Source organism: Varanus komodoensis, unplaced genomic scaffold, assembly GCF_004798865.1.
Source record: "Varanus komodoensis strain SLA01 unplaced genomic scaffold, ASM479886v1 scaffold4, whole genome shotgun sequence".
Taxonomy (NCBI): Eukaryota; Metazoa; Chordata; class Lepidosauria; order Squamata; family Varanidae; genus Varanus; species Varanus komodoensis.
The window spans coordinates 9589305-9661393 of NW_025335941.1; positions in this window are offsets into that span (position 1 = coordinate 9589305).

Genomic DNA, 72089 nt, shown 5'->3' on the forward strand with positions numbered 1-72089 from the left:
TTTCCTAATTCCCTCTTTTCATTACCTCATTTCTGTTCCTCACTCCTCATTACTAGAACAGCTCAGATGCATGAACATGAACCATCTTGTTTGCACTTGTGTTATAAATGATTGGACCCAGCAGACATCCAAGGGACAAGCCCACTTGCCAAGAATTCCCCTGCAGAAGAGCACAAAAGAGCAGAAACAGGGAAACTTCCCTTATTTGACAGAAGATCAATTTCTTACATAAAACTGGTTATCTCAACTTTAATAGTCCAAACATACTCTAATCTCAAATTTATAATATTTTACCCCATACTAGCATTTTCAAATGTAGTGCTCTGAGGTAGCAACACAAAATTGAGAGGCTAAAAAGAGTGGGTTACATTCTAAAACATAGTATGGACTACGTATTCTTTTAGGAAGTCTACAGAGTGGCTGGGTTTACATGACACGGGAAACAACCCCACTCTGTTTCCAAGGCTTGCAGACATTTTCCTGAACTGACCAGTCAAACAATCACGTGGTTCCCACAGCAACATGGTTTCCACACTCCTCACTCCCAGCCTCACCACACATCCCAACAGCCCCCGAGAATGAAATTTCCATCCTTTCCTTATGGACCACAGAAGCATCTTCCTGATTGGTTCTGCTGTAGTCCTGAGGCAGGGTCCCCATTGCCCCTCCCAAGTGTCTGTGGTGCTTCCTAGCAACTCCAGTCCCCACAAAGATTTTCATTAAATGAAAATACACATTTTTTCCTTCATTACTTCCTTTTTCCTTTATGTATTTTTGGGCTGCCTCCCTGTTTCCAAAAGTAAAGGGAGACAGACACATCACTGAGCCATTGGGAATAACATGAGCAGTGGCATGTATGTTCCTAGGGAGCTGAGAGCAGTAGAGTTTAGAGGCCAGAAGTAGGCACTTCTACATCCACTCTTGCCAGGGACTCTATGGTGTTTCCATAACAACAATGGTAAAATGATAATCCGAGGTCTGGACAACCAGAAAACCACAGTGAAACTTTAAAACAGACTGTTGATTCTCTCTGTGGTTTCAGAAAACTAATCCTACAAACAAGAACTCTGGAACTGGTTCCAGATGACACAAGAAACTCATAATGGTAAGACGTCAGCATGGCTTCTCATGCCATGCCCTTTCTGAATTACATAAAAGTCAAGCAAACATATAGCCATCCTGACAATCCCAACCTCTACTTCATAAGAACCAATTTCTTTTCCCTTCACTTAAGCTACAAAAGCAGAAGCAGCCTGCTTTCAGGAACAAGCTAAGGCATTCCATATCTCTCCTAAGTATTCCTTATGAAGAACATTGATGGGTCCATATAGGAAATTACAGCTACAATTCCAAATTAAACAACCATTTAAAACAACACAAACCTCTTTATAAATTCTTGGTATCTTATTAGTTTACTTCTACTTCTCAGACTAAAATATTTACACTTTATACTCCAGTACACTTTTAACCATTATTAATAAAGCAAAAGTAATAGAAACATACCTTAGAATAGATAAAGTCCCAGATGAACTTGTACATATGAGACAACTTCCAATTGCAAAGGCTGTTGTCACATCCTATAGTGTACTAAGCTATGACGCATTTGATCCAAGACCTCTTTAGCATGGAGATCCACAAATAGAATATAGCCTTTGTTGAAGACCTTTCCTCTGTCTCTCAGTTCCACCCTGTGATTCAGATTGTATTATTTATCTCCAGCATCCACTACTGGAAGTCTGGTGACTGACTTATGAGAGGATGTTGACCTACTATTTGGGAATCACTGCCACATCACTACAACCAATCTGGAGAGAGATGGATAGACCTCCCCCCTTGAATCACTTCCAATTTTCCTTCATAGCATGTACCACAAATGGTTTTATGTCCCCATCACTGACAGCCCGGATCACAACAGCAAACAGCAAGGCAAAGCTAGAAAGACCCTACAAAAACGGAAGCAGCTACTGCAAGAGTGAAAGTAACTGACAGAGACAGGAAGTCATACCAGACTGGAAAGTATCAGCAGCCCTTGGACCTTTCAGTGAAGAACAATGATCTAGGAACCACACTCATATGCCTGTTTTTCTCAGTCTTTCTGTCCCTGTCTCTGTATGTATGTGCGTGCGTGCATATATAAGAACAACTGATGGAATAATCACTCTTATCTTAGCCACAATCCTGGCTATTCCTACAATTTTATATAATTTTAAAAAATAAACACTGGAAAGGAGCATATGACATTGTCATAAACTTTACATTAGTGAAGGACCCAGACCAAGAGACCCAGATCACAGGAAAGGAGAATTCAAGTAAGCAATAGGAAGCACTTCCTGTTAGTACAAGCTGTTCAATAGTAAAACAGATCACCTAGAAAGTGGTGGTCTCTCCTTCTTAAGAAGTATTTAGGCAAATACTGTATGGCTACCTATCAGGGATGTTCTAACAGATTTATTGCACTCACCGGGAGTTAGCCTAGATTACTTTTACAGCCCATATCAAATCTGTGATTCACCAATATTGGATATTTTCAGCTTCAAACCAGGCAATCAGGTCTCAAAACAGGCAAAGTATGAGGGGCATTCAATGTATTCTCAGTATCGGGTTGATTTGCTATTGATGTTGGAAATTTAATTATTTCATTAGCTAATGACACTATCTGAGGGTATACATGCAAAATTTCAAATAAGTGTGATCATTAGTTCCCTAGTAATCCTCAGTGAAAGACAACCATGATGACTGACGCAACAATGTTGAAGAAAATTGAGCACCGCGCTGTGATTAAGTTCCTTACAAAACAAGGAAAAAGTCAAAAAATCATTCACGAAGAGATGGTGGCCGTTTACCAGGACTCTGCACCTTCATTATCTACTGTTCAAAAGTGGTCAAGTGAATTTAAAAGGGACAGAGAAAGCATTGAAGACAACTCTCCCTCAGGCGGGCTGATTACTGCCACTACAAAAGAAAATGTGAAAAAAATTGAGAAACTTGTATTGGAAGATGCCCAAATAAAAATCAAAATGTTAGCAGAGATGACAAACCTATCCATTGGTACCATATTTACTATTTTTCATGACCATCTTAACCTTTTTTAAAGGTCTGTGCAAGATGGGTGCCATGAATGCTCATGGCGCCTCAAAAACAAGTGCGAGTCGAGTGCTGTAGGGAGATTTTAGAGCTCTGTGGTGAAAATCCATCGAGTATTTTCGACCGGATTGTTACTCGAGATGAAACCTGGGTTCATCACTATGACCCTGAAAGTAAGCAGGAGTCCGTGCAGTGGCATAAAAAAGGTGCTGACCCTCCAAAGAAATTCAAAGTCACTCCATCAGCTGGAAAAATCATGGCCACAGTGTTTTGGGACTCAAAGGGAATTTTATTGATTGAGTACACGAAAAAAGGTGAAACCATAAACGCAGCATCTTACACAACCACTCTGCGTAATTTAAGAGAAGCAATTAAATTAAAAAGGCGGGGAAAACTGACCACAGGTGTGTGGCTTCTTCACAACAATGCGCCCGTTCACACAGCACATGTTTCAAAGGCTGCTTTGCGAGACTGTGGTTTCGAAGAAATAAACCACCCACCCTATAGCCCAGACCTGTCCCCCAGTGACTACTACCTATTCCTGAATTTAAAAAAAGATCTTCATGGAAAGCGATTTTCTGACGATGAAGAGCTCAAGGCGGCAATTAACACACATTTTTTAGACAAGGAGGAAGGGTATTTTTTACAGAGAACTGAAAAGTTAATTTCTAGATGTAATAAGTGTATTGAAAGTTATGGGGGATTACATTGAAAAATAAAAATTATTTCAATTTATTATTCCTTTTTCTTCATGCTGATACCGAGAGTACACTGAACGCCCCTCGTATATTGCTAGAATGGGTCAGCAATTTGGCTTGGACACTTTTTAACCTTTATTTTTAGTGGATGATGTCCTGATTCTTTGACTCATACTTTATTTGTTGGGAATTCCCCTCAAAACATGGGTTTTTGACACACTTGTTATATGACAAATTAAATAAATATTCAGCACAACCCATGAAAACCTCAGATCTAAATTTAGAAACAGAACTTTTCCAATAAATAGTTTGCAAAGATGACAAATTTTTAAAAAGAAAAAAATCCCAGGTGTTTTCTAATCTGTACTAACAAAATGCAAGTAGAATTCACAAGCTTATAAAAGAGATGCTTCACATACATGTCACAAGCAACAGCAGTTTTTTTTTTAATAAAACCATTTGTCTTTCAAGCAACATGTATCTTAACAGAAGGAAAAAAATCACTCTTACCTGTGATCTTAAGTATTTTTTTTCATTAACTGAATGTTATCAGTTGATCACCTGACTGAAGTTTGAGGAAAGGAAGTCAGCTGACCATCTTTTCAAGCTGTCTTAAGCTTAAATGCTCCATAGTACTTTGTCATGTGAGCCAGGGCAGAAGCAGCTGTCATTGCTTTAGGAAGGAGAAAAAAAAAGGGAAGCGGGCCCCTCTGTTCCCACCCCCTTCCTTCTTCCTCTCCCTTTCCCATACTCCACCCCCACCTTCTTTCCCCTACCCATTCTTCAGCTTTTCATTAGTTCACTGCTTGTTTGGCTGGGGTCTCCCAGGGGAAGCCAAATTCCACAATATACAAGCGTTTCCCCTGCATCTTCAGGTTTCCCAACCTCAGCCCTCTCCCCACCAACACCCCCCCGCCACCCCCAGGAAATCAGAGAAAAGGCACCACATTCCACAACTCTCAGTCAGCCCTGGCAAGCTATGAGGCATTTTCAGTCACACAGTACAAAATGCATTAGTCAGAGCTGAAAGACCACACACTTTGTACCACTACCAAGAGAGCTCAAAGAGTGGTCTGAGCTAAACTATTGGTGGGGGGGAGGGAGGGGAGGGGAGGGGAGGGGAGGGGGGAGCAGCCCTATCTGTGCTTGTCATTTTACCTACATTTTCCTGTTTAGGAAAAAGACATCAGCAGAAAAAGACGACAGCTGGAGCGCACTGTAAATGCATCTGCTTAATGTTGAGAAGTCTTAGCCTCTCAATTGAGATGGCATGTTCTTGAAGTAAACACCTCCCCCTCAAGCAGAATGTATTGTTCCAAAGACTGCAAGACATTATCGAAATCAGAACTTCTATCTCCCTGATGATTTGTTCTTAGGAAGCCCAGAAAACAAAAGTGGAAGTAATGCTACATGGTTCCGATTCTCTTAAACCGCATATATTTCAATCTTATGCTTTGCCTTGTTTCTATGCAATTTTTTAAAAATGGCATCTAAACAAATCTACAAAGTTTTGGGGGAGTTCTGCTGCTGCTCCTTTCTCTCACTCCAGCCTTCCCTCCCCATGTAGAAACTAATCAGAAGAGGGATTTCTGAATAAAGAAGAAAAAGAAAGGCAACATTCCTAATCCAAATGATCTAATCGTTCATCCATCTGCTCTCTGCTTTGCCCCCTCCTCTATGTTTCCCTTATCGGTTGCCTGAAGGCAACTTAGCACTCATTACACATACCAGTTTAGGACGAAATCAAATGCTGCTTTGAAAATAATGTCCTCCAGGGAGAAAACCAAACACATGTTGTTGTCCATTTACAGAAGTACCAGACCTGAAATTCACGCTCTGCACAGAGATTCTCACCAATGAACCTACTGGTCACCGGCTTTTAAAAAGCAGGATGATAGAAGGAAGAAGTAGCTCAACCATTTATCCTTTACTTTTCCCCTTTCAGAAAGCACAGGTTTTAAAGGTGAAAACTTTATCACAAAGAGACATTGTATTTCTCCATGCTTAAAACAGATATAGTTAAGGCATGATCTGAACTTAATTTGAAGCAAGATTTTTAGCATTTTTACTTCCGAATAGCTTCTCCTATTGTTGAGCCTCATACTGTAAACACGCATAATGTAGTGAATTTAAGGCATATACAGTTCATGAAGCTAAAGACAGAAACTAGTTTTCCAAAATGTATCTAGGAAAAGTACAGTAAATTAATGAATGTATTTGGCCCATCACAGCTAAAGCACTTTAGTTTCCTAATTAGTAAGTTAAAGGTAGACTCAGGGAATAGAAATGGGAAAGAAATCTACTAACTGCTAGAAATTAACATTTTTATTGACTTCTAAAACCAATAGTAGCTACTGCTATATAGCATTTTTAGCAAAGGAAAACTATTGTAGAACCTGCTCTCAGACTGAACCATTTTAGCATTATAACAAAAGCAGCACAATGAATAATTCATAGATTAAGTGAGCACCCTAGCATTATAAGGCAATAGACAGAATGGATCTTTTACTACTCAGTTTCTCCAAATATTTAAATATTACTCTGAATTCTTACAGGCTGTGATTGGGAAAGATTCTGGATCTGTCACTTTGTATGATACCATTCTTGGAGTTAAGAATGGTTAAATTAACAAGGAGGTGATATAAACCATGCTCAGCATGTCAAAGATCCATATGGGGAATCTTTATTTAGTACAATGTTTTGCTCATATAAATTTGGTACTGAAATAAATATCTAAAATAAGTTTTTTTAAAAAATGCAGCTAATATGTTTTAACTAACCTTATAAGCCATCCCTTACCACCACTACATCCTTCTTGCAACATAATTATAATACAAAGAAATGTTAGAAAGGGCAGGACTACCTCATGTGTAGTCAAGAAAACAGAATTATTAAGTTGCTGGCCAATGGTCATGGACAAAATCTAAGACACAGTGCCATCCCATGCTTAGCTTCAAGGTTATCCTCCTAACTTAAAAACCAACAATATTTGAAAAGGAAGCTGAAGCTCATTTTGAATTCACACATTGCAAGGTTTTTCTTCCAAACGAAGAATAATGGAGTGGAAACCATATACCAATTCTATGGCTCCTTGACAGCATTTGGGGGCCATAGCATATTTCAGCTTTCAAGATCCAACCTTAAGAGACAGTGCTCCATTCCCAAAGCTGGGAGCTGCTGCTCCAACCCATCCCCCTTGAAGCTAGCACAGAAAGAACCATGATGACTGCTCTCTAATGTCTCTCTAAAGAAGGCAGTGTTGAACAGGGGAAAGGAGGTGCGGGGGAGACTGGAGAGTCTACAGTTCAGGCTACTAACCTCCTCCAAATTCCAGCTCAACAATGTGCTAAAGTGGTCATTCTACTGGGCAGTAGACATGCGAGATCTGGTTCTAGTTCCCACTCAGTCAGAAAAGCTCAGTGGATGACTTTGGGCCAGTTGTTCACTCTCAGCATAACCTACCATATTGTGAAAATTAAATGGAGCTATGTAAATTGCCCTGGGTTCCTCACAGGAGGAAAAAAAAGGCAAGTTTTAAAGTTATGTGGTAATAATAATAAACGGACAAAAAGCCCATCTAGTGGAATATGCAAGGTTACAGAAGAAGGAAAAAATCACCTGCACCACTCTTCTCACTCTACATAGGGTGACCATAAGTCTGTGTTTAGGGGCTTACAACCATTGCACTAGGATTGCTCTCTAAGCCAGTTATGTTCTGATCAAACAGGTTCTTAAGAAGAGATGACAGAAGAGCAATGTAGGGATAGTTACTTTTAATACAGAAAATGCAGGGTATTTGCCTATCCAAATGTTTCTCTTGGAAGAATATATGATACTGGATAAAACTGAGATAAAATTCAAAACTCAAAACTTTTAAGAAATAGAGTGCAGTTAAAGCCAACATTTTCGACACACCCAACTTCATAAAACTGGTTTATAACAATACTATTTCAATATCTTTTCCAGGAGACTATCATTATGGTTCAGTTCAACTCTGTTCTCAGCCTTCCTGAAGAAGCAGTCACACACTGGTTCTCATGACCCAATAATTCACCATAAGCAACTAATCATGGTAGGTTGCCATGTCATTCAAAACTGAGACAATTTCAACAGGATGGCTTTTTTTTTTTAGCAAATAAACCATGCTAAGAAATTATGGCTTTTTGTAGGGTCACTCTTGCCTTTGTTCTAAGTACTAAACTGATGCTTCTCAGTGTCTACAAATTGGATAATGTTTTCCCAACTCTCCAGCTACCTAAAAAAAATGGGAGATACGAACTCCCTACCCACGGCACAGCTCCAGTTCAGAGCTCCTTACTGCTGCAACTGCAGTTCCCTGTTAGTGAAAAAAAAAAATCAAAGATGGCTGTATGGGAAGTGCAATATTGTTTTTTCAATCATATTCAGTCCAAGGTGTTTGTAAATGCATTGTTATTCAGCTAGGAAATAAATTGAATGGAAATATGTGTACATTTAATGGCTGGCAAATAAATGAATGGGAAATCTGCACATGTTTAAAGGCTTGGAAATAAATGGTGGGGACATGAGTGCACCTGCAGTAACAGAGAAATTATTGCAGGAGCAGAACAATATTCATTTAGTTATTTCTTTACTGTCCAATAACTGGTTGGTTGGTCTTTTGGAGAGTTCACAGAAATTCATAACAAGTACAATGATAGAATAGATAATAAAATATCAATACAAAAAGAAAATACAAATCCCTATCCACTGCTTCCCTGCTCTGAACTTGGTGTACATTTCTGCATTTTTTAAACAAATTCAAGGAACTACCAGCAGTACGAATGTCAAAAAAGAGCTATAAAAAGTGATGGGTGGGGGAAAAACAATCCGCTTCCTTTCCAGAATAGCTGGACTCTCAGAGAACTGCTAAAAAGGTGGAGGATACTGAGAACGGCCACTTCAGCACTAAAAATCAAGATGAATATATTGCCTAGGTGAGGAGAAATGATGTATTTCTCCTCCCTTTTGGTGCACCTACTTTCTCCTTTACCAGTGTTTTCCAGTTCACAACTTGGCAACTGAACCCTAGCAACTGTGCCTATATGACCTTTCATCTTGTCAGTATGCAAACCCTGCTTTGCAGCTGAAACATACAAGGAAATTGACCAGATAGGCCTATGTATTAGACAGCTGTAAGAGCTCATTTGAGCATTTGTAAAGGATTGACAAATAGAATAATAATTTGAACAATAGGAGCACAGTTGCTTATTTTTAAGGCTCCAAAAATTAAAACAGACAAACAAACCAGCAGCGAACAAAAGGGGGTAGGGATTGGAGGAATGGAACCTGGACTCTGCGGCAAAGGGCACTGGACCCAGCTGGAAGACTGTGGGAAACATGTAGGATAAACCCACAGTCAGCCCAATCATCTTGTTGGGTGGCTTAGCATGGAATGGGACTAAACCCTGAAAGCACTTCTGAGTATCGTACCTGATTGTTGTACACCAACATAAATCATTTTTCTGTTATATCCTATCTACCTTTCAGCTGTTAAAATGCCAGCACCACATTTTTCAAGGTTCCTGGCTCAGTCAACAGAATTCCATTTGCTCTCCCCCAAGGCCACCAGAAGGCAATATAAAGAGATAGATATGTTGTATCTTCCTGAGAAGTATACAGTTGTTCCCCTGAGGTTTGAATTTTGTTTGAATTTGTTCAATATTCTGTAGCTGTTTCGCCCAAGCAGAAGCCTCCAAATTGACTAGAATTTATGTCTAGCTCAAATTCAGTTGATTCTGGTGTGATGACATCATTGACAATGTCACAGGCAATATCAATTGGCAAATTATGCAGAGGACATAGAAGGAAAGCGCCACTGTGAATAAACGCACCAAACTATGTGAATATGTTTGGACTGATTGACAAAAATTGCCTATAATGCTAAAAAGTAATGCTTTTTATAACATACACACTCAAGCATAAAAGAAGGCAACTACTTTTAGCTCACTCTCATTCTTATTTGTCAAAAGCAACATGGAGAAGAGAGAAACATCAAAGCCTAACTGGTATATTACATTGTTTTCAGACAGGGGTAACTCCTTCAAAATGGAAGGATGTGATAGACAAAAAGTAAATTTAACCTTTGGAAAAGCAACCCAAACGTTAAGCATATTTCTAGAAAATACTGAAAAATGCAATCTTTGAATGCATTTAAACTGTGATAATGCATCATCTATGTTTGAATTACTGATAGACTTGCTCGATCTCACATATATTCTGAACAGAGTGAAGGATCCCTAATTCTATTTTAAAAGAATGGAACATAGGTTGACAGCTCAGCTTTAGCGGAACTAAAATATTCTTTAACAACTTACTGAATTATAGATGAGATAAGAGAGGGTGGGGTTTTTGTAATACTTTGTACTTTGTAAATCTTGCAATTTATGTAGACTTTAGAAAGTACCCTTGCTTCATCTCTTCAATGGACTAACTTTTTTGCAAAAACTTTAATATGATAAAGTAAAATGCTGGACCTTGAAGGCCTAGATTCAGTTCTCAGCCCTGTTACGGTACCTCTCAGCACCTCGATTTTCAATACACAGAATAATAATTAGCTGTTTTGGGAATGAAATATCTTGCTGACGCTACCTTAACGATAGGATAAAACAGTATTTAGTTGGGCAAAAATTAGCTGCATGTTACAACAGTGGAATATTTGACATTTTGAAGTTTAAGCAAAGTAGAATTCTTGAACTGCTTTCCCTTCTCTTCTCTTTTCTAGGGAAAGTAGAAGGAGGGAATCAGAGGGGAAAGTGGTATCCATCAGATGCAACAAAGTAAAAAAATAAATAAAGATATTTTAAAGTGCTGTTAAAGGTGCACTGAAGCTGCAATCCATGCTTGCATGCATGAGTGGGATGGCCTCCTATTACAAAAAACAGCAATATATTGCAGCAAATCTCTAAAGTTTGATTGACAACCAGAAACATTACATTACATGATACAAATAAAATTATGTCTTTCCCCCGTTTATACTGTACTTTACAGTTTGAACCCTACATAATGTGTGGTTTTACAAAGTCTTTAGGCTGATAAGAGACCTTTCTTCCTATACAGAACATGCAAACTATGACAAAAGTTGTAATGGGTTTTGATTGCTCCTTCAATAACAATAGCAATTTTCTTTCTCCAGTACTATCCCCTTTGAGACTGTGCGCAAATATAAAAGGTAGCAAACTGTAGAGCATGGATAAGACTGAATATCCCAGCCACAGGAGCATTCAATAGGCATTGGGCACTGGTTCTATGTGAGGGGAGATTTTCTCAGCAGAGAATCCAAGGTGCTGCTGGGAAACTAAAGTAGCTGCATCACCCCATCTTGAAAAACACTATGCCATCTCAGAGCCTAACCTGTCAGGAGAGGAAGCCTTCTCCCTCTTCTCTGTAGCAAACCCCTTCAATTCTTACACATTCACACATTTCTCAAGGCTTTCCATTTGTTTCAGTGTATTAGCCAATAGCAGCATTGAGCCAATGCATACACACCAGTCATCTAAACCTGATGAAGTTATAATCTAATTCATATACTAAATATCCAAGTCTGACTTCACAAATATTTACAGAATATAGACTATGGTAATAAACAGAAAGGTCGCCAGGTACCCTCCCCTCTAAGCACTGACCAGATCTAGATCTCCTGAACTTTAGCACGGTGGCTGTCTTATATGCCTTTAGACCATGCACTAGGTCCAAATCTCACTGTTATTGTCACCAAGTGGTCCCATTCTCCGTATATATGAAATAGGAAATGTACTTGTATCAGTGCCCATGATCACACCATACAGTCTTAATTATGCATGCAGATCCTATACATGTGCAGCTGGACATACATACAGTTCAATTGCCAACCAAATGCACAGAGTCCAGGTGCAAAGCATGCAGGTGCAGGCACTGGAGCATGGCTAGCAGGCTTTATTTCATCCCGTGCATTTGATGACTGCATAAAGATTTAGATGAAAACAGCGATCATAATGCTACTGAACGCAACACTGCTTTGGTCAATATCATACCCCTTCTAAGCTATTTTTACCTACTGGTTCTGTCCCATTTCTGTTCACTTGCAAAAGTCGCAGGCATAAGCTTTCTGCTCTGACACCCATGAAGCATTACATTTCAAAGCAGTCAGCAGTTATTCTGTGTGCTGCAGTAATTTAGAAGATAATTCAGGATTGCTTGGTATTGTTGTTTCTTTTATCTAGATTTTAAAGTTCATTGTAAACTTCTTAATTAAAACATTATCTTATCAAGAACATTTTTAAAAAGGAGAAAAATAGAGCTTTTGTACTTTTGTTATGCTGATCTATACAAAATGTTCTGATCTATTCTGATCTATATAAAATGATACAAATGTAAGTTCCACTGAGTTAAATATTGAATTTACTACCCTATATATTGCTGAATTTGTCTCCTATCTCACTTCAGTTATAGTCCCAGAATTTCTCAGAGAAAACGTAAGTGTGAAACCAGTTACATAGATTCTTATAGCAAACTGCTTAAGACACATTAGATCCAGATCCACTTAGACAAGACCCATGGAAAGCATGACTAATGATAACCATTCATTTCAATGAGTCTATCGTAAGTATGACTAACTTAGTTGACACACTGAAATAAACAGGATTTAAACTAGTCATATGTAGCTTACCTTCATTTCAGTGGCTCTGCCCTAAACATGACTAAATCTAAATCCAACCCTGTATCTTATTTTCATGGCTTCAACCCCCATTATGTTTAGTATTCTTCCTCACCTCATTTGTCCTAAGTTAAATCTAATTCTATCTGAACCTAATAATCTTGGGAAACAGAAAAGTATGCTGCACTGGGGCAGGGAACTTACGGCCCTCCAAATGTTTCTGCCTACAGCTCCCATCATTGCTCACCACTGCGTATGCAGGCTGGGGCTGATGCAAATTATAGGCAAGTACGACCTTAGTGATTCAGCTACTGGGTTACTTCTGTTCAGCACTTCAAACTGATATCTTGTTTTGGCTTGGGACTGAAGCAGAGCCTAGCTGTGGTTCTTCTTCCCAAAGTCTAGATGCCTTTGGGGGGGAAATCTACTAACTGTAACTTTTGTTTCATTTTGGAAGATTTAGATTAAACCTGTAAGCAGAGCATCCCCTCTGATGCAGCTGAAGCGGGCCAAGTGCTAAGAAAATAGGGGTTGTTCTGTGCAGCATGCCTTTAAATTTGTATTAAGAAAAACGATATGCCCTGCCACATACCATCTGTATAGTGTTGTGAGCAATCTTCCTTAACATGGCATATAACCCAGAGATGCTCCCTGAAAAATTCCAGTAGAGGTACAGATTGTTAACTTGCAAATTGGTGCACAGTCAACTTGAAGAGATTCCTAAAATCACTGGAAAAGAGTTTTGATACTTTATTGTAATGTCCTTTGCCACTGGACAACCTCCATGAAGTAATTAGCTGATTAGTTCCTACAGCAGCAGGAGAATCTCACTAGATACTAACTGAGCATATAAGATATACTCTGAAATAGGTAGAGATTCTACATGATGGTATTTTTAAGACCATAGCAAGAAAAAAAAAAGTTTTCTAGCTAAAGTCAGCTGGCACACTGCTCAAAAGCCAGTAGCCAAGCAAGCTCTTTTCTTATGCTCTGAATTCTAAGCACTAGATTACACCATCAAAGAACAGTTGGATAATTGTGCTAACTTTTGTCATTTTATTTATGATACATTACTCTTCTTTTACACAATGCTTTACATGGTGTTTTTATATCATCTTCACAGAAGCCTTGTAGACCCAACATTTGCTCCAAATTTAACAATGGGGAACTGACAATGAGACTAGCCTTGTTCAAAGCTATTCAGTGCATGTGAATGGAATGTGAACTAGAAATTCAACTTGCCACCTAAGTACATTAGTTTTGTGTGTTTTCTTTAATAAATGCATGCCAGGTAAGATCCAAGCAAGCAGGGATGAGATAAGCAGGTATTCTATGGCTCTGCAAACTTTTGCCTAATATGCCACTTTATGTCAAATGTTTCCAGGTTATCAAGCATGGTTCTAACTTTCTCAATTCCAGAAAACCATAGAAGCATCCACAGGAAGGGAAAGTACAAGCAGGTAACAACCTGCTTGCCAGGTCATTATGATAAGCATAGAATCAATTGTTCAATGATCAGCTACACTACTATAGTATCTCAGAAACAGAATATTCTGAGTTTGTCTCCTATAACCAAAATTCAAGAGGTTTATATTAGTCTGAAACAATGCATACAAATCAAAAGTGTTTTCTGTGAGGGAGATATTCTATATCTAAATCCAAACTACACCTGTTACAGTATGCTGTTTAAAAGCAAATAACACAAACAGAATGCTAACCTCAGAGATAATTCCACATTTTTTGCACCAGTGCTGTTATCAGATTTCCCACATGCTTATAACAAGCATGTTTTACTTCCACATTTTATACTAGCAGTTTCCACAGCAAATATGTAATACTTTCTGCAACATTTACAAAGTGTGGTGAGCCTCTTAGTCTTCAATAATTCTATAAAACCCACCACTAGGCAAATTTCAATCATTCTTGTTGCATTACCAATTCTCCTTCAAAAGAATGTACTTTGTAACCATAGCAAATTTCCCCACCCTAATATTATTTCCCACTGGTTTGTTCTAGGTCTTTGCACCTAGCAACCAGAGCTGTTCTTGTTCTAACACTATCAATATCTCCAACCATTTCTAAGAAACTCTTAACAAAATGATTGTTATCTATAAACACTGCATGCCCAGCTTTATGCTTTCAAACAAATGTTGTAAGCAAGCTAGACCCAGAATGAATTAGACATTTACATGGTAACTTGGTAGTCTATCATGCCCCAGCAACTTGTATTCATGGACTTATTATGCATCTGTTTCTATGTTTTCCATATCCCTAACTGGATTCTGTTCTATTCCTGAGAAGAGTAATTCTGAAATTTGTGTGGCCTGTATTTTCCAACAATCAAGCCCCGAGAATTACCAACAGTTTCTACTTTTCCTTTTTCAGCTGCAATAGGCCATGTATTTCTACAGTTATCAAAGGCAGCTTCCCCAAATCTAGTGTCTTCAGGTGTTTTGAATTCCCAGCATTCCTGGCCAAAACATCTGGAGAAACACCAAGTTGAGAAGGTCCTGATCTAACAACACTTCCCAAGCTTTGACCCCATAAGAGAAAGATAGCTTTTCCTCCAGACAGAGAAACAGGTAAGAGAGTGAAATTTTGATTAAAAAAGTAACTCACAAAAGAAGATTTAAGTACCTTCCTCCACTGATTAAATCTGTAACCTTTTACTGCTACTGCTCAGTTTTACAGAAAAACAAAATGGGAGACTTACCGACTTTAACCTCCAACATGTGTCAGACTCACCAGGTAATAATAATAATCCTAAAATGAATGGGGAAAGTCCCTGGTTCAAGCCCAGTCTTAACTCCTCTTGTGTTAGTTTTCTATTTCCAATATACTTTGTGTTGTTGTTTTAGATGGGATACTTCAAAATTAGATATTTCTGCTTCCAGTCTGAATAAGTAAAATGCACCCTACTACATTCTGTTCTATCATTTTCTACTACATATGTATATCCTACTGCAAGCAACCTTTATGGATTGCATACATATGTAATTTAACAGAGTCCTATAAAAGCCATATAACATTTGGATATTATATATGGTATCAAAGAAGGAAATACAGCCTTGCCATGTATGCTAATACTAAATGCAAAGGAATGTAGTTTAAAACACAGTTCTAAAGGAAATATCTCACTCTAACAAATGTTTTCTGACCTTCTACAAATCAAGTCAATAATTATTAATTTCAGAAACTATGAAAACAAGCCCTACCTCCAGTTTTAAAATTTAAAGATAAAGATGAAACAAATTTAGAAGTTTAAAAAATGAAATCATGAAAACTCCTTTGGGAACTTTTAAAGAAATATTAAGCAATAGCTTTCATAAAGTTGCAGTGAAAGAGAAACTGTTCACAGCTTCCATCCACAAAAATCTAATTATGTGGAATTAACATTTTCCTTCATCTTAAAGTTGGGCATAAAGATGGAATGTTTTACAAATGTAAATCAGAAAATGTTTACCTATTTCTTCCTTAAAAATCTCAGAATTATCTACATCTGAATTTGTCATCCTCTGCCCTAATGGGGGAAAATAGTTGTCCTCTCATTACTTATTGAAATAAGTAGTACATAAAACCTTAACCTAACTTCTTCAGTGGATGCAATATTATTCCTACTGTGTTACAACAGAGTTTACAAGATCAAATCAATGAAAATGTTATACATCTGTCTTTAGATTAGAAGCATATGCAGCTTTATCCCCTAATAATTTTGCATAAGAGCCATTTTAAATACTACACAGCTACTTAAAAATCCACAATGGACTAACAACCCAATTCAAATACAGGGGAATTTCATATGTCCAATTGTGCTTTTTTACCATATTATTATTTTTGCATATTTTCAAACAAACAGGGCTCTTTTGTTAGTTTTAATACCAACTTCAGTACTGCATTTCACACTCTCCATTGCCTGGTCTCAGCCTTGTGTGGGGCATAATCTGTGAATTTACCATTTTCAGAATGAAGAGTACTTTATAATTTTCGACCTGGGCATCCTGAGGAAATCCAGGGAGGTGGGGAAAGAGGCTGATTTGCAGCTACCACTTTGGAACCTAATTCTCACATACTTCGTCTTGCTCATGAGCATAATTAATAAGACTTCCATTCTCCTTTATAGAGAATTTCAGCTGAAGGGATGAAATATGCTACCTTCACTTTGATTTAAAAGCCTTTAATATGACTAATTTTTTTGTTTAAACTCACTTCTTTACTGAGCCAGTACAAGGTAAACTCCTTTCCTTCATGAATGGAACTCAGACAATCTTTCTGCATTCTAGATTTTAATAGGCTGTAATAATTTACATCTGACCTACAGATATCCAGAAAAGATTTCTGAGAACAGCAATCAGATTCCTGGAAAGTTCTTTGTAGTCAAAGTTGCAGCAGTGTCCTTTGCAATGGCCATGATTAGCTTTTGTGTGATCATAGTATTGCATACAACCTTACTACTGAAGCTTAGGATTCCTGTCAAAACCAGAATTTTATTTTGAGAAAGGAAGGCCTCTTCCATTCAGACATTTAGGCAGACAAACAAGATTTTAAAACATAAATAAAAGGCAATTCTTACATTTCTGTTTTATGTTCTACTATATAATCACATCTTCTAGTAATTTCTTCTTTAAATATTTTCATATAATGTTGTTCAGTCAGTTTAATCACTTATAACCATAAGTTCTTAAATTTCATCATACACAGAAAGGAAACACAATCACAAAAGAGGAGGAGGTTAAACAAGCCACTCAAATCAGTAACGGTGCATGACTGGCAGCAGAAGTGTTGAGTCCATGCCAAGCTAGTCATGATATATGGAAGTGATGTTAACATTACAAAAGTCTGCTGAGGTTCTTGGAATCAAGAGAATTAGAGGGCATCTCATACACCATCTAACCCACAGATACACCCCTGCTGAATGCAGGACATTCTATTAATACAGAGTTATACCATCTCCAACAGATGGCTACCCAGTCTGAAGATTTCCAGCAAGGAAGAGCTGTCTCTACCTGTAATTACCTGTACTTTTTCAAGTGTATTACTGATAATCTAGATATTTCCTTCCTGTATTTGGACAATTGATGATGACAATGATGATGACTAGCTTAAATGCTGAATACATTGGTCTCTGTTTAGTTTTTGGTTTTATTCTCCATTCTATGAAAGTCATTTTTAGTTTTATACCAGTCTTATTAGGTGTTAGGCATTCCTCACAGTTTTGTGTCATCTGCGAATTTGAAAAGGACTCCTGCCACTCTTCCACTGAAGTCACAGATTAACATATTGAAAAGTACTGGGAAGAATACAGTTAAGCTGAGATCAACTAAGTCCAGAAACAATCCATAATACAGTAACAATGATGATGATGATGACAATGATAGAGATTACCCTGGTATTTATTTTTGACAAAATCATGTTGGCTTCTACTAATTACTGCATTGGTTCAAGGTACATACAAATGGAGTCCTTTATAATTTGTTGGGCAAACTTCCTAGATAGTACTTTTCCAGAAGTTCCTATGACTACCCTCTTTTTTGAAGAATGAGACAACATTTGCCTGCCTCCAGTCCTGAAGTAAATGAGGATACAATTCCCCTTTAAACAAACTTAAGATTATTTATAGGTAGTGCTGTGTATTTCCTGACAATCTTCTGAAATCCTATCCCCTCACCAGTCACACTGTATATGCAAGGTTGCACATAGTCCCTCTTTAGGAAAAGGATGAAAGCAAAAAGAAGTCACTTTGACCGTCTTTGTCGTCTGTTCACATCTTCACTGAACACATCTTCCCTACAATCATTTCATTGCTCTTATATCAGATGTACATGGAAAAGCCCTTTTCATTGCTCTCTGCATTCCTTGCCAGCTTCATCTCATTCTAAGCTGCCCCTCAACACTGTTTCTACAAGGCTGGGTTACATGACTGAACTCATCTTCAGTGGCCTGTCCTTTGTTCTGTTGATTATACCTTAGTTCTTATACCTTATGTCTTTTTTAAAAATCACCTTCTCACTAAAACCCATACACATCTAAATGTACACTTCTACGAGTAAGTACATTTATTAGGGAGTATGTTCAACTGATCTTAGTGGAACTTGTTTCTGAATAATCATACTTAGAATTGCCCTATGCATGCATAACTATAAGACTGGTTCTGAGGAATATTCAAAGTAACCAAACTGGAGGAATTACATTTTATTCTAAAGATACAAGATTACAACTTAATTTCAAAAATGATTCACCACAGAATATGGAATGCTGCTGGCTGCAACATGTCATTATATCAGACCTTATATGCAGCAGAAGTTCTTAGTATGTATAAATCTTGGGAGCAACAGCACTTTAAAATGTAAAAAGAAGATTATACTTGTAGTAAATCAGATATCTCCAAGTGTTATCCACATGCTATATAACTTCTAATCCTTTCTACTCTATATGAACAATATACAGTCTGATTATCCAAACATCTTGTGCTCTGAGGATCATTTATACAAAGCAAAAAGTTGCACTGAATTTCAATTAGTTTCATTATTCACTTTTAACAAATGGGGGAAGTCAAAATGTGGTTTTAGTTAGAACTGAACAATGAGAAAGTACAGAATTGCTCCAGGAAGCCAAACATATCCCCCTCCTCCATATTTCATGAAATCATTTGCATTCATACTATATTTAAAGAAATTCATGTAAAATGTTAATATGATCATATATGCATAACAAAGATAGAAATTCCCCTCACATTCCCATCAAAAAAGGAAATTCTCATTTCTGACAGTGATTGCAAAGATTACCAGTAGCCTATGCTTGGTTAGATAAACTCCCTGTGGTAAGTTACTTCAAGTGATCACTGTTTTGTAAGCCAAACTATGTAGAACGTTGTCATTCCCCCTTCCCACCAAGCAATAATTCATTTCAAGAAGATACAGAAATCCCCACATGTGTAACAGAAAACTTTGTCTTTAAATTTAGAGGAACTGCACTCATTAACCTACACAATCCAAAAACTGAGTTTTGAGGAATAAAAATTACCAAATCAATTAAAGAGAAATTATTGCTGGATCTGGGACTTCAGTATTTGGGAAAATTTAATGTAGTTTTAAAATGTTGCAGATATATCAATGGAGAATAACTTAACTTACTACACAAGAGTTAGAAGTTAAAGCCCAACTTCTAAAATGTAATTCTTGAGACAGCCAGCCTGATGGGAGTAGATAGAACTGTTTCAAAGATCATCAGAAATTTATTTACATTTAGAGATTTCTTCATGTGGATAGTAAAACAGTTAAGAATGTATTTGCAGTGTGAGTGAACAGTCTAGTCACTGCATGTACAGCACAAATTATTCAAGCAAGAGTTACCTGAACCTGAAAATGTCTTAATTGAGGACACATCATCTAAACAGTTTAGCCCCCTCAAACAGCATATAGTGGTTTTTTTTTAAAACCTGGATTTCTAGAAAAGAAGCCATGGATAAAGAATTAAAATATCTCCATGGAAAGAGACCATCTTCTCCTCCACCCCTACAATCTGCAGGATGACAACTTTGAAACCATGTCTTATTCAACTGGTTTCTGTCCCACTGTCTATCATTACTGTTTATCTGCACCCTGGGAATTTCTCTTTACAATTATATGCAGTTATGAGACGTTAGAAATGAATAACTGGAAAACAGTGTTGGTGTAGCTGGGCTCCAGTGTCACCCAACATTCTTTCTGGTAAATACATGTGCAATGATTGCAACATTGTAAGACTGTCAAAACAGGTACTAAGACTAGCAACTAGACAAGTAACGAAGTGCATGTATGCTCTGCAAAGACATTTTCAGGTGGTTTTTCATGAAAATGGATTCACTTACTCACCTCCTTCAGGAAAGTATAACTTACATGCTTGCTGAGATTCAGGTTTAATTTGTCTCCCATTCCTATTAAGTTATAGAATGCAGAGCAAAGTGGTGTACCGTTCAACACTTTCCTAAACTCTACAGGAACTCTGTATATCCTAGCCAAGGATAGCCTGGGATATAACAAGAGGGACTGGGTCTTTAATCAGTTGCTGCAATTTAGATATTAGAGCTTTGCACTCAAAAAAAAGAGGAACCTCAAGATCCACACAATTTCAGTATATATATTTGCATTCCAAAGCAGATACATTTTTCATGTGCATTTGTAAAAATATAACATTCCAAAGTCATTGTAACAGCTAAAGAGGACACTATGAGTGCAGGGGGTGGGGGGGGGGGTTGGGCATACAAACCTGGTACCTATTGCCCAGTCTCATGAGAACTCTAACAATTGATAAAAGAATGAAAAATTATATCCAAGACTGTTTCTTTCCTGCAACATAATTAAAAGAAGAAATTGCCATGTAACATGTACTAGCAAGGAATCAAATGTGAATATACCATTAACTATTAAAGAATATAAAGTTTCTCACATATGTTAACTTCAGTCAAATAAAGTCAGTTATCTACTATCAAGAGAGGCATTGGGGCTTCAGGGGAATGTATGCACTTTTTTTTTATTCTCCTGCACTTCTATAGAATATACAGTTTGGGCCAAGTCTATGTATAAATGCCTTAACATCTCATTCACATACAATTGGGCAAGATGATATTCCCTTGAAACCATATTTCTCTCTGGAAGATGCCTTTTTTCAAAAGACTTTTTAAAAATTATTTTGATGCTATCATGCTTTTTTACTGTCCCCAATTATCTTGCTATTTCCTCTGTAATGTGAACAGAAAACAGAATTCCAAATAAGACCTCTTGAGGCTTAAAGGATATTATTTATACAACAATAATAATGCAACACAATAAATTGCACACAATACATTACATCTCAGTATATATTTGCTCTTTATTCCCACACATATTTAGCCTGCAGAGTCACATCTGCAGGACTACCACTTTGCCAACTGACAAATATTTTTATATCTGATTATTCCCCTCATGAACTACCTTATGCTTCTGTTTACTGAATTTCTTACTTTCGACTTGAGGGAATTTGTTCAAAGCATTATAATCAAATTGTAGTTTCTAGCTTCCTTAGCATTTAACACCCCTCCCAACTCTTTACCTTTTACAATCTTGACTGACATTTTTTCAGAGTCTACAAAGATGCTAATTAAATTAACATACCAAAATCAACCAAAAGGATAAAATGCTAACAGGATACAAGTCATTATGCTATCACTCCAAAATCACATTTCTTTGAGAGCATTTTGATTTAAATGAATGGCCACATTTGCACTAACAATAAACCAGAATTGCAGAGAATGAAGGCTATCATATTAATAAGTAATATACTAGTATACCCTGTCCAGTTGTTTCCTGCTTGGCTCCTTGCATGAGCAGAAGCAGCTAAATCAACCAGAAACTATTCAGGAAGCAAAATCTTTGTGTTAAGTCTGATATGAAATTCTTAGTTTACTGCTCCCCAACACACTAGAATCTGAAGCCAGGGTTTATCATTGCTTCTAATCCCCATCTTGTTCTGTCATCAGCCAGGTAAATTAATCACCATAACCCCCAGAAATCAGTGGCAACAACAGCAATAACAATACAGCTAACAGAAGCAATGCAAGCAAATGAAATAAGACAATGAATTAGGATGTGACCTGGCACTAAAAAAATGAGCTGAAGCTTCTTGGGCAGGGTATCTAAAGTTGGGGCACACCCACAGAAAAGATACTCCCATTTGTATATATATCACACACTTCTATCAACTCTACTTGGAGAAAAGCCTCATTTGATGCATTTAATACATTGACAGGGTAGTATACAAAAACATGCTCCATCAAAAATGTCTGCCCCAGCTGTACAGGGCTTTTAATTTAAGAATGAGCATCTGGAATTGGCCTGAGCAACAAATAAGCAGCCAAAGCTTTGTGCAGTGGCAGTACTGCGGTAGTCAATGAGGTTACCCTGGCACATTATTGCTGCTAAACGAATACAGGCCTAGCAGTATGGACTTGTCTTAGTTGTTAAAAATTGTTTGATGGTCACCTTAGCTAGGCCATCTATATCTACAAAGAGCTCCAGGTAGCTACTGTAGCCAGCTAACAGGTAGTTGGTCAGAACCAGAAGCCAGAATATGGAATTAGGGTAAGATCACTGGCCCGAACATATTATAATTCTAATTGTAATAATGAATATTTCAACAGTTTGTTGCACCAAATTTTTAAGTGAGTTAGCATTTTTATTTATTTATTTATTTATTTATTAAAACATTTTTATGCCGCCCCATTTGCCGAAGCCTCGGGCGGCTTACAACAATAAATTACAATAAATATAAACATTAAAAATCCAAAAAATACAATATAAAATAAGCCGCCATGTCCAGTTGTACACTGAACTTTATTCTTATTGAAAAGCCCTGTAATTTATAGGCATTTGTTGAATTAAGGTGGGCAAGATACTCTCAGCATTCTGATATGAAAAGGAAACTGTATCAAATTATCATGTGAACCTTTACAGATCACAAATAACATTTGTATCTGAAGTATATATTGTACAATTTTTAAACTTGATAAAAAGTATCAAACCAGATGTTTTAATCTTCACTATTTATACAAAATAGAAAAACAATTACTGGGGCTGAGAAAGATGGTTAGCCTTACCTCTGTCATTTTGGCTATGACAGGCAAGAAAGAGCTTTACAGGACAAGCCTATACAAATATACTTGAGGTAAGTGCAAGGACTTACTCCCAGGTAGGTGTGCGCAGGATTGCAGCCTTAGACTAGCAAGTGAGGAGAAATCTAAGCAATGTTTACACTGTATTTCTTTCTGCAATTCCACTTTTCTAAGACTACTTCCAAATCCTAGAGAAACTATGTGGCCTCACATTTGATATGCTAATATTCCTATTTTTTCCTGTCACTTCCATCAAGAATGGTTTGGGTCCTGTTGGTTATTAAAAATACCAATAATTCAGGCACAATGCTGCATGAAAGAAGTTTGTGTATTTCACATAAACTTTCATTTCTGCTTGGGAGAAAATTTGACAAGAATATAGCACAGGAATTATGCCTTCACAGTCATTACAACAAAACCTGTGTAGTGGCATTATCCATAATGATTTTTACTCAGTAGAGCTTTTATATTAAGGGTTCCTTCAGTATCCAGTGCTGTTCCAGAACTAGCAAGATCCACCACTAGTGCAACAGGAAAACAGCAGATGCTGTAGCAAGTGCAAACGAGCCAATCACTCATTTTCAGAACATAATAATTTGATGGAACCTGCCTAAAAGGGCTTCAGTGATGTGCTCTGTTGAGGAAATTAGTATTCCTTCTCATTTCAGGTGCCATTATTGGAAGTACTAGTTCTTCTTGCACTCAAGGTCACTCCTAATAGTGCCAGGGTGAGCACTCAAAGATGCTATTTGCAAAAAAAAAAAAAAAAAAAAAAAAATCAAAATATGCAGCCATAGCTAATGGGACACCATTTATCCATTAAAAAAAAAGCTTCTTCAAATTCAGGAGATAATGGGGGTGTGCCAAGGGCTGCATGTGGCCAACTGGCCACATATTGCCAAGCCCAACACTAGTGCAATAGATCACATGGCAGCATTATGCGGCCCATTTTCAAAGGCCTAATTTATTCTTCCCATGAAGAATGAAAGGAAGGGAAAGTTGCCCTGGGGAAACCATATTTCCCAGAATTCTAGCATTTAAAACATTAAAACATAGAGCAGGAGGAGATGAAGAGAAAACAAGGATGCAGAGCGATCTGTCTGCACAGCTTCCATTGCCACCAGAGCCCAACAGCTGCTCAAACCACTAGTAACAACTCCAGGGAAAGAAGTACAGAAGCATAATATGAGCGAGAAGGAAAGGCAGCAACCAATACATACCGTATGTTTTGCTCTAAAAGACGCACTCCCCCCCCCCTCAGAAGTAAGGGGAAATGTCTGTGTGTCTTATAGAGTGAATGTGTGTGTGCCCAACACCTGGGACACTGCCGGCCCGGCTGCACCACATGGCACCACTTGGCCAGCACGTGCTCGGCACGCCCTGCTCCACACCCCCCTCCGGCGCAGGTGAGAGCTGTGCTGCTCAGGGGGAGCGGTGCGGAGGAGGAGCAGCCATGGCCTTTAACCCACCGGCCGCATGGAGAGACGGACTGCTCACCCCCGCCGCCCGGGAAGACCTGCCGCTGTGCTGCCTGGAAGACCACCGCTGGCACGCTGCCGGCCTGGCTGCACCACACCTGGCCAGCACGCGCTCAGCGCGCCCTGCTCCGCCCCCCCTCCTCCGGCGCAGGTGAGAACTGTTAATCACAGGTCAGTGTTTTCAAATGGCAACCCATCTTTTAATGAAGCCCATGGAGAAGTGATGGGGAATGTGCCTGTGATTATCAGGAAGCTTTCCATGGATCCCTCCTCTAAAAACTAGGTGCGTCTTATGGTCAGGTGCGTCCTATAGAGTGAAAAATACGTACATAAACCTTTAAAAATAATAGGATTAAATTAACATTCGTACTTTTTCGCAAAATATCTGCAAAACATAGTCTAATTTTGCCTTAAGTAAAATAAGCAAGCAAAAATGAAACAAAATACCTTTCTTTACCAGAGCTTCACTGCCCTGAGGCTGTTCAGTTCATGTTGCAGTAGAATACCTTGTTACTTACCACAGCTATTCATGAGTGTGTCCCATTCACTTCAGTGAGACTTATGCAAAAGGAGCAAGCACTCCTTTGGCCAAGGTAAGTTTCACAAACTATCAAATAGGGCAGTCATTTAACCTGTTACAATACTAAGTAGAAGACAGAGCTGATTTGCCAAACTTTTCTTCAGCATACACTGAAAGCCGCTGAGTTGCACAGACCAGTCACTTCAAGGTTGTTAATTACTCCCAAACACCTCATACCCTATTTGTTTACAAAAGTCACAAATCCCAGGGTTATGTAAGCATATGTATTTCAGATGCTGGGAACAGATGTAAGGAAGAAATCTTACTTATCTGGGGGCTTCTTCCATAGTTAATTACACTTCAAACTCTAGATATATAAGTCTGCAGCTGAATAGATCATGGGGTCAGGTAAATGAAACATAAGACAATGACACAACATTCTCTTTCCTCCAGCTGGAAAATACTACTTTTCAAAAAACAATTTCTTCCTCTACTGTTGTAGATCAAATACCCCAAGGGTGCAATCTTACACAAAAGGAATGCCGAGAGTCATTCGTCTTTTTTCCCTAAACATGCATTAGATTGTTCCCTAATTTTGTCTGGAGTCATGCATTAATTTTTATACTTAAGATTAAAAATTAAACTTTTACTTAAGATGTAAAATATATGTGCACAGCAACACTATGAACGCCATCAATTTTCCATAAAGCTACAGGTGAATAAAAAGTTTATCAAAAGTATTTTTTGGCAACTTTCATGGTTAAAACCCTGACAAGGTAGATTCTCATATACAATCATAACAAATATATAATTTGTTCCTAATTAGGAAAGAATTAGGATGTCATTTACATGTGATTTTTTTTATACAAAAAGATTTAAATGCATGCAGATAAAATTGCCAGATCCCATTCACAAATTTCTAGCTAGCCATGCTTGTGTTATAAAATATCCTGATATAATGAACATAACCCACATATGACATTTGCTGTCACCATTTAAGAATGTACTTAAATATTTCAATAAGTATTTCTTCATTCACAGCAGGCTAAATACCTGCTCGTGCTCTTTACCACTTGGCAAAATTCCGCATTTCCAGCAGTTATGGTATATAGTACTGGTTGGAATTTAGCTCTGAAAACATCTTGGTCAATTAATCTGCTAAATATCTTCAAGCATCAGACAAGGAAGTAAGAATCACACTGGTTTATATGAAAGGTCCATCTAGCCTAGCATTCTGTTCCTATGGTAGCCAACACGATGCTTTTGGAAAAGCCTGCCATGAGGAAGACACTATGTATTTTACATCTATCTTTTGAGCTGCAGTTCTCACTAAATGAATCACAATGTTTTAAGATATGTATTTGGACAAATATACATTTAGGAAAGCTTCTTTTTCTTTCTTTTTAAATACAGTAAAAAGGATGGAACAAACTGATGGACAAACACACACAAAAGTGGCTCAGATCAGAAACTGAGTGATCCATCCATCTTTAACAGTATAGCAGTTCTTGACATGCTGCATAACTACATGCATTTGAACTCAGTAGTAAGTCCTATTAAATTCACTGGGTTTGATCTGATTTTAGACATATGCAACATGGTTGGAAGAAGTATATTTTCCCACAGCAGCCCCTCCATCTCCCAGAAAATGCTAAACCAAGGAGGGGTGGCTTCTAATTTAAGGATTCAGCCCCCAACCAAACCCTTTCAGCAAAGTCCCTTTGCCTAAGTAGCAGTTCCATAGAAAGGAGGGGCAGGAAAGTCTGCTTCTGCTTTCCCCACTACATGCAGCTCATACTGTGTCCCGTTAAATAGGGCTTACTCCCAGGCAAGCTTGAACAGTATTTCATTTTAGCTGTATTTTAATTGTATATTTAATGCATTCATAAACTGAGGTACTTGTGATATTTCTAAATATAATTACCCAGAAGCCTGCACAGACTTCCATAGGTTATCGGTTTATTGCTACCTGTGTTTAAAAACAATGAGTTCCATATTCAGTTGAAGTTTTTATAATGGACCTGAAAACTACAAAATGCAGTGCGCTAGTATACAAATATTATCCAGAAAATGCTAAGAGAAGTTGCTCCTGATAAAGAATTATGCAATTAAAATAAAATATTTACTAAAAATATATTAGCCTTCACCTTTCCATTGTGTTATGCAATGCACATGTCTTATATCTCACAAATCCAATGGTTTTTGGCCATTTAGTTAAATGGCCAAAAACCACTATCTAAGCATTTTGGAGGACAGAAGAAATGCTAAGACAATCCTCACCTCTGCTCTTCTTATTCCCTCCACTGGATGCTCACAATCTGGAGTTCAGAAGTGTTTGGTGGCTGCATCGGATAGTACCTTTATATAGTTTTTAAACACCCTATAATTATTTTTCCAGTCTTTTCACTGAGTTGATTGTATTAACTTTCTAAATTACTAGTTAATTCATTTCTTCAATGTAGAGGAATTACAATTACTTTCAACTGTTTTTTCTTCTGTGAACATTTTCTATTTTTTGTATGAATATTCATTTTTCTTATTAAATTCCTACAATTTGAAACTTTAAATAACTCCTAAGCACCAATCTTAAACATGGTGGTGGTTGTTGTTGTTATATAAAATAGTATTATTACATTTATATCCTACCTTTTTTCCTCTTGTGAGGAATCCAAGGTGGCCTCCACACCAGACTGGCTTGATTCATAAAATGGATTTTTCTTCTTTAAAAAAAAGTCCAACAAAGGACGGTGGAATTTCAGAAACAAATGAATGGGGAAAAAGCACCAGAACAGTGCTGTAGCTTAGACCTAAATTGGAGCTATATATGCTTACTGAAGGGTAAGAAGATTTAACCCACGTTGCTCTACTATGCATGAGTAGCAGAGTGTTTATGCTTGATTCAACATAACACCTGGATTAATCAACCCAGGAATTAGTAAGGCCACGCAAGAGAGAATGAGCACATTGCTTCCAGATGATTTACTACCTGTTTTGAATCAGCTTTCTGAAGCATCCCTGGAACATTCCTGGACTGTTGTTGTGACATCCAAATCCAGCCCTAAGTATTGTTTAGGTTAAGGAAGTCAGAGTTTTAATCTAACAAGAAACCATGGTTCAAAACTCTGGGTTGGTTAGGGTTAACCCAGAATGCTGGGTCAGCACACACAACAATAATGCAGAAACATGGCATTCTTGGTTTGTTTTTTTTTCCTTCCAAAAAAAAGTTTTGTTTTGATAATCATGGAGCATGCAATCATGGAGCATCTTTGCAATCATCCATTAGCTTGGCCTTTAATGGGAAAAGACTTTAGCCTATAAAGAACCATTAATGGAGTGAATGCACTATGGAGTTGTTCCATCAATGGCTCAACCACCAATGATACAATGTTGTAAGGACATTTACAACCCAATGACCAATAAATGCATGCTAGCCAGGCATGCTATTAATACTGCTGCTATCTTCCTTGATGAACTCAACCCTCCATTTGTAAACTATCAGCCAAAATACTGGCAAGTATACTTGGATGTAGCTACTGAACAAGCTTAGCCTGCATAACAGAACCAGGCAATTTCAAGTCTTATTTACATATTAAACGGCCGTATTAGCAATAACAAATTTCAGTACTTATATACAGTGCTCCATGAGAAGAGAAATATGAAGTGGGAGAATCTATTATCCATGAGTTGGGTCCAAATGAATTCACATGTTGAGTTGACCTATTGAATTCAGTTCACAACTAACTGAAGTTCCATTGATTTTAAAGGGTCTCTAAGAATGACTACATCTAGATCTAGTAATTTATCTAATAATCCTTCTGGCTTCTGGATATCCTTTCACTGGATTAAATTTTGCAAATTCCTTTCCCACCCAGCCTGACTTTCAACATAAGTTGTTACTAGCTAGCCACTAGATATGGGAATATTGCCTGAATGGCACAGCTAACCACAAAGTACAAGGCCAAAAAAGCCAAGTGCAAAACAATCACAGAAGTGCATGACACTGATCAAAATAGTAAATACCAACAACAAAAGATATACAAATAAAATGAGATTGTTTTTGATCAAGGCAAGCAGGGATCACCTGTGCAATGTGCTATTGCAGATAGGGAACAAATTGAGACACCAACTAGAAATTTAACTAGTTCCAAATTTTATTGAAATGTGTAAACAAACAGAAAAGGCTTAATTCAAGACCAGCACAGAGGGAAGAGCCCATATAACCCAAAATGGGATGCCAGTCTTCTGGCAAGCTTACTAGAGCAAAGCAGGGCCATCAAGGACAGGTAATCTGTGGGGCAATCATTGACACGTTGGGAGATGACAGCAAATAACCACAACTCCTGGCACAAACTCTCTCCCAACAGAGCAAAACCCTGACAAGAAGCCTTCCCTGTACATTCCTTAACAAAAACAGCTGTTTAGCAGAAGTGAAATTCCTCATGCACCTGGCCCCAACTGTGAACATACCTGGAAACTCTTTCACACTGATCACCTAGTATGAGAACAGTTCATCTCAGCTTGACACCTTTTTTGTTGTTGTTGGTCGCAAAGTTGTGTCCGACCCATCACGACCCCATGGACAACATTCCTCCAGGCCTTCCACCATCCCCCGGAGTCCACCTAAGCTCACACCAACTGCTTCAGTGACTCCATCCAGCCACCTCATTCTCTGCTGTCCCCTTCTTCTTTTGCCCTCTATTGTTCCCAGCATTAGGCTCTTCTCCAGGGAGTCCTTCCTTCTCATTAGGTGGCTAAAGTATTTGAGTTTCATCTTCAGGATCTGGCCTTCTAAAGAGCAGTCAGGGTGGATCTCCTCTAGGACTGACCGGTTTGATCGCCTTGCGGTCCAAGGGACTCGCAGGAGTCTCCTCCAGCACCACAATTCCAAGGCCTCAATCCTTCAGCGCTCAGCCTTCCTTATGGTCCAGCTTTCACAGCCTTTTACTCCCCTACAAAACTTTCCTTCATAGCATTTTCCAAACTGAAGGATAAAATGCATGTCTGAATTTGAAAAATTAATGCACCTCCCATACACAAATCATCTATATCACGGGACCTCAGACTTTTTCAACAGGGGGCCAGCTGAAAGGTGCCGGTGGTGGGCACAGGCCGCCAAGGCGGTGCCAAGGGGGGAGTGCAGGCCAGTGAGGGGGCAGGGCGCATGCAGCAAGGCGGGGGGGGGCGCAGGGCGAAGCAGCGGCCTGCTTGCACGGAGGCGAGTCCAAAACGATCTCCCTGCGAGCAAGCCTCTGCCGGGCCGAGGTGCTGGCTTGCTTGTGAGATTGTTTTCTCTGAGCGAGTCCAAAATGATCTCCCCCCGAGCAAGCTGCCGCCGGGCACGCGCATGGCAAGGTGCCGGCTTGCTCACAAGATGGTTTTGGACTCGCTTTTGCACCAGTGCACGCCAAATGCAAAGCCTCTGGAGCGGGTGGTTAAATGGGCATGGTGGGCCGGATCCAGCCCATGGGCCTTAGTTTGAGGACCCATGATCTATATTATGTATGGAGCTGGCTGATATATAACTAACCTTTCTCACCAAACAAAATCTTTACTAATAGCTTAACTGGCTTTCCTTCATGCCACTTTGTTTTTATTTCTATAGACACTTCTGTCCTTTCTGTCAAGCACCTATTCAACTCACAAAGACTTACAACAGTATCTTCAAGAAGTGCTACATTCCAATTAAAATGCAATACAAATATAAAGGCCACTAAATCCTTAGCCCTGGGCCAAACGCATCTGGACAGCATCTCCACCCAAACAAAACAGAGCCCTGGGAACAGCTCCACAGTGTTGCTGATGTCACATGTACCAAGCCTAAGCAGTCATCTCCAGCTCTTGCTGCACCGCCTGCCTACATGCAACAGACCAGCAGAAGATGGTAGAAATGCCTTATGCAGACTTCTCTTCCTGCCTTTCATTTTGCATCCTTAACCTACATCCTAACGTGGCTTATCTTATACTCAGATCAAAGCAGTTTCCCTTCTCTTTTCTCCTTGCAATAATCTCCTTCCTTGTAGGCTGCACTGCAAGGGAGAGAAAGCCACATTTATACACTTTGGTTCCCCATACTGCAAATTCAAAGAATGCTTTTTTTTTTTTTTTTTGTGGATACTAAGATACAGTTGACTTTGGAGCTAACCCAAAATTATGACAACAGCAAGGGCTAGAGCAAGACTTGCTCTTCCTTAGAACAAATCACTGAAATAAGCAGAGCTTAAATTAGTATATTCTATTAATGGATCTACTTTAAGTAGGACTCAATAGCACTCCAAGTCCAAATCTATTACCACCTGCCCCAATCCTTAAGAAAACCTGTGTGTGTGTGGGGGGGGGGGTACTTATTATATAGCATTTAGATGGTACTGCAAGGAACTAAGGATGCCCAATTTACATACAATCAAGCAATTGCTGTTATGACCCTGGATATAAGGACAGTAATTAGTAATTAAATTACTAATTTCATTCAGTAAATTATATTTCACCATGTCTTCAAATCCTTCAGTGATCCCCATGTCTTAATCATACATTTAAAACAATGTCAACATTGCAACTAATATCCTGATATTATGATTACACCATTTCTCTGCTTTTTGCACCCATGTGGAAAGATACAGGACTACAAATCTACATAGAGAAGCATCTATTTTAGTACCCACCTCAATTTAATCTCCAGCTGGGCTTTCCCTTGATTATATCCAGTGACCAAACTCTTATGATTTGCATGGAAAGTTACCTTACATCAAGAGAGGCCACTGGTTCATCAAGCTTCGTATTGTCTACCCCCGGAATGCAAAAAATACTGTATACAAGTTGTAGGTGGTTCCCCTGTCTGGCCTTCCTCCAGGGAAAAAAGTTGGAAAGGGTAAAGTTTATGGCTCCTGCCACTCAAGATTCATTTCTAGAGGAGCCCTAAGGCATCCAAGGAAGCCATGTTTGAATGCTCCTGCCTGCTTCCTCAGGTACATAAGGAAGAAAGTTTCTATTGCAGGCACCACAGAACCCATTCCTCACGCTTGCCATCTTTTCCCTGTTTTATTTTTCTGAAAACATTCCAAGTAAAAAAAAAGTATGGGAGCTCAGGATTCATCAGCAACAGGGTGGATTAGAGGACAGAGAAGGGTTCAAAGCCAGAATTCCTGAACAACTGGACATTTTGAGAACAAACATTTCTGGGAATGCCGATTTTATCTAATCAAAGTAGGTGACATGCCTCTGAAACACTGTGAATCCAAGAGTTGTATTTGACTGAAGCATTGTGTACAAGTTGTATTTGACCTTCATGTTACATGCACCTGGGTCTATGTGCATTTGAGCATGTGTTTCTCACTATCCAATGCAGCCCTTGTGGTCAAAGGGGTTGTACACTCCTGATCTACATAGATTGGCAATAGTCTCAGAAAGGGGGCTTTATTACCAGTCCTCTCTGAAGCTGTCAGGGATTTAACATGGGATCATCTGCATGTAAACCATGACCCTACCACCAAGTTCAAAGGTTTCCTATCTTACTGAGTTAATTGACAAAGCCTGGTCCATATTCGTTTAGTCAGTTAGAACTAATCAGGAAGCCAGATGAAACCTGAAAGTATTTACTGTTCCAATCTCATCTTCCAACACAGGTGAATGTTTCAGGATGCCATCTGTGTTTACAGGCTCTCCATTCTTAGAGTTTGTCTGGAAGAAAAACCATCAGCATCTGCCTTTGGCTGAAATCCAATGTCTGATCATTATCTGTGTGGTTTGACTCACACCAAAAAGAATGCAAGGATCCATGTTGTGTAGCACTCAAGCGGCAGGAATGCAAGCTGCTGAGATGGCTGCACTGTAGAAAGTGGAGCCCCAAACAAAAATGAAGGGGGAAATAAGAATCTGGACTGCAATGGAACCTTCCAGACAGCTGATAGTGCAATGCACCGGTTTGGCATTCACATAGTATACAATCACCGATCTACAAAACATCCTCTGAAATCATGCTGAACAACAGAAATTTTTCCTATTACTTTGTGAAGCCACAAAAAAGAGAGATCAAGCACTCTGAATGTGAAGACAGTTTATTTAAATTATTTATGACAATTCATCATAACGTACAGTAATGGTACTTGTAACATAGTGAGATCTCTGTAATAAGAACCCTCGGTAGAGTACTCTGCCTACAGCTTCTCTTACATTAGACATTGTTGTTAATATTTTATAACTGCTTACTGTAATAGGAGGACATATTACTACATTTTTACATGGCTCTGAAGTTATCCTTTCGTTCTGGTGTACAGCTACCAGTAATACAATGAATCCAATAAGCCTTTAAATTCCTATCACCAGATGCTGCAAGTCTTCTTTGCCTTTATATATCAATTACTCCACTCCATGTATGCCAATCCTAGACACATTTAACTTGGAAGTACATTCCATTGATTTTTGGTATTCTCAGGTGCATATGTTTAGGACAGAGGTATAAGTATTTATGTGCTTGAGTAACTCATAGTATTTAAAGTATAAGACTTAAAGTACTTATTCTTACTTAGCTCATTTCTCTCTCCAAGGAGAAACTGGTTTCCTTTTGGCAGGTAGATGAACAGTAAATAATAAAGGCATTTGCATGATATACAAATAAAGGTACTCATATGGAAATTAGATAGAAGAGAGGACGCATTGCCTTCCCAGCATCTCCAAATCCCAGAAAAATGTCAGCATGTCAGTGTGCTCAGTTTTCTCCTGTGCTCAGAGAAAGACAAGTTTGCCTGTAGTATTATGCTGAGTTTCAAAACCACTGACGCAGCAGTGAACCTTGCTGATTCCCAAACATTTCCAAAGGCCGCTATGAGGTCAGCAAAAGTCACTCCTCCTTTATCCCAAGCCCGGAGAAGGGTGACAGCTCATTCTTGACAACATTGGTCCTGAGAGCTCGTAAAGGCCAGTGTGAGATGTGCTGTGTCTTTGCAGGTGTCTCTAAGTCCCAGCATGAGGTCAGAGACCCCACCTGCCTCTTGGCAGACTAAAAGATGCACATACCACTGGTGAACACATTACGGATTCGCAGTAAATATATTTTCCTTATCTCCTTGCTAAAATATCTGACTTTCTTTAGCTCTACAGAGATATACTATTTATTCCACAGAATTACCAGAACCACTCCTGGCAAGCATCCTTATTCTAAACACACTTGCACAGATGTAATTTTGATTAATGTTAATTCAACTTATTTGTTGAATTGAACAGACTGAAGACTCAGGATGTAAGAAAATGTGCTTCAGATTGTGGTGCTAGACCACTTGAAGAGGAAGCTGCCAACTTTAATTAGTTTATTTGTACCAGAAATAAATATTTTACAGAACTGGAATATATAGAATTTCATTCATTAGCAGAAGACAACTTATTTAATGTAATTTTGAAGAAAAAAGGCTTAGGATAAAGCTTTCAAGATATATCCTCACACTCTCCACCCTTCTTTAAATCTTTTACTCGACTATTAATATACATACTTTTTCATACCATTTGGCTTTGAAATTTGCTCAAATACATCATATATTTTGAGTTAAAATCTGTTTGGAAATGTCCAACTGTCAAAATACAGTAAATACTGAGAGAACTATAGGCAGTTTGATTAATCAATTTACATACCTGCGGTTTCTCAAGTTCCCGAGCCTAGTCATGTGTACACTCTCTTCATTTTCTCATAGAGAGCAAAAATAACTTCTGCCAGTGTTTGTATTTGGTTTCCACACTGCCATCTATAGGAGAAAGTAGGCATCTATTAAATCTCCTGGAGCTGACTGTCACATCCAAACTCTAATCTAGATTGCATTGAGGATTCTCAAGCATTACCACCAACAATATAAGCAAAGAAACTGTAATCTCTTTATCCATAATGTATCCATAATTTCTTTCACAAAGTACTCCAATTAAGTCCAAGAGAGTTCAATGGGGTTTATTCTCAAAAAAGTGGGATCACAGCTTAAGCCTTGACAGACAGGAAAAGTAAGCTGTACTTGCTACCTGAATGTTCAATCATTTACAGCTTTCATGTGCCCAGTATCAGAATGTGCACAAGTACATGAAAACATCTCAAATTAGTGTGGAATTAAATTCAGAAATTTCATGAAAATTAAATGACATCGTTATTCTATAAAGATAATTGTTATGCATTATTTATGTGTATAAGCCAGAATGAACGAACAAGTTTCCCTGAAACAAACTGTCTCCAACAATGGAATCCATATCTACCCGTAAGAAAGAACCATTGAACTCAGTGAGATGTGTATAGGATTGTGACTCAAGTCTATCCCCTTCCTATTTTAGAAGTTTTCTCCATTTTATTTTTATTGTAATATACGTGTTTTATTCCAGCTTTTGTACAAATCATTCATTGCTAGAATCATTGTTTTGAACAATTAATTTAAGATGCTAACCTTAACCAATCACTTTCATCAGTGATCCCCTGCCAGAGAAATAAGACAATTGAAAGTTTAATAGTTTTAAAATTTCCATATGCCAGTAGCAAGAAAAACAAGACAAACCATCCAGCACAAAGAGTTTCGCACATGCAGCACTATACTATCTTGCCATCAAATGCATATAACACAAATCCTGAACGCAAGTTGACAAGTGGCAATTCGATCTTCAGGCTCGACTACAGCGCTTCGTTTTTGTCTTGCACTGCCCATACAGCAATTTACTAGTCTCCTCCTCTCGTGAAATGACCACTCAAGAAATACTGTGCTTTGCACATGGCAAGCCTCGCTACCTACTGCCGTCGGGCCACATGTCAGGATGCACACATGCATCTCAGACTCTCTTCTGAGCACGAATCCTCGAGGAAAAACAGCGCACAGGCACCCCGAGCTGAAGGGAAACCAGCGTGAGCCACCTACACTGCCATTCGCCACACAACATACACAGCCATAGGTTACAGTTGCGTGCGTGTGCATTTTCAGACTGACAGTGGAAGCAGGAAGTGGAGGGAGAGAAGCCACACGGACCCCCCCCCCCGTTTCTTTCTACAGAGGCGCTCTCGCAGCCCTCCGCTTCCACCCAGCAGGAGAAAGACATCAAGTTCAAAGCTGCATCTCGCCTCCGCGACACGCGCGCCCGCAGAGCCGATCTCGGGTCTCGCCGCCGGCTCGCGGGCGCCGGAGTCCCGCTTGCTGCCCGCTTCTCCCCGCCGCCCGCACCCCCGCGCACGGCTGCAGCCACCGGGGGCTGACAATGCGGTGGAAACGGGTGTTGCCCACCTGCGCACATGGGCTGCTTCTCCCGCGCGCTCCCGCTCGCACTCTCTGCCTCCCGGTGCCGCAGGATGGAGCGGCGGCGGCTGCTCTTCGCAGCTCCCTGGGCTTCCCCCGCCTCTCGCTCAACGCGCTCCAAACAGCCAGGGGGAGCCTCGCATTGCGGGTGCCGCTCCTTCGCCGCTTGGGATTCCTGGGGAGGGAGGGAGGGACGGACCGACCGACCGACCGACCGACCGACGCGCGGGCGGGCGGACGGACGGACGGAGGGCTGGCGAGCGGGCGCGGCGCTCTTCTGCTCGCGCTTCACGCGCCGCTGTTCCCTCCCCGGGCGGGCCAGCGGCGCGCTCCGTCCAAGACACGTTTCTCTCGCCGGCTCGCCTCGCTAGCACCCAGAAGCCAGCAAAGTCCTGGCTCATCTATAGCCGGCGCCCTCCCCTCTTCCTTCCTCCTCCCCCTCCCCGCCTGCTCGCTTTTTATCACATGCCCGAATCTCCAGCCGCCTCTGGCGCCGCTCGCCGTGCGTAGCCCTCTCACCAGCCTGCCTCTGCCTACATGCAGCCAGCAGCCCCCTCCGCCCGCCTGCACCACAACCTGACTGAGGCACACCACGCACACACGGCGCAGTCACCTGACTACGCTGCCTTCCCCCGCCGCCCCCTTCCTTTTCCTTTCCTCCCCGACCACGCTCGCGTGAAGCACTCGGGCCGGCCCACCTGTCTGCGCCCCCTCCCAGCGAGCCAGCCGCCGAGCCCTGCCTGCCAGCTAGCTAACCACCCACCCACTCACACAGCTTCGCGGAGCGGGTCGCCGGCGGCACTTTCCCCTCCTCGGCGCGCGCCGCGGCGAGCGCGCACACGTGTCTAGCTGCACACCCCGGCGGATAAACTTCGACTGCCCCCACGGAGGGGGAGAGGGAGAGGATGATGGGGGCGGGGGGGGAGGCGAAGGAAGTTGAGCCGTGCACTACTCTTGGCAGGGAGCACGTTCCCTGCCTCCTTTTTTGTGGTCTCAAATCTGTTGCACGGCAGAGGTAGACTTGTACAGTATATGTGTACCTTGGGAATGTGTACGCGGATATTAAACGGTTTCAACCAGCCCGTATTAAACTTACTTACTTTAAAGTGTAGTTCGAATCGCTTCTAAAGGGCAGGATGCCATCATTAGCCAGCTTATGCTGTAAGCCTGTTCAAGCTCATTGAACTCGATGGGGTTTACTTCTGTTGATCGCTACTTGATTGGTAGTAAATTCCACCACCATGCGATCTACGTCAAAGAAATTATGTGTGTAGAAGGAAATTTAGGGCGAAATCCATTGGAAGTTTAGACGGGGAAAGTCCGCCTACAACTCCCAACATGCCTCAGTTAACATAATTACTTGGAGCATGCTGGGAATTGTATGCTTTTTTTTCTATTTGTTTTCTAATCAGAGTACCATTTTGTAATTCAGAGATTACCTGAAATTGGTACTTCCATGATCCTTTGCTTTACAGAAAATACTTATTTTAAAATAACATTTTCATACTGCAGCATTGCTAAGTCCCCAAATGCAGAGTCATTTTCTTCTGTGTAAAGCAATTATTGCTTCGGTTACAATTAGGGTGGCCGGAGGTAAAAGCAAACAGGGTCCTTGCACCTTTAACAGTAGTGTAGGGGACAGTACAACAAGCTGTGCTCACTGAAATTAACCCTTCTATATGGCTTTGTAAGATGCAGGACTCATCTCTTACACCTGGATGCCCAGGTCACACAGCAGTTCTACCCAAGACTCAGAGCTGTCCTGTTATATAACACTGGGGTAGCCAAATGCAAAAGCAAGCAGAGCCCTTTCACCTCTTCTGCTGGTACAAAAGAGATCATTTCAGCAGGTATAGCAGCTATGCTTCTTTGAAAATTGGAGATGTTGGCAATTCTTAATCAAGTTTCATGAAGGGTAAATGCCACATAATGCTATGCTAAAACTGTCTTATAAATTTTTGCAACCATCAGAATTCACTCAGGAAAAAAGTTGTTTTAGAATAGAAGTCCACAAGGAGAAATTCACATGGCTTGTGTTCAGGGTTCATATTCTTACCTTACGTATGAGGTCTGAGCTGAGGTCTGTGTTTCATTATACAGTCATCTTTCTGGCAGTCTGTAACTTCAGTTAAAGCCCATGAAAGGGATCATGAAGTAATTCTTCCCATAGAGTTTTTCAGATCAAGAAGTGTAGGTACCTGGAAGGCTGCAGAGCTGTGGACATGGGTGTTATAGAAAGATGTAGCATAGACAGTACCTTTGGTCTCTTTGTAGTAATTAGATAAGTTCAGCACACCACCCAAAGAAATACAAATAATTTATAAAATGTCCTGAAAATGAGGAGCGGAAAAATGGTTGCCTCTTTCATGCAGGAAGAAAAAGCTTGGGATACTAGAGAAAGACTTTGGTATAGCAGTAGCACCATACCTTTCCTGGAGGTGAGTGCAACCCTAACCCCTCTAACCTGTAATAGGGCTTTCAGGGGAACCGTAGTATTATAAGCATCTGCATTAGAGACAGGATGCATCCACCCTGTCAGCCCTCAGAAATTTAACCTATGAAGGGCCCTGGGAAAGTGCTAAAGCTGAAGGTGACAACTAGTACTAAGCCAAGATTTTTCTCAGTAAAACAATAGAATCTTTTCTTTTTCCTTCCCCAGCTAGAAATACAAAGCCACCTCACAGAATTTTATACAATTTTGTGGTGGCAGCAGTAGTGGCTTTCCTACTTCTCCCAGTACGGATCTGGAATGATGCTTGCTATCAAAATGGGGCCAGGCTGCCAATAAAATTACTGTTGTTTCTTATATTAGCAACATTCACACAAAACCCAATGGAAAAAAGAAAGAAGTAGAACTTTGAGCAAATACTCACTTCTGCCTGTGGGAACCTGTTGATGAATCTCTCCCTTTCTTGGAGAAATTCATTGTCCCACACAAATAGGGAGAATTTCAAAAAGCCATTTGCACACAGCAGTACCTGCAAATCCTTTTAGTCCCAAGGAAATAGTGCAAAAAGAGCCCAAAGGAAATAAATACTTGATACAGGTCTGCTGCTTCCATCAATCCTACCCAAGGCATAACCTAATGGATGCCGCGGGAAGGATGGGCTCCCCACCCCCTTGCATGTCCCAGACCTTTTCCAAACAGTTGAGAGACACTCTGGAACTGAACTGGGAGACTCAGGGTGGAAGAGGAAGGAAAAGTGTTGTTGCATGAGCAGAAGTCTGATTACATGAAGTTGGATGTAGCGCCAAATCGATATCATCAGAACCTACATTGAAACTGCTCAGTGGACAACATTCAGTTCTTTGTTAAGAATGTTTTGTTCTAAAGAAGGTTGTTGTTATCTAGACAACAGCCACAGAAACAGTAATAATATGCAACAACTGAGCTGGATACATTTGGAAGTCCACATAACCAACATTCAATCATTTCTTCCATAATGCAAACATTTTGCACTTGCACTTGCAAACATTTTGCACTTGTTCCCACAGCAAAATTCTGTGGGAACAAAGGAAATAGTTCACCCCATGTCCAGCTATCATGACTGGCATCTCTGGATCAGATTGTCTTTCTCCTCTTCTTTATGTTTTTATTATTTGCATTATTGCTGTTATTATTATTATTATTTCTTGGCTTGTCCATTTTACTAGACATGACAAGTTATTTATGTGAACTTACTTTTTATCTTGTATTGAAAGAGTTTGAAGAATTTTTTTTTTTTTATTTAGAAAATTTCTATGCCGCCCCATTCACCGAAGCCTCAGGGCGGCTCACAAAACATTAAAATATAATACATTAAAAATATAAAACGAATTAACAATAAAAAATAAGTCGCCCTGGCCAAAGAATAAAATAAGGAAATAATATTAGCAATTAAAATGACGTTTGAATAAAAAGGTCTTCGCCTGGCGCCGAAAAACAAATAACGACAGTGCCAGGCGGACCTCTCTGGGGAGCACATTCCATAGATTGGGCGCCATCGCAGAGAAAGCCCTCCTCCGAGTACCTACCCTCCTAATTTCCTTCACGGAGGGTTCCCGGAGAAGGGCCTCTCCCGCAAATCTCAGGGGGCGGGCGGGTGTATATGGATGTAGGCGCTCCTTCAGGTAGCCAGGACCCAAGCCATTTAGGGCTTTATAGGTCATCACCAACAGCTTGAATTGGGCCCGGACTTCAATGGGAAGCCAGTGAAGCTGACGGAGGGCTGGAGTCATGTGAACATAACTCCCAGTCCCCGTCAGCAGCCTGGCAGCTCTATTTTGAACCAATTGAAGAATCCGGACCATCTTCAAGGGTAGCCCCACGTAGAGCGCGTTACAGAAGTCAAGGCGGGAAGTCACCAATGCGTGTGTCGCTGTCGCCAGGCAGTCGTATTACAGGTAGGGGCACAGCTGATGGATCAGCCGAAGCTGAAGGAAAGCGCTCCTCGCCACTGCTGTCACCTGAGCTTCCAATGAAAGCTCTGGGTCGAGGAGCACTCCCAGGCTGCGGACCTTGTCCCTAAGAGGGAGTGCAACCCCATTCAGGACAAGGTTCAATTCACCCTCTCCGAAGCCCGATCCGCCAACCAACAGGACCTCCGTCTTGTCTGGATTGAGCTTCAGTTTATTGGCCCTCATCCAGCCCATTACCTCGGCCAGGCACCGGTTCAGTACATATTTTGGCGCATTTGTGCACATACACAACAAATGTTTGTACAGTGGTGCTGCTATACTGTAATGCAAATGCAGGATGAACATGGACTTCACTGTTAATTTAATGGAAGTGAGCATTTGATACACCAAGGAAAGTTCTGCAAGTCAACATTGCAGAAGTCAGCACAACTCTATCTGCTGGACACAATGCAGGGTAGACAACAATTAATAAAGGTTTCCAACAATTCTAGGAAAGAGAACAATTAATATTGGGTGATCAGATGCAGAACTCTTGTATCTTTATAAGATGTACAATGTAAAAGTGGAAAATTCAGCAAGTATAGTTTGTTATGTAAGCTCGTGTGCTAAGTGATGCTATATAAAATACAATTCTTAATCACAATCCTTTTTGATGGAGTTCAATTTGCTTATCTTCTTCTTTATAACCAATGCACTGGCACATTGTGATCTCCAAACACCTGCTAGCCACATTTCCAGAAATTCTGTCACAGGTAGGAAATAGCTAATATTTCAGAGTACAGTCTTGCTTCTGAAAAATCTGTGGATTTTTTTCATTTAGTTGTGATGTGGAGTATTCATATGAAAATTGTAATTAGAAATTCCTAACTAAACAAAGTATTTTCTGAGCACTTTATGAATTTAATTTAATGCCCCTCAGTTTACTTTGGGCTTTTAAAACTTAGATCATTAATTAATTGATTCTCACACAAGGTTTAAGTTATTTGTACCGTCAAAGCTGTCATTCAGATACTGTATATTTGAGTTAAGCAGCCATCCAATCCATTTTCTCTAGAGCCATCAGACTCACTTCACCACACTAGAAAAGAGATTGAAGAGTGCAGCCTTAGTCCCTAAGAAATGAAATAAAAAGTGCTCCCATGCACCTATTTACTGTCAAAGACATTTTATTTTCATTATTTTCCATTGTAATCTTGAGTGAAGAACTGTGTGAACACATATTTCCTGATTAATTTCATTTTACTGTTTAAAAATAGATCACATCAGGCAAGATGAAGTTCTATTGCATATATTTATGACACACTTCAATTATAACATCATCTATAAAGACAAACAGTCATTAATCTATGGATAAATAATGCTCATCATGAACTCAGTAAAACAAACAACAGTATACAGAAACCATCCAGTTGATGTGATGTTAGCTTACCTGTGTCAAGCAAAATAAAGTGAAACTATCTGATGGTTTCTCATAACCTGGTGAAAGTCAAAAGATAGAGGAACCATCTTTTGACTACAGGTCAAAAGAGGCAAACACAGCATTGTATGCATTGTATTTTTTAAAAAAAGAAGTCATTACTGACAAATCATACAGTGTAGTAAATCTACTTTGAAAAAAAAACATGGCCATATCCTTATTTTACTTGCCCAGTTTAGCACTAGCCACTCTCCTATTTGCAATGTGACCATTACAATTTGTTTTCTAGAGGCTCCTAATTAAGCATGGCAATAGCATGTGTGGCTGATGTATCCCCTTTGGAAATGAAAAGAGTGGCAGATACATTCTTATGATTCTTCCTGGTGGTGGCAAAGTTTCAAAAACTTACATTTACTCGGCAATAGGACTGCTTCCAGATATAGTATTTATTGTGCAATTGCCTTGCCTCAGTCATGAAATTCTGCAGGGGTTCCCAATGTCATTGCCTTACATTTCCAACCTTCCTACATTTTCCCATCATCTATTCTTTTTTTCCTTACTTATCACAGGCATCTGTTAAGGAAGGAGAAACAGAATAAATAGGTCTAGGAGCTGTCTACCTGGAAGCGCCCCAGGTCCAGGACCTGAAATAAAGGGTTGTGGTTAGAGACAACATAATGTGTCTTGTCATAATTTCTTTGCTTACACCAGCAGTGAACACAAGTCTTTGAGCTAGGTGGAACATTGGTCACTGCGATATCTTCTGAAACAATGTTCTGTACTTTTAGGCCTCCCAGTATTTCACCCCATATATTTCCATAAAGATCATCAAGTCGTTTCCCATTGCTCGTATAGAAATAGGTATACTGGTATACTGACTTGGTTTTTGGTAAGTTCTTAAGAGTTTTCATAGGTGGCTTTCCAGAAATGTCTGTGCAATTTTTTTAGTACCTCCATTATCAAAGCAGTACCCCTTTCAACATCAGTTGCTGAGGTCTTGCTTGTGGACTGGTTGTCCACTGTAGGAACAGAATGCTGGACCTGATCGGCCTTCAGTCTAATCTAGCACTGCTTTTCTTATGCTTACAGTCTTACTCATTCTGCTACATTAACCTTCCCGTAGCTCACAAGCATGCACAGGCCTAATTTTGCTTAGATTTTACTAAGTATACTAATCCTAAGCAGACTTATCTGGAAGTGGCTTATTGAAATCCATGTTACTTTCTTCTGAGCAGTTTTGATTAACATTTGCACTAATGACAAACAGGCTAACATTTGCACTAATAACAAAAGTTAGCCCAGTAATGGTCCATGAGATATTCACCTGCTCCTTCTTCTGATTTATGAAAGCATTCTTGAAAGGATATAAACTTTGGTAACTATGGTCACACAAAAATATTTTGTCAGTTGGTGCTAGGCTCTCATTAAATTTAGATTCTATTGCTTCTTTTTCACATTAATTGGAACTGTCCCCAAATCTTAAAACTTGGAATAATTTGCTTGGAATAAATATGTTCTGGTGGGAAAAATAAAACCAGATTCACAGTACTAAAAATGATTGACATTTTAAACCAGTAATCAACTGAGCTTTCTTGTTTGATCTTTGTAAAATATAAAGACCAATCCAACATTCCCATACCCCCTTACCTGAAAGCAAGCTAAGGCACTTACTCCGTGAACCTGCTGACCCAACGCAGCTGGCTGACTGTGGCTTATTTCATCCACCATGAGCCTCAGCATATGCAAGGTGACAAGCTGGATATGCAGTTGTGATTGTGGGTTGCCATGGCATGGAAACCTGGCCATGGAGAGTTATTCAAGGGTTAAACAAGTTTCATGTAGCCAAAGACTGTGTGAGGGCTGGGTTCTCGTGACATGGCAACCCTGCTCAGGGTTGGTTCTGCAGTTCCTTAGCCAACACATGGGTTATGAGTTCTGGTCTTTGAGACTTATTTCTGAGTGGACATACATAGGATTGCAGTGTAAACCAAACAGAATCAAACACACATATTTGGCATCCAATCCAGTGAACTTAGCTGTGATTACAGCTGTAAATCCCACGGAAATCAAAAGAAATGAAGTACATAGCTAATGCTCAAGCTACACTAATTTCAAAAGAATATTTATATTTAAGCACCACAGAATTGGGCTCCTGGACTACACAGCTGTTTGTGGTTATTCTGTTGGAGGGACTACATGTCTAACATCTGGCTTAAGGCAGGGCCACCTATTTCTTATCACGTCTCCCCCAGAGAATTGTACACAATCTGAATCATTATGTTCATACCGCAAATACGGTAGCCAGATGCCAACAAGGACGGGGCTTCTACACCTTTGGCAGGAAAGCGTCACCTGCTGAAATTCTCTCTTGAACATGCTCCCCTCTTGGGCAACTGGTCGATTTATATCCTAGCCAGATGCACTGAAAGATGTAGTCTACACAAAACAAACAATCCCAGAACGTTAATAAAGTGACATAAATCAAGCACAGCAGTGAAAGGCCAGCAATGAATACCATGATCCTCATGCAATGGAAAGCAATAGCACAAATGTGAATGACTCTCTGGAAGTTCATGGGAAAGCACTGAAGGGACTGAAAGTAGACATGCGCTGCTAATCCTCAGAAGCAGAAGCTTCACTAATTATCATCACATTAATCCCATGGATTGAATAAGATTGTTCTCTCATTTTCAGTTGGATGGTTCTTTCCATGCCAGACATGGGATCAACACAGAAGAAGCACAAACTTCAGATCTGTTCATAAAAAGAAATGTTGCAGGCTTAAGTACTCCTTCATAAACAGGCTGGGGGATAGAATCCACTAATTGTAATGTTATTTACTCCCAAGCAAATATGTGGATCATACAATGTTATGCCATATTTTTTATTTTATTTTCTATTTTGGAGCTAAACGATCAACTACTTGCTGAAATGTCAAATCTGGAGAATCCGGCTTACAGAATATTATATTTTCATAAACATTTACATAACAGATTAGCACAGCCTATAAGGTGGTTATGAGGATAAAATGGAGAGGAGAAGCTTGTAAACCACCTTGGGTACCTTGCAAGAGGGGGGAAAGGTTGCAAATGTATTGTACTGTTAATGACAATTTTAATAATAGTAATCATGATAATTTAAATACATCATCAGTCAGAAACAATGTTTGTTTGTTTGTTTTGTTTATTAAAAGCTTTTCCCATCCACCACTAGCATCTTACAATGTTTGGAGATCTACTATCTATAACCCAAAAAGTACATTGAAATGAATTCTGTGGTTGTTGTTGTTTGCCTTCTGTCTCTCCTCTGTGGAAGAAGCATATGATTGCATTACTGCTTATTAATAATACAGTTCATGTTTCATATGTGACTTATCCCCACAGGGCTTGCAAAATGTTTTTCTTGCCAATCTTAATTAATACTTTACACTCACAGGGCAACCCTGCAGCCCAAGTATTCCAGATAGTTTGCTTTGCCAAGGCTAATGCCACTGTACAATGCCTACACATTGCTTGTCATTCCTACAAGCAATGTATAGGCACTGTAAAATTCATTATGTCTGTTTTGTAGATTGTCAGGCAGTTTCCCTTGCATTGTCCACCCTTTGTTGTAATTGGATTTTATGGAAATCTATCCAAATGCATTTGTGCAAATTCAGAGTTGTGCAAATATACACTTCTGAAAAATGCTCAAATCCCCCCCCAAAATACACAGATCCTCCAAAATGCATATTTTCACCCTTTAGCCCATGAAAGAAATGTATTTTTATTTTACATGTTTTTCTACAACTATACTGGCATAAAATTACTTAAAACAGAAATAGATCCACAGGTCTGCAGAATCTGCATGACTCAGAAAAAGATGGTCCTCTGCAGAATCCACAGTTCACATTCTCATAAATCCAAACTTATGGATTTGAGTCTGTTGTGGATTTCTCCTACAGCCCTAATTCCTACACTCAACCAGGATCAACAGCAGATCTGTCACTATAGAAACAACACTGGCAGCCACACTCATAGCCACCCTGCCAGGCATTCACTCTGCGAGAGTGGCAACGCCACCCCCCATAGCACCTATGAATAGCAAGCAGTGGCACCAATCAAATGTCGCAAGGTGAGAATGCCATGGCTGTGTCTTACCACCCAGCATTTGCACACACCTTTCTCAGTTCACACAATCAACAGGGGCACACAACCAGGAAGGGATGATAGCGCTTTCCTAAGCAGATTCACCCTGTTCCTGCGCCCACCATGGCCAGCTGTGAGGAAGCTTGCATGAAAAACCAAGATAAGGACTTGCTGCAGTGTCACCGCAGAAAGTGCGCATCCCACCCTCCGATGTTAGGAGAAATCAGCTGAAGTGGGTGATGATGCCTCGCCTCTGCTATGGATCAGGCCCAGTGCCTCAAGTGCCACAGGAGCCACGTTTGCCCCAGTGAAACAGCTGCAACCAATCAAACAAACCTGCTTGAACATCCTGAAGCTCGATGTCTCTGTCAATTGACACTGAGGCTGACATGTCAACCCCATACACCCTATAAAGCAGGGATGGAAACCCTTTAATAAGGATTATGAGTAGCTCAGTTTGCTTAAAAGAAATATTCAGGTGGTATCTTAGGTTGCCCCTTGAGAGTAGGGATCTGTGGATTTCGTTCAACCCATTCTGCTTGTACTTCACAGATTGTGAAGCAACTTTTGTTCTATCTACTACTGGACTGGATTGTATTTTAGGGATGCATGAGCATGTTTTCCACTTGCAATTTTCCCCCACTTAATATGCATAACACCAATGCACCAACATGTATTTTGGCACTATAATACTCATTAGTACAAGTGCAAATTTGAGCAAATCTCTCAAAACTGGTCCATGTAATTTGCACAACTTGTTAAAAATTGGTCCATTGCAAAATCTGCAAGTCAGATTCAAAGATATCTAAACTCATTTGAATTCATTGCAGATTTCCCAACATCTCAATATAGCTTCCTTAACCACTGTATAGGCCTTGTGCCAACACTGTAGAATTTTTTGGTAGAACATTGGCCTTTGATGGCCCAGTTCAATTTAAGAAACCCATTTTTGCCTGACAGCATAATCCAACGATGGCCTATAAGAGACTGCTACTTAAAAAAAAAAAATCACATTCCTTTTTCTTCCACATCTTCACAGGACTGAATGGTATAAATTATTTATTATTGAAATACAAGTCTATATAAAATTATTAAAATTATCTGTACAGAATCTTTAAAAATGTAATTAGTTGGAAGTGTAGAAAAGAACATCTAAACCTATCAAAGAGAAGTTACAACATCTGATACTTTTTTGCTTAGGCATAAGGGGAGACATGACAGAGGTCTTTAAGCATGGTAGATAGTGATACATTTTCCCTCTCCCATAATACTAGAACCTGGGGTCATTTCATGACGCTCACTGGTGGGAAATTCAGGATGGATTGAAGGAAGTACTTCTTAACACAGCTTATGTAAACTTGTTACCACAAGATGTAATCATGGCCATCAATCTGGATGGCTTTAGAAGGGGAATGAGCAATATCATACAGGGTGAAGCTTCTAGTGGTTACTGTTCCTGATGGCTATGTGATGCATTCTTGATTGGAGGAGTATCTTTTTGTGTATCAGCTGATAGGAAACACATGTTGGAGAATGGTACTGTTTCTGTCCTACTTATGGACTTTGCATAGGCATCTGGACTTCTACTGAACAAAATGGTGTACTCAGTGAACACTTGGCTTTATCCAGCATGGTTTAGCTAGGACCTTTACCCTAGCTCACCAATTATACCTCTTAATTTGAGGTTTTAAAGGCCATCTGGAGTTTTCACAATTTCCCCTATTCTTTCTCATCTTTCCTTAATTTGTAAGAATAATTGTCAGCTGCTTGGCCTCTACATTCAGAACATTTCATTCTGGATTTTTATTGACAGATTTTCCATTTGGTCTCATTATGTCAACACTCTTGAGAAAGCATTGTCTGAGCCTACAGAAACTAGGAATAAAGGATGGCAAGGCCATTCCTTAACTGTAACACAGTATTTACAGAGCTATGGACAAGTTCACACAGACAAATTTGGCACTCGGTATCTGCAGTATCAGATTATGACTTGCATGTGTCTATGGCTATCACGCATCAAACACATGTACAGAACAAGTGTTTCCAATTGTTAAGAAGTCTAAGTCCATTCAGACAGATGCATGAAGGATTTCTCTTTAAAACTTAACACTCATTTTGATGGAACCTCAGGGGTACTTGGAGCGTGTATAGGCCTTAAAGGTGATGATAGATATATATATTTTTGCACATTCACATGGTGTCTGTGACTAGTATTCATGACAGAGAGAGCTGAGGTAAACTGGGAATGTGATGTAGGAGTGGGTTTCCTAATCATTTTGTTCCATATTATTGTCACATGGAAAATAATATTTCCCCCTCTCTCCAGCTGAGGCTGGCATTTTCTGTCCTGGGGCAAGTATTAGCTTTGGGCGACAACATGCATTATGACCACACTGTGATAGAAATCATTCTTTTAAAAAGAAGCCCATGCCATGTTCCCAATCCAAATCAGGCAACCTCCATTGCCTACTAAAAAATAAAACAGAAACAACAACAAAAAAGTGTCATTGGTGTTACCTGTCATTTGACACCGAGCCCTGGTTAGCTGACACTTGAACAGAAGCCAGTAAAAATGGGATGGTGGAATTATCAAGTGATGGAATGGAATTATAACATTTCATTTTACTTGCAAGGAGTTTTATTTGGAAAAGTTCATCTTCAACCTGCAATGTGAATTGGTATATCAGGATTCTATCAGTGCATTCTGTAAAGCGATATGTCTGCAACATGATGATGAGTGGATTTGCTCTCAAGCTAGTAGTGAAAGAAAAAAAATGCAAAACAGAGGAAAGGAGAATAATATGGTTTGGCTCTAAAATATCATAGGATCATAGAATGGTAGAGTTGGAAGAGGCTATGAAGGCCATGGGGTCCAACTCCTGCTGTTGCAGGACACCAAGTTACACCATCCCACTCAGATGGCTGTCCAAAATCTTTTTGAGTGTCTCTAGTGTGGGAGATCGCACCGCCTCTCTAGGCAGCTGGTGCCACTGTCATATTGCTCTGAGAGTGAGGAAGCCTGAGATGGAGTATCTGGCACTGACAACTTGCATAGGACCTGGAAGATCTCGCTGCACCTACTACCTCCAGGTTAAGAAAAACCCTGCTGGATCACACCAAAGTTCCATCTAGTCCAGCACTCTGTACACATGGTGGCAAACCAGCTGCCAACAAGACCCCTCAAGCAGGATGGGTGCAAGACCTCCTCTTGCCCAAGCTCCTCAGCAACTGGTGTCTGCAGGCATGACACCTCTGGGAAGGGAAGTAGCACATAGCCAGCAAGGCTAGTAGCCTCATGAATCTGTCCAATCTCTTTTTAAAGCCATCCAGATTGGCAGGCGTCACTACTTCCCTGGCAACAAATTCCATAGTTTAACTATATGCTATGTTAAGGACCCTGCCCCAGTTCTTCATCATGTGCTTTGCCTCTTTTCATCCACTCCTAAGCAAGCTTAGGCAAAAGAAAGCACAGGAATTGTATAGCTTTCTTCTTTCTAAACTTGCACAGGCTTCTGCCTGAAGAAAAGGAGCTGATTCATTGTACCCTACATTAGCAGAACCACCTTTGCTGCAGTATTTGTAGCGTAAAACTCTGCTTCTGAAAATGATTATCCTTATCCCAACCCCAAAAGATGTCTTTGACCTTCCTCTTCATCTGAACAAATGAGAATAATAAAAGTTCTTGTGATTTATTTGGCACTGTGTTCTGGCACTACTAGGAACACTTTCCTCCTTTATCTTGAAATCCCAGGAATTTAAAAAATTCTTGCTCTTGGCTGCTAATTAGGTCCAGGCTATGGTCTAATGCACTTTCTCAGCCTCCATCTCAGGTGTGTGGGAAAGCCAAGAAAGCAGTGTTACCACCAAATTTTATTTGCACATGTGAGATCAGCAACTAAGTGCTGCAGCATAGAGATCTTCTGTTCAGTGTTCCAGCCAGTCAGGCCTTCTTTCAGCATACTCACTCAATTCTATTCTGCCACTCCCCAGTTTTCTGCTCCCCCTGTTTCCCACAAATAGACACTCAGTCTTCTGCAGCTACTGAGGATGTTCAGACTTCATTGCCAGAAGGCTACATCCCATTTTGAAGAAGCCTTTTTTTTTAGGGGGAGGGGTTGGGGAGGTGGATTCCAGTGGGACCAGGGCTAAAGGCAAATGGGAGCAGGGGCAAAATACCAGCAACACCAGCATGTTCTAGTTTAAAGTTCTTACTGCAAGCCACTAAGCCTTAGGAGAAGCATTTCATCCTTTTAGAATGGGGCAGGGAGGAATTGATGCATGTGGAGAAGCGGTCGAGCTGGGGAATGGTTTGCTCATCTGATAAACCCTGGAAGGCTGGATTGGGACCCCAAAGGGCTGGATTTGGTCTCCAGGCCTGAGATTACATCTCTGCCTTAGGATGACCAACATATAGAAAGAAGGAGATTTGATTCATGTTGGCTCATGAAGGCCATAAAGCAGGTTGCACTCACGGTCTGATAGGATCCTCAGGTGCATTCTGTACTTTCCCTGGCTGTAGTTCTTAGTTATGAGTGAAAATACTTTGCTTTTCATGGAAGGGAAGAAAATGCGAAATACACCATACAAAGTAATATATGCCTTGAGGGCAGATATCAGAATTAAACATGTATGCAGGTTGATGAGATAATTCCCTACTCTGGTTCAAACAACTGCTGAGGCCGTACACCCATTTTGAAGGGAGGGATCAGGGTCCAAGAAAATGCAAAGCTGAAAGCAAAGCGGCATCTGAAATGAAGCCTTCCAGATCCTGTGCTTTGCTAGTCATTAGTATGACAACTTTCCTTTTGCTTTATCTTCAGAGATGGTGAAAAGGTCCAAGGTTGCTTGGACAGAAGGACTTGGTAAGAGATCATTGTGGAGTTAGGTAACTGAACATACCTACTTTTCCAGTGTGACTTTTAGCCTTTTTCTGTAATTAACTGTTCTCCAGACTTTCTGAAGATTTATTATGATACATTTTTATAAATAAAGCAAGCAAGCAAAGTTTTAAGCTGTCATAAGTGTCACTGTCAGACTGTCCTGAAAAAGCTCTGGTTTCCTTACATAATTTGTACATTGAAGCATAATTTGTACATTGCCCTAAGGGTACTGCAGCTACTAGTCATGGTGGCTATATATTACTCCCTCCTGGATGTTCTGGCCTTGGAGTATAAAAGAGGTTAAAATTCCAAATCATCTTCTGGACCTCTACAAACTAAGCATTTAACATCCCACTCAAATTAAAACATTTGATATTAATTTAGGAGTGGGCAATTTGTGCCTCTGTAGATGGTGCTGGACTGAAACCTTGATTAAGCCCCACCATTGACAGTGCTGGCTGTGCCTGATGGGAACTGCATTCCAACAATACCTGGAGGGTCACAAAATGCCCACCCCTATATTAAATGCTTTGCGAACCCTGAATTGTTATCATGGAATCTATCACTCTTCTATAACATGGTAATCAATGGCTATTGCTAAGTATATAAAAGCACAAGTGAGTTCCAAAAATTGTGACGTTGCATTCAAAATTAAATTTACAGTTACACTAGAGTGGTTCATGTTTGATATTTACTTATATTGCACAAGGGCAGTCTTTCTGCAGCAAGCTGCTAATTAGAAACAGCAAAAAACTTGCAGGACCTTCTGAGTCACTGATGGCATATGAGTGGCAATTCAAACAGTTTCAATAATGAAAACAAATACATTTACTCTGTGGATTTTCCAGATATTGCCTGGTTAGTTAGTCCTGTGCATAGGCAAGATATGACAGTGCTGGGACATACTTTGTGAGGTTCATAAGCACATGCTATGCACAAAAGTAAGCTCCTCGTCTGCATGTACAGGAGGCGTGAGCATCAGCTGAGGGGCACAGCCCAGCCACCCAGCTGATCTTTGCCCCTTCCACTTGCTCATGAGCGCAGTTTGCCCCAGGCATGCAGCAAGCTGGCAGAGGAACTCGGCAGAGTGACACTGCTCCTTTCCATAATGCCACCCTGCTGATCTCCCCTCTTGCCCGAGCAAGGAGCAGGCACTCCCCTCTGCTCTGGCAGCCGCTCTGGAGCAGAAGGTGAAGGTTCCTGGTCCACTCCTTCATCCTCTCTGCTGCACCTCCAGGACTTAAGCATTTTTGTGCAGCAGAGACTGCTTGACAACTGCGGCAAGCCAAACTCAGCTCATAATTATGGCTGTCAAAGCAGGACCCACATTCCTCCCCCGAGCATCTCCAGAGATGCTGTCTGGAAGACTGAGAGAGAAGGAGATGGTCAGAGAAGGAGAGTCACCATCATGCATCTGATCATCTGTCAGGCATATTGAGGTAATGGTGACCCTGCAGGGTTGTTTGTAATGATATGCAAACCCATTCTGTGAATCACTGCATCCAATCTATCCCTCTGCTTCAATGCCCAAAGAGTGTGAATAAGAACATCAGAAAAGTCAGACTGGATCAGACCCAAGGTCCATCTAGTCCAGCACTCCGTACACAGGGTGGCAAATAGCTGCCTAGGGGATCCCTCGGGCAGGATGAGTGCAAGGCCTCTGCCAACCCAAGCTCCTCAGCAGCTGGAGTATGCAGCAGGCAGGCCCTCTCTGGGAAAGGAACGGTCAAGAAAGCTGAGAGGTGAAATCCAAAATATCTGGAGATCTACTTTGTTCCCATCGCTGCACTACCGTTCACTGAGGGCAGGCAGCTCACATAGCTCAATGGCTATTATCAAACCCACTCCCAGGTAACTTCATGACAATCTCACTCTTCCAATGTAAGGATCCTCCTGTAAAACCATTCTGAGGCATACGGACCATTCTATATGCTCTCCTGCCAATCAGTTTGGACAAATTAGGTTGTGTGATAAGAAGTCTTATTCGATAAAGCTATGCATGGCCTGTTAGGTACGTCTTATTGAATGTAACAATATTTTTAATACAGTAGCAAAATGTATAGGTGTTACCCACTCAAATACCAAATGGTTTAAACAACCATACAACTACTACTATAAAACCACAACTTTCTAAAATGTATCACTTCTTCTAATAGTGTTGGTGAATGCTGCTGAGATTGGAGCCAAAACAAGACCACTGAGAAATAAGGAGGAGGTATTGGTATGCTGAGGAAAGAACTTGAAATTTGCAGAAGTGCAAAAGAAATCATTTTTTAAAAAATCTTTAGGGTGGGAAGTAAAACACAAACACATAGCACTGGAAACACTTAGTAGCTGCACGCTGTAAAATGAGAGAGAGAAAAACATAACATGGGGGAAAAGGGTGAGGGTTGAAATAATATGATCAGAGAGAATAACTGGATTAAAACCTAAATAGGAATATTCCTTTTAGAAGGAAGAGTAGATGTCAACGATTTGTTTTGGCTATTTAGATTTTGTAATCCACCCCATCCCAAAGGTTTAGGATTAGAACCAAGAATATTTGTTAGAAAGGGGTAAAGGACATATTTTACACACAAAATGCCCCAGTCCCATCACTAGTTAAAAGGTTATTGGTTAGTAAGACTTGGAATAACCTCTATCTATGATCTCTCCTAGTCAAACAAAACAACAGTAAGATGGGACCACAGAGAGAGAGAAAGAGAGAGAGAGAGAGAGAGAGAGAGAGAGAGAGAGAGAGACTAGGGGGGACTAGATGGGTCTATAATATGGGACTCTGTATATATACATGCACACACACGTACACACACATGGCACCCACACAAACACACATACATATGAAGCAACCAGCAAAGAGAGACAAAAGGAAATGGCGCTTATGCTACCTTGATTTTATCTGTAACCATGAAAACTGTTAAAGAGTTACCTTTATATCCTCGATACAGACAAATCTGTCAGTTCTACTTTCTCCTGCACTAGACTTTTAAAAAAAAATGTGTAGAGAGGTTGTATCTCAGTAATTTTTTCTTTTAAAAATGAACCAAAATGAAATGTTTACAATCAGTAGGCACACTGATGAAACCGTGCTGTGCTTGCTGCACAGCTTTTGAAGACAAGGAGTCTGCCAGAAAAATAGATGGCTGAATGTCCTGGGAGTCAAACCCAGACTTTTAAGACCTAAGCATTTGCAGCTCTGGGCCTCATTGGACAAATTTGTCAGTTTCAGTTCTGTGCACATTCACACTTTTTCTGTCTCATTCTTTCCATCCTGAATATGAAGAGATTTCTGACTGTCTACAATTTCTAATTACCATTTCATGAGAAAGCATTTGCTCTTAAGGTGATAGGAATGCTTAGCACATAGATCTATACAGGCCATTCTAGCAAGGTGGACACTTATGGAAGACATTATACTAAGCTCTCAGTCCCTGCTCTCAGCAGTTGAGGCCATACCTTTTCACCTGCTTACTAGAGGAGAAGAATTATATTCTTTCTATAGTTTAAAGTATTACAAAAATTATTCATAACTACAACAAATAAGAGCAATATACTCTGCAATGGTTGGCCAATTTAATATACCATCAGATTTGTTGTTATTTTCAAATGCCATTTATTCAAAATAATTGTTCAAAGTTAATCTGTAACCTAGCAATCCTTTAACTAAATATGACTCATCTTGTAATAGTTTCATCAGACAAACTGCTTTTGAAAGGGTGGGGGGGATGTGAGTTCAAAAAGACTGTATTTTAAAAATCTGGTCTTACTAACCCAGTTCCTCCTACGTGTATTTCCCACAAACTGTCAACCTCCCACAGGATCCCACCCACATTATACATCTCAACACAATGCTCTCAACAAAGACATCACAAGGCCTGATGTTCTGAGATGCATGTTCCACCCGCCTTCAGTCTCTTCAGGTTTACCAGCTCTGTAATTAAATATTAAGCCGAAGCAGCCCAATCCAGGCAGGAGGACTGTTCTTTGGTAGTGCAGTGAGTTTAGTGTTATGTGTTGTATCTGTCCATGCTACTGTGTGTATATTTTTATATCCTGTAAATAATTGAAAGAAAACAAAGAAAGTGAAACAGAAACCCCTGCCTCTGTAATTCAAGCACTGTCCTCTCCATTTTTTCCCCTGGGAAAAATCAGGAAAGAGTATTAGCTTGAAAGACCGTGGTTGAGCCAAAGTCATCCCATGAGTTTCACAGACACTGGTTTTCCAGTCAACATTGAATTAGTAACCTTAGGGAAAGTGGAAGCATGTACAGATGGTATGGCCTCTGGTGATCTGCCCCTGAACTAGAGACAAGGCCAAGGTTAGACTTGGCTGGGGCCCGCCAAGCACCTGCAGCGCCTTCCCCACCACTGCCCTCGGAATTTTCTCCTCCTCCTCACTTGCATAATTGGCTTGTTCCCACCTGGCCCAGGCCACAGTGGTGGTAAAAATCAGGGGCAGTAGATGCCATTGCCCGCTCGCTTATCAGCTCACTGCCTACCAAGCAAAGGAGCAAGCAACTAAGAGGAAGAGAATGAGGAGCTATAGGAATGGGTTGCAATCGTGTTGGGAATCTAGGCTCACTGAGGTTGGGGAGCCAGTAGGGGTATCCAGCCCAAGAGCCCTCAGAAACCTAAAGGCTCCACTGGGTGTATCACTGGGTAGCCATATGGTTGCCATAAGCATCCCGTCTTTGCAGCCTTAGAACAGGGGAGCTCAGCCCCACAAACTGACAACTGCAGCTCTCCTGCACCCCAGCTAAACACTGGGCGGTGCTGTGTAGCCCACCAGCAAATGCAACCCAGCCTGAGTAATGTTGTCCACCCTCCAACTGCCTTTCACACACTCCCCAGCAGCCTGTGCTTACACTATTGCCCTGTTCATACGGATTTCATTCTAGTCATAGAGTAGACCAGAGCTTGCAGGCTGATGCACCAGGACTTTTGGATCAGTAGGAACGATGATGTCACTCAGCCACTCAAGATAAGTGGGTCTGGGTCTGGTCAGTGCCTGGACGGGAACTGTTCATGGCCACCTTGAGCTCCACAGTGGAAAGGAGAGATAGAAACAATTAGATAGATTTCATATGGTTGGCTACTCTTCATTTCTTTTTATTGCTGTGTTTTTAATTGATTTGTTTTTATGCCTTAATCAAGATTCTGTTTTATCTGTATTTTAGTATCGCTAGGTTCCTTGAGCACATGTTAATATTTTTAAAATAGAAGGCAAGATAGATGAGATAGACAAATTCACTATTATTATTATTATTATTATTTCATTTCTATATTATACATATACACACACACACAATTACTAAACATAACTTCAGGTACTTTAAAATGTGTGAAGCCTTAAACAAAAGCAAAACTTATTCAGACATTGTGTTTTCTGAGATATAGTTCACTCAGAGAGAGAGAGAGAGAGAGAGAGAGAGAGAGAGCGTGCGCACATGTGTACACACAGTATATATGATGTGTGCATACATGGTGAGGAGAGAACAGGAATTGTAAACAGTGGGGTCGCAAGGAAATTAAATGGAATTTGGCAATCATAAAAAGAATGTTATATTGGGGCCTTTCACAGTAATTTCAGAATTATTTCACTTTATCATATCTAGAATTGCGGCACAGCATTGCCTAAAATGCAAATTTTGATATAAAAGTAGAGAAAACCTGCTCAAGCCAAAATTATAAGCAGTTTCTAAGAGTACTGAGAGAGAAGATTGTGGGGGAGAAAAAAGAGTTTCAATGAGACTTATGGTCTACCTTGGTGAGGTTCTTCATATCTCTAAATTGCCACTGAGTTTCACCTAAGGAAAAATCACAAGTGAATCAAACTGTTACAGTCCTTGTTCACATCGAATAACTGGGAATTTTTGAGAAAAGCACAAATAAGTTCCAATAGACCACTTTGCCAGGAAAGTTCTGGGCATCCTGAATGTAATCTGACTTCAGTAAAGGCTTTTATTAATGGAATGTGTTGTTCTTAAAACAAAAAGCTTTTTCAAAAGCCCAATGATGTCCAATTATTAACTTGCCACTACTGTATCACATAACCTTGCTTCTAGATGTAAGCAACCTGAAGATACATAAGCCTCTTAAATATCTTGTATTCAATTTGCCAGTTGAATTGACTGACTTGTAGCTCACCTTTCTTTAAAAAAGGCACTCAGAACAGACGACAGACCATCATATTCTTATTCTACTTTCTTCTGCTGACATAGCAGAAGGACACATTTTGAAAATATCATTACTTATCATGGTTCTATGGAAATAATTATTTATGTGTAATTCCTTTCCAGGAATGTTCAAGTGGGAGCTTAGGAGAAATCTAATACTTTATGGGTTTTTGTATCTAGAGTTATCATCATGCAACATTTTAATTTGGTCTTTGTGGTATGCTGAGTCAAACCACAAAACATTGGGAAATATATTCCAATTTCTATTCATTGTTTCTGAAGCAATAGATTTTTATCAAGAATAGTACTGATTTTCTTTCCATGGAAAACTGAGTTATGGAAAGGAGAACTTTGGGAGGAGCAAGCAATTAAAGTTTAACGATTTTAAAAAACATTAACTGGAACTGATCTCTAAAATGACAAGGATGCAATGCATAAACTCATTATGGTATAACATTCTGAATGAAGTTGGATTTATATATGCAAAATATTATTCATATATATATATATATATATATATATATATGGCTTAATTTAAAAATTTATACACTGTTGTGTGTTTTCTGGTACCTCCTTACCTGCAAGCCATAGAAAGAAATAGTCAATCTACAGAGCTTAATACCTGTTCATATCTACACAATAGTAATGGCAAAAGTGAGAAGAAATTTCCAGTTGCTTCATCTGCTTCTCTATGTGTGTATGTGAGTGCTACAGGAGTGACATATACCTGAATAGCCCCTACAAAAACTATATAGCATGGTTCAATTTTGCTCACAAGAATATAGCAAAAGTTGTGTTTGCAACTTACTAGTTTGCATGAAAGTGTATCTCTGCAAAGAAATCCAGAGTATACATGTTGGTTAAAAGAGAATTGGATTTAGGGCACAATCCTACCCAAGGTTAGACAGAAAAAAGGCATACAAACTCAAGTATGCCCAAGCCTAAACATGTGTAGGATTATCCCTTCAGTCATATTTAGAGTAGAACCATTGAAATCAATGATATTTAGCTTGGGCCCCATTGATTTCATTATTTATTTCCATTATTTATTTTTTCATCATGTCCCTTGTTTAATGTATATCCCACCTTACCAACAAAACTGGCGCAAAAGCAGCTAGTGGTAATATAATGCAAGTTAAGAATTAAGATCTTAATTAAAATATGACATGCAAACAATTTGATAGAACCAGAACTCTTAAATTTACCCAAACACTTGATCAGTGCCTAAGGATGACTAAATCCAGATCAACATGAATGCAAACCAAACCAAACCAAACCAAAACAAAATGTAGCTGAAATCTCTGACATGGTGCCTGTGGAAGGGTAGCAATAGATTGCAGGCACTTCTCTTGGCACCCGCCAGGCCCCTGATTTCGTGATTTTAATTTAATTTCTTCAGATAGATGGATGGATGAATGATAGGCAGATAATTGGGAAGCTGACAAGCTGCAATAGAAAAGGCTGCCCTCCAACACCTTCTTTGTAACCAAAAGAGTGGTTTGTGTTTTTGAGTTCAGCTCCCACCTCTGCCATTTTTCTTGTAGTTTCATCAGGTTGCCTTCTGGGAAATTTATATTCTATGACAGGTCATCATGGCATCCATTTTATGAATTAGCAACCCCTGTCCACAGAAGCCATTTTGTGAAAGTACCTGTTTCAAAAAAGCAGATGTGCCCACTAACCCAAAAAACCTAGGGACCCCTCTATTAAGTCACTCAATGAAACATTAGCTTAGCCAATGAAGAAAGCAATACCAGATATTCCTTCAGTAGTAAGCTTATTGTTACAGGAAGTAACATGCTTCATTCCAAGTATTAGCAGCCACAAAGGCAAACAGCCCAGACCAGAAGGGCTACATCTGTATTGTTTACTACCAATATTACTACAAGTTAGACCAGATTTCTTAGAAAGTAAAATGTTTCCTCTTTTGAAAGCATTAGCTAAGACTCTTCCTGTCATATTAAGTCATTACTTTGAAATCATCTTCTCTTAGTACCTATGAGAAAGTAAACATCTTTTTAAAATCAGTAGTTCAATTGTATAAGAAAAAACACTGACAATTAACATCTGAATGCTAACTATGCCAAGTCAATTGTTTCAGCAGAATGTACTATCCCTGGTTTCACTAACTCTTATATTTAAGGATAGGTCTCAGACAATGCCTTCTTCCCAGCTGTAATATACCTCTTACATGGAAAAGTTTAGATAATAGTAGTTGTTGTTCTAACATATATACTTCAGAATATATCTTTCATGTCAATAGTTAATTTTCAATCACAAGGTTCAGGGTTTTCTTCTATTTGGGAGTATAACTGAATGAACTCCATTGAATCCATTGTGTTTTACTTTCAAATGTACTTCAACTTTCCCAGGCCTAGAATCCCCCAACATTCCTAGCATTCCTGTCTGGGAATTATGGGACTTGCAGTCTGAAACATCTGGAGGGCACCAGGTTAGGTGATATGCAGGATTGTACTGGAGTTTCTTTACCCAAACAAAAAAGAAAAATAGTCATGTCTCAGCTATAGGTACCTCTAAACCAAAGGGCTGTTTTTTGAATCATTAATTTTCATCTTGCAAACAGTTCATACAGTTAAATGGGAAAATTGTTGAAGGGCCTCACTGATTCCCAGGTTTCCTCCTTGCTGACCCTTCTGCTATTTCATTTTTACTAAGTTGTTCTAGTTAATTAGCAAAAATTGCTAGCACTTTTTTGAATGGCTGACAGAATAGATTGACTCACAATGATGATAACTCCAAGATTAACCTTGATACAGGGTAACGATAGATGGGCCTGAATGCAAGGGGTTGGATCAGGTCTAAAACAACTTCATACCTAAGAAACTCCATACAAATTAGTGATCCAAGAGAACTAACAAGGTTGCACTCACTCAACACAGGTCATCCCACAGGACGAGCAAAGCAATTAATCTTCCCCAATTAAGCCTGAAACTGGTTTGAAATGGATCTAGAAAGTTATTCCAAAGTGCCTGGAACTAATCAGTGACCACTTGTTTGAGCATCTTACCCAGTAAGAGGATGTGAGAACTAATGTAGATTATGTTTCAGTTTTCCCCTATCCTGAAACATAATCTGAACACCTGAACAGACACTTAGTCATCTTTCCTGCATCCCTGAGATTCTTTCCAATGAGTGGTATAGTAGAGGACCATTGTATATTTCATTCATGTTAATGAAACTTGTGCTGATTAATGTCAATGTCAATAAACAGGATATTTCAGTCCAAAGCACTGGAGCCAACCAGTGTGTTTTAAACAATATACGTGACAGTATAAAGTCACTACCAGGAGACCTCATCACTCCTACTTCTGTGCATGTCTCTGCCTCGTCTCAGTCGAGCATCATTTAAAACATAACACATGCATGCGTGGTCATAATCAGTCTGTTGTATTACATTTGCTCTGTGTGTGTGTGTTTGTTTTCTCAGCAATGGGCTATCAAATGGAAATGAAAAGACATTTGTCCAAGGTGTCACTGATGCTTGATAAGATGCATGCTGATTTTATAGAAGAGGTGTAACTAATACAGTGGCAACAGCTCAATGAAGAACCTCTTAAACTTGCATTTATTTACATAACTTCTCTGACGTTCAGTTGACTGAAGAGAATTGATTAGCAAGAAAGCAAGTGAGCAGCAGCCCACTTCAAGCCCCATGCTGAGTGCGACAAGCTGATTTTTCTAATCAGTTTTTTTCCTACAGCCTTTATGAGTCATCTCCAACAAAATTTAGACAAGTGCTTTTGGAACACTTTTGGAAGAACAGAAGAAAGATGCATTAAACTGAATGGGAGCCCAATAAGTTATCTGAGATAATTGCTATGCAATTCAGAGTTCTTTTACTTTTTAAAAATGGGAGTGAGCCCTTATTTGTGTAGGATATCATAACATTTTATGATGGGAAGAATACCTTACTCAGATTATCTTCTCCAAGTACCATACTCCAGAAGAGAGCAATTGATTCTTTATTGTTGTTATTTTCTTGTTATACAACAGTAATTCCTGGAAATAGAAATGTACTGATTTAGTTATGTACCTTGTAGAAGTCATTTGTTATTTGCCTCAAAGAACTGATTAGGATATCCTTTAACAATTATCCTTCCTAGCATTACATCTTTGTTTCTTGTTATTATTAACAAATTCATATATGAAGTGTAAAAAACTACAAAGATATTGTTGTAAATAGGCCCATCTCCCCTTCCATCAGCTGTTTATTGCCCCCATCCTGTCCTCACCGCTCTATCTGCTTCAAACTGCCCTTGAAGTATATAGTAGGAGTTGACTGAATTTTATCTTACAATATTAGAAAGAAAATAAGTAAACATACACAAACCCAACCATGTATTTAGAAGATCTAAATTTCTTTTCAACCAGTGGTCTGTTTGAGTTAATTGCCCCATATTTCTGTCAGTCTGTTTTGGTTAGAAGCTTCAGTCCAGTGTTAATCCATTGGCTTCTGTAGGCTAAACATTTTTAACTTGGTAGGGGATTAAAACCTAGGCCAATCCTATATTGCAATGCCTTTCAGGTTCAGGTGGTAGAGTCTCACGACTGGTATGGAGGAGGTGAGCTAATGCCAAGGTTCATGGACCTCAGAGGACCCGTGTCCATTTTTACTGGAGCACTGAGCATGCTGTGCAGCAGAACACTGACCTGTGCTGAAGTCAGCCATCCCATCCCATACCTCTGGACCCCCAAACCTAGCAGTAACCCTGGCAAGAATGCCCAGGTTGCAAATATACCAGCAGCAGCACTCGACTGCCGACTTCATCCATTTTCTGTATCCCTTCTGTAACCATTTTCAAGTTATCCAGCCATATTTGTAGTGCATTTTGAAATACCATTCAGTCAACAAAACCTGCAACACTTGACATGCCTTTCCATTTGTTTAATCTCCCTTTAATAGTATATGTTATGAGGGAAAATCCTCTCTTCCACTTCCACTTCTTTCGCAGGAGTGTATCTACAAGTCTGATTTCACCTTCATTATAAGATCTCAACACCTTCCTTATAATTAATCACATGCATTTGGAAGAATTAATGCCACACTTGTATATAACAAAGACAGTTTCCTGCCCACGCTTGCTTGAAGAAGTGTATAATCATCACTCTGCCTATCAGAAGCAAGGTAGTGCTGTGCTTGCTATGGTTAGGAATTCACTCTTAGCTGTTCCTATGACATTCTTCCATGAAGCTATTGCTAACTGCAGCAAATAAAATTGTGGACATTTTTCATTAGCAGCACACAATCTCATTTTTATTCTGGAAACAGGCTGAATGAATGTTGAGTTATATGATGACCTTCTAATGAACACAAGATCCAGTGCCATGTAGTGAATACAGTGGCAGACTAGGACTGGGGAGACATGGGTTCAAATTGCCACTCAGCTCTTAAAGTCGCTAAAGGTTAGCTTAGATCAGTCACTATCTCCCAGCCTTTCTTGTATTCAAGATGATATGTGCATTTGCTTTGCACAGAGATAATGAACACTTCAGGGAGATGGAATGGAACTGGCTCCTCTTGAAATAGCTTGGGAATTAGAGCCAGTTAAGGAGGCCAAAGTGACAAGAGGAAGCTGGAGCTGCCATGGGGAAGTGGCGATGCTTCCCCTTTCAAATATCCAGTTTGCTCTTTTTCCCCATCTCCAGGATATGTCATTCCAGCCAACGCAGATTAGGAAGAAGCAGAAGGCTGCAATGTCTCCCCAAGGAACTATGTCTCAGATGTACTTCAGGGAGATACGGGAAAATAACAGCATTTAAGTCAAGTGCAGCTAGAGAAAGTGGGCTGACCTACAGCCAAGGATTTAAACAAGGGCCCAGGAAAAGAGATTGTAAGTAAAGATACTATGTGCACTTTGCACTGATATTTCTTTGTCTCAAAATCACTCCTTTTTCTGTTCTTCAGAATGCATCTGCCTATAGGGGAAAGAAAAACCCTTGTTTCTTGTTCTCACCACATCTAGCAGGGCCCTGAAAGGGCCTTCCCTGCAAAAACTGGTGAGATCTGGGAATGCCTGTGACCCCCATCACAGCAACCCTGCAAACCGTAACCTGTGCATGGAGATGTACACGTACACACCATACTTCTTGGGTTTACCACAGCAGCCCCAGGCTGAAACGGATCTTGGAAACTCCACTTAAGGCTTTCCTTTTGCTGTCAACAAGATTTTGGAAGCGCACACATGGAGCATGCAGGTAGATGTCTCAGTCCCTTTTATATCTCTTCCTTCCCAATCATGGCTGGGGGAGCTCAGCCTTTTCCAAAGCTAACTTGCTTTGTTGAAACTGTGGTTTCAACTTGTCACAGAGCTGAATTTCTATTGACCGATGTCCAGAAGTTGTTGTCAAGATCTTAATCCCCTTAAAGGGGAAAATAAGCTGGTAGGAAAAGTTATGGTCTTATTTGTTTTGAATGATTGAATGATTATATTTTCTCCTGAAAATTCTGTCCTGGCAAATTACTCCATCTGTTGCAAAAAAGTTCTGGAGCAAGAGCTCTGTCAAACATATAGAGAACCAAGGAAAAAGAAATCTTAAAGTGGCCTATGTGTTGGACAACAGCTCTCATCATCCTGAGCCAGAGTATTCAATTATTATGCTGGCTAGAGGATAATGTGAGTCACAGGTCCAACACATCTGGAGGGCTGTTTGGGTGGGCAAGGCTAAAGCAGTGAATATTTTGCTTTAACTGTCATCATATGAAGATAAAAGAATGCTTAAAAGCATTGTTTCTTTGCTTTTTAAGAAAGAGGCAAAATCACATTAACATGGCAGGTATCAGACCTGCAACACAAGGAGTGGAGGTAAATAAGGGATTGATTCCTCTCTCTTAAAGCAGTAAAGTGCATTGTAAATTGGTTGGTCATAACAAGTTCAATTATAAAATACTTTCAGCTTTAAGCTATTTAAATGGAAAATTGAATTCTACTGCATTATCATATTTTACCCAAGCATACTCTAGGTTTTTTCCCAGTGAATTTAATTTTTGATGCACCTGTTATCTTCTGAATTACAATCTAGCCTGCAAAAAACAGGATCTTGCAATCATTTCTGATAACTTCATGGGAAGAAATCTGAATGATGAAATGTCACCATGAAAACATACCACAGAATAATAGGTAAAATGACACAATATCAAAATATTTAGAAAAAACTAAAAATAACGTCAATAGCTTGAAATTAAGGGTGCTTCTGTATGGAGGGCTCCTGCTTCTGTGAATCAAATCATGTGCAGCAATTTTGTTTTTCCCTGAAGACATATTTTTAGTAAGAAAAAAAAGCACTAGGAAAATATGGGAGGGTTACATGTTGAGGACAATGGAGTCTTGACCCTCTAAAATTCTGTGAATGAGGCTGCATGATTGCACAGTGAAAGCCTCATCTGGAAACACCCCAGTTTCCTGCCTTCTGGGCAGCAAAAGGTTATAAGTCTTTGACAGAAGAACACTATGTGTGGAGGAATGATTATGAGCAGGAGCCAGGTGGAATGATAGTCAGAGCTGAGAAAGCTTGTCAGCAGTGGAGACAAACGGGCTTATTGGTTTCAGTACAAAGTGTCAGTTGATTTAGGCTAGGGAGAGTTAATTGAGTTAGTTGTAGAACTTTACAAGTTTGGTTGATTGGAAGACAGAATGAGGAATACGTGATATCAGAGATATTTAGTTATTAGAAGCATTATTTTATGATTCTGTGATTACATGTTTGGGACATTTTGGGTTCCATAAATATGTATAATTCACTTTCTGTGTTCTACTCCAGAAAAATCTGTGTCTGGACTATTGCCTCGTATGTGCTAACTTTGATGCACACAATTCACACACGTTCTACTGCTCTCTATAAATCAACAGAGGATATTGAGGAAGCCTAAACTTGGGAGAGCTCTGGAGGACCACGGCCTTGTTGGGGATACATCTGGCTCTTGTTCCAGATACTACATCACAGGGTCTTACTGTCAGGGAAGCAGAGACAGAACTGTAATCTCAGTGTCTGATTTCAGGCAACAAGCCTTCCTTCTGGTAGAATATTATGTCCAAACAGAATGTACCTTATCCTACTATATGTTTAGAAATCACAAATGATTTGTATGAGGAAACTGCACTGGCCTGCAAAGTGGTTTTGAGGAACAAGGATAACCAATGAAGTGTTATTGATTTCCTGACAAAAATGTATGAACATATGAAAACTCACACAGATGTGAAGCATCTACCTGAAAAAAGAGAACTGTAGTCAAAAGCTGTCTCTGAAGATGAATGCCAATCATAAACACAAGTTCAGTTTAAGCTAACATTTTGTGGTTTTATTTCTACTAGTGTCACATTGATTACATGTAATAAAAGGCATCTATGCAATCCATACTCATCATATGAGTCATAACCATAAATTATACATCATATTGTGGTTGAGGTGATAAAGCCTTTGACACAGATTGGATGAAATGCTGTGATAACATGTAATGCTTAATTGTTCAGAGACCTTAACAGTTTGCAGTCCAGATTCTTTCTGTAGAGGGGAAATTGTCATTTTGGCTTATATTAAAACCTCACCCAAGAAAAAAATGAGGATTACTGGGAGCTGAAGATTCAGAAGCTGAGGGAAGAATGCAAGTAAAAATAATGAAGTAAGAATCTGAAGGAAGGATAGCTAAAGAATTAGATTTGAGGGAATGGGCAGAGGAAACAGGAAGCTGAAGCAAGCAGCTTGGAAGCAACAGTATTTAAGGTCAGTGAGAAATGTAAGCTATGGGAATGCTGCAAAAACTAATCACGAGGTAGGGTGGAAATAAAGTAGGCCATGGTCTAAAAGGCAAGGGCCATAGCAAACAATGGGTGATGCAGATATGGAACTGAGGAAACAAGAAGCCTGAATGTTGGCGGAGGAAACCTTGGGCTGCGTACTATTAGTAGAAAGTCTTGGAGGGCTGGGGACTAGGAGCCAGCAGTGCATATGGTCAGACTTTTCCCAGCTCCTTTAATAAGCAAGCCCTAAATAACATTTTAGTGGAATGCACAAGCCAACAAGAGTGCAAGGAAGGCTTCCATGCACAGTCTTTCTATAAAATTGGAAGCCAGGCAACCTCAGATAAAGTATTTGCATAATGTCAAATGCTACAAAAATGCAACAAGGAAGCATATAGCAACATAACATACTGCTGCAAAATGTGTTATCTACCTTTTTCCAAGAATTCTCAGCTACATTTATCACTACAACCATTATTGCAGAGAAAGAAAACTTAGTTTTTTTGAAAAAAGAAGATCCATATACCTCAAACAAAGGAAGTTACTTGACATCAGCAAGAATTAAAATCACAACATCAAAAAACAACCAGCAGAATGATACAAAAACTGCATTTAATATGCAAATACATTTATCAAGTATTACTTTGTTATGCAATTTGTGTTTTCACAAAAGATTAAAAGTGCCCTTTTGAGTTCATTTGCTGCCTATGCAAATCCATTAAAACTGAACAAAATACTGTGATGGTGCACTAAGGGTCAAACTGTGCTGCTTATGCTACAGCTTCATATAACAAAGGCCTGACTCCTCTTTTCGATTGCAAAATGCCCTTGGGAGGGAGCAGTTTGCATTGAAGAAGGAACAGCAGGTCAGGGAAAGCTTAACCTTCTCCTGCCAGTTTATTCCCCCCCGCCGCCCCCCACCACCACCAACTCTTTCCTCATCACTATGTTTTCTGGGATAAATACCAGTCTGGACCATTAGGCAGAGTGAAGGGGTCACCTCAAGCAGAAAATGCCAGGAAGTAGAGAGAGGTAGCAAGGTGATGGAGGGTAAAACTACATTCACCACATCGCCTCTGTTATGTCTCCTCAGCTACCCTGCTGCCCCCACATGTGATGGAAAAAGCTGTCCCAGCACCAACATTTAAAGTAAGGTTCAGCCACCAGTCTGCTTACCTCCTGTACATGAAGGGAGCATCTTGTCCTTTGCCTTAGGCAAAACAACTTGGTGTGACTCAGGTTTTCAAACACTGGAAGGGTTGAAACCCACCAGAAACGGAGTGGCAGAGCTACCCTACCAGAGAAAGAGTGAGGCAGCAGATTCCAGAGGCAGCAACGCACGCTTCATTCCACCTGAGTAATTTCCTGCTCTTCGAGGACTAACCTAACCTCGTTCCAGTTGAGGCTGGTGTCTCCAGTGTCAGCAAGAAGGTGAATCCACTCTGGGCCTCATCTTGATCTTAAAGGGGCTGTCCATGGTACTGAACCTACTGGGGGATCATTCAGAACCATGGCTAACTCCTTAGCCCAGGGTGGAAATACCACTCCACTAATGTTGAATCACCAGGCTCCACTCTTGGTTCCCCTTGGGTGTGATAGAGGAAGTTTCCACATTGCCAGTGTGGAGGTAAAAATCAACTGCCAAAGCAGCTGGCTTCGTGGAATGGATGGGATGCCATCTTGTTCTTTGTCTCAGGCAGGTGTCCTGCTGGTAAGGGAAAGTTGAAGCCCTCCATTCACTTGCATCCTTTTTGAGATCCAACCCTGTTTCTGAAGGTGCTTTGCAAGTGTGAATGGTGAGTTAGTTACACATGGCTGCAATGTAATGTGATGTTTTTGGTGTGCCCTCAGCAATTTTTCCCATGTTTCTTGCTCATACCCACAGAGCTTAGCCTGCCCACCTCTGAGCTCAGCTCCTGTGGTTTATTACTTGCTGGATAGACCCCACTCAACTATAACTAAAAAGATACCTCAAAACAGAACAAACAGACGTGCAGAACACACACATCAAATATAAAACACACAGTTAAAAAGGTTAGAGAACAGAAAATATAACACTTCTCAGTTTAAAACGTTTAAAATCAACAGATAAAATCCTCAGTTAAAAATGTTTAAAATCAATAAACTACTTGATTCAAGGTATATCTCATAAAAACTAGCTCTTCATTTTTATGATGCAGCATTTCAGTCTATGAGGAATCAAGTCAAAAGAGAGAATGAACATCTGATTTTTCAGAAACTATGTTGCAACTTGAAACAAATACTTGTTAATGCTGAAGAGAAGCTGTTGCCAAGGGCAACTAGGAAGCAGAACAATGCAGTTAAAATGTAAAAGCCAATTACCCTATAGACTCAATACTGAGGATCCAAGCGGTGTTAGGCTTTATTTTTTTAGTATTAGTCCCCACCCCACTAGAACTCAGGATATTACTGGGGGACTTTTTCCCACATAGTAAAGAAGGTCAGCCTTATGCTGCAGTACATTAGCCTAATAACATTAACCTGAGGTATTCTCCCAAGGATGGGAAGTGTGCTAGCTTTCTGATTCCTTTCACTGTAGTCTTCTTTGAGCCAAACTGCACATTATGCAAGATTGCAAGTGTGTGCGTGTGTGTTAGAGAGAGAGAGAGAGAGAGAGAGAGAGAGAGAGAGAGAGAGAGAGAGATTTTTTAATGTGCTACTAATTTGTGCTGGGTGAAGGAGTATTTAACAAATTGACAGTGCCTTCCACCCATGGTTACAGTAAGAAAAAATGCAAAGAAAACATCAGACTGTCCAATCACAACTCTTACAAATAATGTATAGTTTGTCCTTTAGAGCTTTTTGATTAGTATCTTCACGGGATCCACCGTGTTGCAAAATTTTCACAGGTGGCTGAGCCAGCCTTCCAACAGAGGACGTTAAAATAATGCAGCAAGAAGTAAATCTCAGCAGAATTTTTTTAAGAGTTTGGCACCAGAAGGTAGACCAAACAAAGGGACATTCCATTAGTGTACTTTGGTGAAAAGGAGAGAGTAGAAAACAGTGTACTGGGGACATTTCTCAGATATGTCTCTATCGTATTTCCTCATGATACTGCTTGACCTTAGCTTGTCCTTTTTGACAGAATTCCATGAAACCAGTTCCGATTCCATCGTACAACTGAAATAAAAACTCCCTATAAGAGCAGAAGTCATAAACTTCGTTTATTTCTGTAATGCTCTGGTACCCACTTTGCCAGTCAAGCACAGGATAGCACAGTATATTTTTGTAAGCCGCCCCGAGGTTTTTTGCGATGGGGGCGGCGTAAAAATGTTATAAATAAATAAAAATAAAATGTGCAAATTACAACATGACACATAGAATTACATTTTTGTTCATCAGTTGAGTGCTCTCCTGTGACCTGAGACAGTTAGATGAGGATCATATTCACAAGATCTGTGCAAAGTAAAATATTTGTAGCACCACCAAGGTTTGCAGTCTGCACTGACAAGACCAGGTATCTTAAGGTGTGAAAGTAGTTTTAGAAGATATTGTTGCAAGCATGCTTGAATATACCGATCTGTCCATTCTCTCAGAGTTTTCTGGCAAGCAATGAGGAGTGTTGTGACCTATTTAATCACACTTGATGGGCATTAGCTATTTCAGAAATACTAGAATTTAGGTTGTGCCCCGTCTGCCCAGGTGGGACTTACACTTTTGCAGTGGAATATAAATAGGAAAGCTCAGGCTTTGAGCTGATTGAGAGTACTGAGACAGGGGCCACTTTTAAATAGGTAATTTGCTTGTTTCTGTAAATGGGACTCTCTTTTTTCTTTCTCTTTTACATCATTTCTCGTTCTTTAAATCCTGTAAAGAGCTGCTCTGGAACTTCTTGCTGATCCGGGAAATGGAGAGCACTCAAGAGGCTTGTGCAGTGATAACTGTGCCCTCTTTCAGATGCGTAGCCACAGAACACTGGGGTTTATTTTTTCATTCATAATAGGCAACAGTCATGCAATAGGAGGACTTCTTTCCATGCTGCATGGCCTACAGTGTTTACCCTTCAGTGCATCTGTTCATGCAGTAGCACAAATTCACTGTTTTTTTCTAAAGTTTTAATTATGAAGGGAGGCTTGTAAGACAATGGCAGGAAAGAGCAGCTGTGTGATGCCTCTGACCAGACCAGTTGCAGTAGAAGTACATCTTGTTAAAGCTTTCTTTCAAGAAAACCTACAAATGGGACAACAGCAGTGATAGTTCACAGAATGTTCACAGAATGTAAATGCAGATTGTAGCACATTCTTGTATAGCTCTTGTGTAGTAAATCATGCCAGAACTGACCTGTCTGTACGTGACTTTACAGTGATCATGCCATTTCTGGTGCATATAAATAGTGGAACTTCCTAATTTTTCCCCAGTGGATTGCAGTTCCACTATTTAGATGTGTGATACACTGCACATAGAATACCGATCGGTATTCTGTGTGCAGTGTATCACACATCTAAATTACATTTATCCAAGTATAAGACCCTTTTTTTTATAACACGCTGATGTCATGTTTTTAAAAGCCTCTGTTGATTTCAGAAGTGGTGGTGCATGATTAACTCCTAATTCCCCCTAAATCAAGTGTCTGTTTCTGTAACCGAGACAGTGTCAGTATCTAAAACAACCCACCCCCTCAAAGTTGCACCAAATTGGATGAGGGTCATCTCATTTGTCCCACTTAGTGTTTTCAGAGGGACTTGAACAGGTGCAGAGTTCAATACATGGCATGTGATTGCTTCCCCAGCCACCCACAAAGCTGCTGAAGTGGGCCTAGCTATGACAAAATCCATGTGGGCTCAGTTATGAGCCAGAAGAAAGATGGCACAATCACACGACTGCTTCAGCATCTTTCAGATTCTTCTTCCTCTCCTGCAGAATGGCTCACATTTTATTCCCGTCCATTGCATGAATGTACTTTTACTGAAGAATGTCAAGATTATGTTGAGAGGTGGTACAGTAGGGATGGCAATAGTAACCAAAAGTAGGAATTAAAGAGTTTCATCCTCCAGTATGCAAAACATATATAAAAATGTATGTTGAGTCTGAGCAACTCACCCACTCCACACTGGCTACTAACAAATTCTAAAATTGGACACATACATCTCTCCCTGACATGAAACTCCTAAAACGCTCCCACAAGTACTCCTAAAATACACTGAAATACACATGGCCCCAAATAAACTAATTACCAGAAAATGCAGAAAATCTAGCAATAAAAACTTGAGCTACAGTGCATTGTGCCATTTGCTGCCCTGTGGGGAACTGTGTAATGGCCACCAGCTTGAATAGCTTGTAAGGGAGATTAGCCAGATTAAGAAAGGACAAAGTGGCCAGGCATGATGGCTGTATGCTGTCTCCCATATCAGAGGCAGCATGCCTGCCCCTGTGCATGAGTTGCTGCAGAACAGGAAAAGGAGGGTGCCATTGCACTGCCACCCCACTCTTGCCACTGCGGGAACAGAATGCGGGACGACATAGCCCCTTGGTCAGACTCGAGCCTGTCTTTTCGAAGGCCCTCTGAACTGTCAGTGATTGACCAGGTTAAAGATCTTAGGGCTGTGGTGGAGAGCTCAGTCAAGAGTCACCTTGCTCTGAGGCAGCTGTAATACAACTGAATTCCACATTAAGGATCGTTTGGAAAGAGCTCAAAACTAAAACGACCAATATCAGAATGCCTTTATTTAAGTCTATGATGCAACAGTATTTGAAATATTGTATACAATTGTGAGGACAATCTACACTAGGTATTTTCACTGGCACAGTAATGCTAACCCTCCTTGCACTATTTCTGCCAATATATCCTGAATTTCTTCAGACTTGTTAGATCCCTGCTTTAAAATGTTGTGGTTTTTCTCCTGGTACATATTTCAGTGTGTGCTAAGTTTGCCAAACTTTTCCGGGGCTGGGCAGAGTGAATTCACTGGGCTGGTGGGCTGCAGGACAGGGAGCAGGGAAAAGGGAAGGCATTTGGGAACAACTCAGCTGCTTTCCCACCTCCCTAATCGCCCGCAGTTTTTCCCTCTCTGGTTTGTAAA